This window comes from Gadus chalcogrammus, chromosome 23 (genome assembly GCF_026213295.1).
Source record: "Gadus chalcogrammus isolate NIFS_2021 chromosome 23, NIFS_Gcha_1.0, whole genome shotgun sequence".
Lineage (NCBI taxonomy): Eukaryota > Metazoa > Chordata > Actinopteri > Gadiformes > Gadidae > Gadus > Gadus chalcogrammus.
In genome coordinates, this window is record NC_079434.1 from 12,249,912 (window position 1) to 12,322,000 (window position 72,089).

The following is a 72,089-nucleotide window of genomic DNA, read 5'->3' on the forward strand; positions in this document are numbered from 1 at the left end:
GTGTGTGTGCGTGTATCTATGTGCTCATAAATACAAGACTATGTCAACGGCTGGGCCAGCTGATGCTCTACTCCATCCCTCGCCCCCTTACCGTCCCCTCCCCCTGTCTGCAGCCTCGGAGGGGCCCTGGGGGACAGACAGGCTGGTGGGTGGGGAGGGGCCCCTGACACACACAGATGTCCCACCAACGAGAGCGTCACATGTTGTGTGTGTCACTGTTTGTGTGTGTGTGTGTGTGTGTGTGTGTGTGTGTGTGTGTGTGTGTGTGTGTGTGTGTGTGTGTGTGTGTGTGTGGGGGTGTGTGTGCGTGTGTGTGTGTGAATGCATGTGTACAAGTACATGTGTGTGTGTGTGTGTGTGTGTGTGTGTGTGTGTGTGTGTGTGTGTGTGTGCGTGTGCGTCTATGCGTGTGCATGTATGTCTGCGTGTACGAATGTACTAATCCATGCGTTGTCCATCTGTGTGGATGCGTGTTGATGTGTGTCGTGGGATGGAAAGAGAGGCGGGGTGGAGGTGACAAACACACGGAGCCAGTCTGCTAGGCCAAGCGCCGGTGTACACAGACTCTGGCATCTGCCCTGTCATTATCATCTGTCTTCCCCCCCCCACCCCCCCCATCCCACCCAGCGCCCCACCCTGGGCACCCTGCTGCACGCAGAGTGCTCTTAATGCTCGCCTTAAACCCCGCTCTCTGCCTGTTGTTTACCTTGCTGTCGTAATGCTGTCCCACTGTGCTAACCACTGGTTCTGTCCACCTGCGCTCCTTGCATTTAAGCTCATCAGCTCCTGCCACCGTCGGGTCGGTTCATTGTTGGTCGTAGGTACGCTTCGGTCGGCGTGGTTTTTGTAGAGGGAAAGCGTCCGTTCTCAGTGAGTCCGAGACAGACCCAGTCCTATAATGACCACCACGCAGGCAGTAAGAGGACAGCAGCTCGTCTCCTGGTGCCAGGGTGACGGGGGCCCTCCGGGGGGGCCACCAGGGGCCACCAGCACAACCTGCCCCCGAGTGGGCTGGCCCGAAAAAAAAACACGACCGCGGCCACACCCAGTCTGCACCCTCTAACACCTACTTCGACCACTGTGGTTGGGTTTCACGCAGATATAATCCGTAACCCTTCCATAGCCGTGCACCTCGTCCACCGCTAACCAGATACACAGTCGGAACCCAATCACTGGCTTCCTCCGCCTGGGGACCCACACCGCCCGCTCATAAGGGGTCCTTCCTGGGGTAATGGAGGCGGCGGGGCGATGATGATGGGTGGGGTTGAGGGTGGTGTTGTCTCCGTCAGCAGCTTAGTTTCCTTGGCCAGTGTGTCCACTGGTTTGTGGAGGGAGTGTTGCGTGCATAAATGCGGGTGTGTGTGTGTGTGTGTGTGTGTGTGTGTGTGTGTGTGTGTGTGTGTGAGTGCGTGCGTGTGTACGTATGTGTGTATGTGTGTGAGAGTGTGTGTGTGTGTGTGCGCGCGTGCGTGCGTGCGTTCGTGCATGTGTGCATGCTAAATGTGTGTGCGTGCATACAGTGTGTGTGTTTGCAGCGGGCGTGTCCCTCATTCAAAGCCCCGCGTCCCGCCGGGCGCTGCACGTTAATGTCAGCGGGGTCACATGACGCGGCGTGCAATTAGCGAGCATGATGGGACACGGAGGAGGAGGAGGAGGAGAGGGGAACATCTGGCACTGTTGTTGGACGGGACGGGTGAGGCGTACCTCCTCCCCTCTCTGTCTCCCCCTCCCTCCCCTCTCTGTCTCCCCCCCCTTTGCTTTGAAGTGTTCCACTGGAGCTGTGTGCTGAGCCTCTACTCTCTGGTACGGCCCCACTCCGGCGTCCTGGCCTTCAGCACCGTATGGTGGCATGGCTCCCCCCATAACACACACACACACACACACACACACACACACACACACACACACACACACACACACACACACACACACACACACACACACACACACACACACACACACACACACACACACACACGCGCGCAAATGCATACTCACAACTCCCATCCTAAAAACACTTTATTGCACTTAAGCCCTTCAGGTCTTTCTGCTGAAAGGGTAGTGACAGCAGGTTGGTGGCTGGGCCCTTGACCCTGCACCCCCCCAGCCCTAACTGTACCCTTGTTCACACACAAACGCACGCATACACAAAGTGACACACCCAAACACACTTTTGGACCCAAAGACACATTTGGACTCACACACACACACACACACACATTTTCTCACACACATGCACGTGCACACACATTTTCTCACACACATGCACGTGCACACACATTTACCCCCCCACACACACACACACACACACACACACACACACACACACACACACACACACACACACACACACACACACACACACACACACACACACACACACACACACACACACACACACACACACAATTCTGCTCTGCATTCATGGGTGAATCCACTGCAGTGTAACCCTAGTAGCCCGCGATCAATCTCTTTGTACATTGTCTTTGTTTATTGATCGTCTGCCCTGCCCTGGGTGCCAGACAGACTGACAGACAGCCCAACGGGCAGACAGATAGACAGACGGACGGGCCGATAGACAGGCCGACTCCGAGGTTATTGTTTAACTGCCCGACTCCCAGTTGCCGTTGCTCTCATTCTATAATTAAAGCCAACCCGTCATTACAAAACAAAGGCAGATTCTAGTAAACAGGCTGTAGCTGGGATGAGTCCTGCATGGGGAGAGGGGCACGGCTCTGAGTCATGCGCTCGCCGCCGGAAGACATCGCAGCGCACACATTCTCACCGTCTGCTCGCAGCTCTCCAGCGTCTTTTAATGGGGAATTGTTGTGAAAAACCTTCTATTAAAGGACACAACAAACGAGAGAGAGAGAGAGAGAGAGAGAGAGAGAGAGAGAGAGAGAGGGAGGGAGAGAGAGAGAGAAGCCCAGACCTGTCCTGCTTAAACATGTGTTTGCCAGTAAAGAAAACCTTGTCGTGTGTAGTGCGTTGACGCCCCACGTGACATCATATTCCTGGCTGGCGGGCACACTGTCCTTTGTCCTATTAAGGATGTTGTGAAGCTAGGTAATGGCTAACGGATGCGACGTTTGGCTAGGACAAAATTAAAGAGCATAAGAAAGGGAGAAAAATACAAACAATGGGAAAATGCTGGGGACCTATTTGGGACGTCGAACAAAAACAGTTCAGTAAATCTCTGCGGTTGCCTTTGAAACGGGAAGTTCAGTCGAAAGGATCATAGAATGAGCGTTGAACGCCCCACACAAACGTGGGCCAAAAAAAAGGGTTCCGGGTGTGTTCGAGAGGGACACCATCATTCACAGGCACAAAAATGACCCTTCACGGAAATATAGATTATTCCAAAGAAAACTCCACATTTTCCTGCTCAAAAAAGGATTTAGGTTGGATTTCATAGTGTGCAAATGGGGAAGACTAATAAAAGGGCCTATCTTCTTTCCGTTCTCCGCTCCTGAGCTGCCATGTGTGTAGAGCGGGGCAGACATTGCTAACAGATGTGAGGATCCAGTTTGGAGTGCCCTTGTTCACATGGGGCATTCTGGTGAGGGAAAAATGAATTCAATTATATGATATTTCCTAATAGGTTTCGCTGAAAGGATATCAAAGCCCCCATGTCACCCAGAGAGTTCGTCATCGGAGGGAGGGAGACGATGGTCCTTTGAAATGACAACTGACTTTGAGTGGTTCGGATGGCAGGAAATCCGTCTGTCACAAACTCCCTTCAAATCAGACAACCAGGATGGTTTCTCCTTCTTTGTCTGTGTGGCCACAAAGGAACAACGTAATGAATGTTGATACCAACTACAAAGTATTTGCAATTTGAATGCCATATACTCGTCAACGTGACAGTGATCTGAAAAGTATGAAGTCTCCGTATAGCCGCAAGGCAAGTAGGTTTATTTTTTCTTCTTTAATATAATTTCTCATTACGAAAACAGGAGCCATCAAAGGTAGTTTTAACAATGTATCTTTTTGCCGCCATGGATTCCATCATGAAGATGGAAACCCTATTTTGTTCATTAGGTTGAATTAATAATTTTAATGAATTATCCTCCGTTCATTGTTTTTTTATCGATTATTGAATACATGATAGACAAAAAAGGAGATCCTTTCAAATGTATCTCTTAAATAAAACATTCGTTGTTGACGTGACCCTATGTGTGGAAATGCCTGTCCAAACAATAACCTTTAACACATATGTCAAAGGAAGGTTCAGTAAGGTAGAGATTCAGGAGTGGCCAGGACAGTTGCCAGAATAGCTAACTAATCAACACTTACAAACCAAAGATGCATCCCAGAAAATAGAAAATCCAACAGAATAACCTCAATAAACAGAAATAATTACCACAGCATTCATTTCACAAACTTTTTGCACAGAGAGAGAGAGCATTGTCCACAGTGGCCGTAGGGGGGCTGCTGAGGCGACACATGTAAATCATGTCATTACACAGTTTGAACAGGAGAGGTTAGGGCCTAATGACACACCTGCAGGCTGACTGGAGGTGAGGGTGCGCTGCTGTTTATGTAATGGAGGAGAATGCAAGGAATGACGACAGCCCTGCACTTACTACCTCTGTGGTGTTGCCGGGGCGACGTGGCTGAGCCTCGGTCGGAGCAGGTAAGGTATACTGGGCCGAAACCTCACAGCATTCCCAACATCCCACCCTAGGGGGGAAGGTGCGTCCGTCCATAGTAACAGATCATGTCATGCTTTGGTGTTCCTGGCACTGAAACAGCTGTGGAAAGTGCATTGATACTACAGAATGGCATTGACCTCATTTCAACCGTCTTGTTGATTTCCGTTCTGTCCTTCAGTTAAGGGGAACGCCTTGAGACTCTAACATTGACCTTTTGCTCTTTAAATCCAAAAGATGGACAGATTGTTTTTGGTAAAGATCAGATTGCATCGCAGGAGGAGTTACTTGACATGAAGGTTTCCATCTCCAGCCAGGGTAAACACAGTCCCCCCCCCATGCCTTGCATCACTTCAAACGGCTCGGTACAGTGGTCCGTCTTTGATCAGGAACCACCTCAGCATGATGTGTGTGTCAAATTATGAAACCGTCATCTCTACCGTGCGCCTTTCTCATTGGCCAGCGGCTTATCTTTGAAGGTCTCCCTCCCACTCCCTCTCTCTGTCTCTCCCCCCCCTCCCCCCCCCCCTCCCCCTTCCGCTATCTTGTTGCTGCCGTGGAAACAGGACAGATGGTGTCTTTTTCGGGGGGGCCCCCTCTGTCAGGGCCACTGAAACGCTTCCAGTCATATTGTCGAGTGGCAGCCGAGAGCAGGAGATAACTGTGACGCGCTCGGTCTGGAGGGCCGCCCACTGGTCCCAGGGCCGCCCGCTGGTCCCAGGGCCGCCCGCTGGTCTCGGGGCCGCCCGCTGGTCCCAGGGCCGCCCGCTGGTCCCGGGGCCGCCCGCTGGTCTCGGGGCCGCCCGCTGGTCCCAGGGCCGCCCACTGGTCCCAGGGCCCCTGGGTTGAAGGACTGAACGCCCAAAACAGATAGCACACAAAGGGCCCCTGGTCCGTCCACTGCAACGGCATCCGCCGCCACCGTTATCACCCACGCAGATACGGAGGAGGAGAACGTTTCGGTCCCGTGTTTCTTTTAATCTACAAGGGGGTCAGCCTCTGCAGAAGGGAACTTTCTCACACAGCAAATATGTAACTGAGATTATTTCTTTCCTGCAATATCGTCTGCATAGATATGGAAGGACAACAGAGGCCTCTTTATTATCGCCAAGAGGTTGAAGGAGGGAAAGAATTAAGAATAAAGTACCCTCAGAACGTTAAAAGAAAGTTAAAAAGTACATTAGCAGCGATGCAATTATATGACAGAATGTCTTGGTTTTGTCACTGTGACCGAATAAAAAAACATGCTCTGTTAAACAAAACAACCTCGACATGTCCATCATGTGTTCACTCCCCCTCGCTATGCAAAAAATCCCTGTCAGCATGTCTGTTTTTTTCGCAACCCTCCATATTTGTTTGCCTCAAAGTTTCAACAGAAAATCACGAAATCGTTTTTTATACAATATAATATCCAAACAGATGCCGCCAACCTCATGACCCTGAGCCATAGTGGCGTAGCATGCATTTTCTACAACAGATATCTCCCTTACATATTAAGGGCAGACTAGAGATCACTGTGGACCCCACACGGGCACCACCTCTGCCTTCCACGTCCGGAACCCAAAACCAGCAAGACTCCCGAAGGTTCCGGTTCGGGCCCGGCCCAGCCCAACACTGTCCCTCTGAACCCTGGAGGACCGGACCGGACGCCGGCGCGCACACAAACAAAGAATTCATTGAAAGGCCCAAAAAAAACGCAAGGGAAGACAGTTTCTCAGGACGAGGACAATGGGCATTCTCCTTCATTTGGCTCGCCCTTTCATCCTCTGACGTCCACAAGGGACGTAATTGTTTGGACACAATGCGATACGGGGCAAAGCTTGAGAAGACGCATCGCTTTTAATTAACTGCTGGTAATGATCTCATTATGGGGGCCGAGCGGGCACTGCGGGAGCAGCGCTGGGAGGCGAGGTGAGTCTCGGGTCACTGTTCTAAAGGTCCCACGCCGGCCCGCCGAATTGGGAGCACATTTTCCTCCTCTTTCTCCGTGCTGCCTGCTTCTACAGAGACCTGGTATAAACTCATGTCAGACCTCCCTCGCCGGGGCTGAGGAACTAGTTTGCTCATTTTCTTCCTTTTCTTTTAAAACCGTCAAAATAAACATTCCGGGGTTTGACGTCGTCAAGTTTGTTTTGTTGTTTGGGTTTGGGTCTGTTTTTATGCTCTGTGGCGTTTTTATAACAAAAGGATGACAGAGCTTGATGTGGCAGCTTACGCGGGTGAAAGAAAGACCGGGTGGCTTTAGAGCACAGCACTCTACCAACTCTTAATGAAGTACCATAGTGAAACAATCACGCAACTTCAATCATTGCCGGATCTGACACATGAGGTAGAAAGCAGGATGTGCCGAAAGAGAGAAACGACAGGGAGAGCGAACTGGGTAAAAGTGCTCTCTATGTCAACCTTACTCCTCTGATATGAAGTGGAGCCAGAGCCTCTGAGTAACAGGGATGGCCAGCAGCCACTCGCCCAGCTGCTGAGAGGAGGAGAGAGGAGGCATAAGTGTTCCCCGGTCTTATCTCCAGACGGAGCGAGGGAGCGGCTGACTCCCCTTTGGGACGGACCTCCCATCCGCCCCTCCTATCCGCATTCACAGACCCCTCGGCAGCCGTGATATGGCGCTGGCAGAGACACTCGCATACCCCTGGCACTTGTCACAGGTGCATTTGTGTGCGTCATGGGTTGTGTATTTATTGTGCCACACCGTCCAATTGTGCCAGTTGCCAGTGTGAGTTCTAAAATAAGTTCCTACTCAAGGGTTGTTTTTGTTTTCATTTTCGTCATCATCCTCGTCATCATCTTGAAGCCAATCTCCATTCCGTTCTGCTTATCTGACTTTACGACGCTGTGGCCTATTTTTAAGTGTCCTCCTCAGGGGAATATTCAGAGTGTGTCTCTCTGCAGACAGCCTTATCTGCCAATCGGCGAGGGCTATCCTGGAGGCGATGGTCAGCAGGTTATGATTTGAAGGCGTGGTGGTGGTGGCGTGCCATGAGCAAGCAAGGGGCACTGTTGTCATTCGGGTGTATACATGGGTAAACTCGGACAGACACGTGATAAATGGGATCGTTAGCCTTCCTAAGGTTAAAGCAGGAGTAGTCAGAAGGCCAAAGAGATCAGTTTTTAACTTATTTTAAGAAAAAAAAACCCGACTTGAATCGGTATGATACTCCTGGACATGCTACATGCCCGACAAATAATTTTTCTTATTTTTATGAGTTTGTCGTTTCTTTATTGTACCTCAAGAGATAATAAACTAAATGGATGTAGACTTTGAAAGAACAACGTCTGCAACAGTGACGGCATGCCTCTGTGAATAAACTGTAATCATATAAATAGACTGTCATAAAGATATAGTTTCAGGGCTGACACACCAGAAGTAATTCCCGGAAACTCCCATGGACTTATCTTGCTAATCACTGGTATGCATCTTATTACTAGGCTGTTTGCTAGCTAGAAAGAGCTAGGTAAGAGCCACCTAGCCAAACAGACGTCTACTTATTCTATACTCGCGTGGAAAGAGGTGGAGTGAGGCGGAGTATGTCCTCGTGGAGAGCGATCACAGCCTCTTTAAAGTTTGACGCTTCAACTTTCATAGCCATAACACAAGTTGTTCTACATCTTCAGCTCCACCGTTCCTAAATCAATATTATCTGTTATTTCTTTGACTTGCTCGGAGACATACGAAATGTGACTGAGACCTCTGGCGTGTTTATCTTCCTAAGACATTCAAAGAGTTCAGCACGGCTTCAAAGAGGACAAGCCAATCCTGACCTTTAATGAATGAGCTCTAGAAATCACCATAGAAAACAGTCTGGCTAAGTAAGAACATCTTTCTCAAGACTGAATGTCGCTTTCTGTGATGTTCCGTGTGGAGCCGTGTGAGAGAGCGAAAATCCAAGCAGGCTCAGCAATGTAAATCCTTTCGACAAGTCTTTAGTTTATTTATGATATACTGCCCCGGGCAATACACCGCTAACTGAATTGAAGACGCTGAATTATTCTATCATGCCTTGTTTATCACCATATGTCTCAATAGCACTATATCATACTATCCCGCGGCTTGCCTGTCACACTGGGGAATCCACACGTTGTATATTTTATAGGTTACTTGGAGATGTGCCAGGGAACCTATTATGGCTAATAGACTGTGCCATAGTGCATTATGATATAAACAGAAAGTTGTACATGACCGTAAATAAACTGAATTCAAACACTCACTTTGGTGAGTGTCTTTTAACTGGATCCACAAGGGACACAGCGGCACCCAGGGAAGAAGGGAGGAAGAGGGGAGGTGGACGCTGCGAGGCATGTCCCTGCTACACTTCAAAGGGGGGGGTATTTTTAAGGTTCTCTTAAGATCCTCAACACAGCATGCACACGCAACATGGTAAGTGTATGAGTCACAGCTGCAAAACTCATCGCGTTTTATCTGTTTGTTGTGTGCTGTGTGTGTGTGTGTGTGTGTGTGTGTGTGTGTGTGTGTGTGTGTGTGTGTGTGTGTGTGTGTGTGTGTGTGTGTGTGTGTGTGTGATGAACATTTTCTGTAGCGAGGGACGCAGGGATGAGAGAGAAAGAGAAAGAGAGAGAGAGAGAGAGAGAGAGAGAGAGAGAGAGAGAGAGAGAGAGAGAGAGAGAGAGAGAGAGAGACACACAGAGAGAGAGAGAGCGAGAGAGAGAGAGGTGGGGGGGAAAGAAGGGGAGAGATAGAGATAGACAAATAGTGAGTCACACGAGTGGTCAGGGTGCCCAAGGGATTCTGATGCATCATCAAAGCCTTTAACTGGCCTTTAATCGGCCAGTTAAAATGTAAATGTCCAGCCACACGCAAATTCAAGGCCCCATCTTTCTTGTGGGCACGCACAAGCACAATGCCTCTTTTTGTTCTATTTGTTCTATTTGGGTATCCCATAGACATAGACATACAAGCGTCAGGAAGACCTCCATTGTCTCCTTTCTAGTTGTCCTTGTTGTGGCGACAGTGACGACGGACAGCATAGTGTGTAAACCTGCTTGTTTAAATCCAAGCCAAAAGGTCCTCGGTGTGATCCCCAATGTCGACACAGTCTACCTGAAGTCGCCCTTGAGCAAGTCAGGCCTAGCCCTCACCTGCTACCTGCATGCGTATTCAATCTAGGTTGGATAAATGGACTAAAGCGCCAAAGAACAGAATTACAACGTGGGGATGTCCTATGATCATGCTATATTCCTGTCGCGGTTATTATTTACTTTCCAATGGATTATCGGCGCCTGAATGTAAATACAATTTGTTACACAGCCACGGCTGAGATGCTAGCAGGCCAGTTGACACAACGAACGCACACACACACACACACACACACACACACACACACACACACACAAACACACTCACAGCACAGCACACAGTTGAGATGTTGCAGGTCAGTTGACACAACTCAAACACAACCATCACACGCACACCTGTGCAGTCCATTCCTGCAGCGCCGGCGGCGTCCTGTCGGTTGGATCCCCCCCACCCCCCCCCACCCCCCACCCAAGTTGCGGCTACTGTTTCGCATCTTCACGCCATGTGAGCTGACAAGTCGTCAACATGAACAGGGTAAACACATTACACGACTCCCAACGAAGAGAAGGAAACGTACACTAAAACACACACACACACACACACAACAGCGTTTCAGTTTTTTTCCAGTGCACCCTGGAGCAATTACGTGCCTCTTTCAATCTCTTTATTCAGAGTCTCTCCTCCGGCGCTGGCTCCGGCTTTCTCGTTTGCCGCCAGTTCCAATTATCCTTTCACACAGCCTCATCTGATCACATACACGGGGTCAGAGGTCGCTATGTGTGTGGTGTCTGTATATACAAAGGGTATGTGTGTATTTAGATGCCTGATTAAACTAAATTAATGAATGAAAGTTAAAAATGTCAGTTGGATGTGGTGTTTTTTTTCCTGGCCAACATGGAGCCCTCTGTGGGAAGTTTTAGTTTCTCTGAGCAGAGGAAACTTTTGGATTCCTGATAATGTAAAACCTTTAATTTTCTATTTGTACCCCAATCTCCATGATGTGTGTGTGTGCGTGTGCGTGTGCGTGTGTGCGTGCGTGCGTGCGCGTGTGTACGACTGGTGGGGGGGGTTTGTGTGTGTGTGTGTGTCTGTGTGTGTGGTGGTGTCTGTTTGTGTGTGGTCAAGCGCCCTGGGAATAAACAATGTCAGAGATAAGCTCCTTCCGTCCAGAATGACCACTGGAGCTGCTTCCTTTATCTGCCTCCTACACCCCCCCTACCAGCCCCCAGAACCTCCCTGCAGCCCCCTGCTCTCAGAACACGTCTGCACGCTGGGTTGGTGGGGGTGTGTGTGTCCGTGTGGTGAGTTTGAGTGCGAGTGCGTGGTCGCGTGTGTGTGTGTGTGTGTGTGTGTGTGTGTGTGTGTGTGTGTGTGTGTGTGTGTGTGTGTGTGTGTGTGTGTGTGTGTGTGTGTGTGTGTGTGTGTGTGTGTGTGTGTGTGTGTGCGTGCGTGTGTGCGTGCGTGCGTGCGTGCTCCTGTGATCGTTTTTGTGAGTGTGAATGTATGTTTGAGTGTGAGTGTCTGTGTGTGTGTTGCATGGTGAGTGTGTGTGTGTGTGTGTGTGTGTGTGTGTGTGTGTGTGTGTGTGTGTGTGTGTGTGTGTGAGTGGGAGTGGAGCGAATGCTGTGTAGTGTGTGCCTCCCACTAATGGCCTGAGCGTAAGCTGCTGAAGGCCTCTGTCTAAACATCCCTCGGGGGGTTCTCAGTGGCCAACGTAAACACTGTGTACCTAATGAAGAACTGGACCCTACTTATCACACACACACACACACACACACACACACACACACACACACTCGCCATCACACAAACACAAATGCGCACACAGACAAAATCCCTCAACCACAATTTAAACCCCGCCCTGGACACACAGATTAAAAAAAAAAAAAAAAGACTGGCAGAGACAGGGGGAGTGTGTGCATGTGTGACAGTGTTTGACACTTTAATTAATACTTACCCATGCGGTACCGCATGCATACACACACCATCGCTCGGGTAAACTGATTGCCCTTCCTCCCCTCAGCAGAGAGGAGTGTTTGTGCGGAGTGTGTGTGTGTGTGTGTGTGTGTGTGTGTGTGTGTGTGTCTGTGTGCGCGTGTGGGTGCGTGTGCGTGTGGAAACAGGTAATTGGGCGGCAGAGCAGCCCGCTTGTCTTTCATTAGCCCGGGGCCCTCCCATGGAGCCAAGTGGACAAGACAGTCAATATTTGCCTTCCATCCGTCTATCCTTCTGTTTCAAACTCTCCTCGCTTCCTCCGACGCTGTCTCACTCTGTCTCTCTCTCTTCCTCCTCTGTCTTTCTTTCTCTCTTCCTTTCTTTCCCTTGTTGGCCCGGTTCCTCTCTTTTATTTATTTTGTTTATTCTTGGAAAATCATGATGAAAGAGGGAGGGGGGGGGGGGTGGATGGCTAGGTGGGGGCAGGACAAGCAGAATGACGTGGGTGAATATCAAAAGAGCTTCTTTGTGAGGCTTAATCGTCGTTGAACTGCACAATCTCACACACGGACAAACTAACGGACACACACACACACACACACACACACACACACACACACACACACACACACACACACACACACACACACACACACACACACACACACACACACACACACACACACACACAGGCATTGTTAAAGAAGCAAGGATCGGTCTCTGACCCACGCAAACAGACATACATATACACACACACACTGCTCTACGTGCGTGTCTGTGTGTGTGAGTGTGAGTTAGTGTGTAAGTATGTGTGTGCGTGCGTACGTGTGTGCTTCCGTGTGTGTGTGTGTGTGTGCGTCTGTGTATGCGTGTGTTGTTCTTCTATCCTCTATCTGACTTTGAGTGGACATTTGTCATCAGTCCCGTACAGCTCTGTGCCCCCCCCCTCCCAGCCCCATCCACCCCACGGACGACCTTTGCTGTAATCAGGGGGAATGCCATACTGTCTGCCGATCACATGTCACATGACTGGGCCTTTTCTGTTTGACCTCTCACAAGCAGACCACAGCCTTTGTGTGCCTGTGTGTGCCTGTGTGTGTGTGTGTGTGTGTGTGTGTGTGTGTGTGTGTGTGTGTGTGTGTGTGTGTGTGTGTGTGTGTGTGTGTGTGTGTGTGTGCGCTTGTGTGTGTGCCTGTGTGTGTGCGTGTGAGTGTGTGTGTGTGTATCACATGCCGACCAGTTCCTTAAGTTCACCATCGGGACCTGCTCCTGCTATGCGCGTGATCGTTTCCTACCATGAGCTGTTACATGCGCTACATGGGTGCCAGAGCCTCGGCGTGGCGCGAGCACCTGCTTCGGGGCGCAGCAGCAGGCTAAAGGCTCTAAACCCCTGTAATGCCCTCTGGCTGCAGCGTCACCCAGTGCCTGGGCTGGTGACGCCATGCCGGACTGATACAATGGGGACGCTGAGCCCTATGCACGGGCCACGCCTCCCGTGGCCGTCGGTGTCGTTCCTTCAGGTGCAGCCGCCTGTGTGCCAAAAAGTGTGATCAAAACTGTGGCTCGTAGAGTGTCTTTCCTGCCGTCTTTATGAGGGTGAGGCCCTGGGGGGACTCTGGGAGCTGGAGACGCCAAGTACACCCCTGCATTAGGACATCAGAAGAACGGGCCTCTTTCATAGCCGGGGCTGAGATGTTACACCAAGCTGTGGAGCGCCGACAATGGGAGACCCAAATCCCATAATGAGTTCTAATGCGAAGTAATGACACATCTTTGACTCGCCAACGCAGCGTTTCAGGGGGCGAAATGGCCCTTCGGCCAATTTTACTTTTTCTTCATCAATTTTGGGGTAATTCCGCACTTAGATGGTTTGAAGGTTCAAACGTCGAGGCGGGCCGATGCGCCGTCACCCCAAAGCCCGGCCCCGCCCGCGCCCTGTGTCCCTCAGTGTCTCCCTCTTTGTGGACAGGGGATCTGCCTTTCTCGACGCGGAGCACAGACTTATAATACGTTGGCCAAGGATCAAAGGTATCAGGAATATGAAGGGCAACGTCGTCTGAGAGGAATTCATGAGGCGTATCAAAGGAGGATGATAATGCCTCATAGGAGGAGATTTGCAGATTTTATCTGTATAGATTATAGATTATGGCTATTGTACCCATCTGTTTGTTTATGGAGTTTACAACCGCGAAAAAATTATAACTGCCAAAATACCATCGATATATTAGCATTATTATCATATTATATAACATTACCGTTACTTGAAAATGGAACAACTCTCCTCACCTGTTCATTGTTTCAAGCTTGTTATGTCACAGTGGCCCCTGAGCCTGATGCATTGTGGGAAAGCACTGCAAAAATGAATTACGTCTCACTCTCGCTCTCCTCCTCTCTCCCTCTTCCTCTCTCTCTGAAAGTCTATCAGGTTGATCAGGTTGAAACCAGTTTGGGGAGGGGGAAGGTGTGTGTTGTTTGGGGGGTGGGGGTTTGGAGCAGTGGAAGTCAAAGGACAGGTGGGTTTGTGGAGTGGCTGCAATGACACATTCGTTCCAGAAAATCCTCCTTCCTCACACTGGGAGGAAAAGCAATGGCCCATGCCCCATGTGATGTGTCACCTGAGAAACAGCTCCAGGTTCTTAGAGGGGGGGTCAGGGGGAAGAGAGATGAGTTACCTGGCCGTTCACACCCAACTCTGGACCCGGCCTGGCACGCAACCGAGGCACTCCTCCACACTGACCCATGTCTCCTCCTTCACACCTCAGTTTGCAAAGACTGATGTGTGTTTGTTTATCCCAGAGGGGTAAAAATGACAAACTGATGAAACTTTGAACTGAGAAATGAAAAACATCTGTTTTTGCCTGACTCCCAGGTATGTGTGTTTGTTTATGAGTGTGTTAAAGGTGTGTGTCTGTGAGAGAGAGAGAGAGAGAGAGAGAGAGAGAGAGAGAGAGAGAGAGAGAGAGAGAGAGAGAGAGAGAGAGAGAGAGAGAGAGAGAGAGAGAGAGAGAGAGAGAGAGAGAGTGTGTGTGTGTGTGTGTGTGTGTGTGTGTCTGTGTGTGTGCAAGATAGTCATAGCTAGGTGCTTCTGCCTATTGCTTCAGTGTCTTTTACAAATGCTCATTACCATGCTTTAACTATTCACAGGCCCCTCCTCAGACACCAGCTGACGAGTACTGCACAGCAAACACACACCAGACCCAAAGCAGGGAGGAGAAGGAATCACAGCAGCGTCAGAAACAACCACGTATCCGTCTCCGATCAGGCCACTAACTAGCAAATAATCCAGATATAATTGCAGAAATCTTTGCACTGATGCCAAATAGCCAACAGCTACAGAGTGAAGAGAGGGATGTTGCCTAGACAATAGCGAAGAAATATTTTCTTCAGAGGCTGGGATCAAACCCATCTTCCTTTCACCCCTTGTATGTTTGCTCCCCAACACAAAATAGAGAAATATCAAAGACAAATTATTTCTATAAAATCCAGTCCTATGATGGCATGGAAACCTAATGCAAACCATGATCCGATTAGTCAAATCCCAAACTTTGCATCAGCTAAAGTAAGGTTTGATTGTTCAAATTAATTTTGTTTTCCTCTATTTCAATTTCCATTGGTACGGATTTCCCCACCATTCCATGTAGCAGTAAATGAGCCAAGGCAAGACGTAATCTATAACAGTGCCATAAGGTAACTCTGGATAACCTTCCAGTGTTAAAGAGCTGTGAATTACAGAGAATGAAAAGATGGTGTGTGTGTGTGTGTGTGTGTGTGTGTGTGTGTGTGTGTGTGTGTGTGTGTGTGTGTGTGTGTGTGTGTGTGTGTGTGTGTGTGTGTGTGTGTGTGTGTGTGTGTGTGTGTGTGTGTGTGTCCATACACAAGTTTGCAGTGTAAAAGTCCTGTGGAAAAGAGTCAAACAGTGTTTAAATACGTACACCCAGTCTGATGCAGCCAAATCACGACCACTTATGCTGAAATGGATCTCGTAAACTTTTGTCCAATTACATCTCAGTTTGGCGTCTGCGGTAGCAAATCAGGAGAGCAGGAATCTAAATTAAACAAATCAAAATGCATTCAATTTCGAAGAAAATCCTAGCGCCCCTGTTTCTACAGGCATCTCACTGTGTGGCACATCTCATAAATTGTGGCTTTGTCGAGAAACTTGTTAAATTGACATCCTTCTCAGTACCTACATTAATGGCCGATGTAAAATGGCAGCCATCTCTGGTGGCAAGAACCGCCCAATGAGCTAACCAGCATTTTCTTAGCATTAGAGAGTCGATTTCTCCTTGTTGTGTATTTAGTTCATTATTTTTTATCCAACTGATGAATAATCTTTTTTAATTTCCCCAAAGAATTGCTCCCATTATATGACTCAGTATTAATAGTAGACTTCTCCTGGTCCCCACTGGAAGGCTTCTGTTCCTTCTCAAGGCTTCTCTCCTTTTGGTTCAGGGGAGTTTTTCCATTCAGAGGCCTTAGGGTTCGGGGGTGTTGTATAATGTTGGCCTTCAAAGCCTGTTAAGACCATTACTGTGATTAAGGGTTTACATGCGAGTCAATTCGATTATACTAGACTGGCTGCAGCCTATGACATAAAAAAAGAGCACGTCAAGTTCAACCACTGATGAGTTAGAGTGACGAGATGCATCAAAAGAAAAGTTTGCTTATTAGCATCTTCACATTGGTATTATTGTGGGCCTCAACAACCTTGCTTTTCAGCATATGGAGAAAAACCTGAATTCCCTGCATCTGTTTTAAACTTGCAGTGATGTTGAAAAAACATTTCTCCAAGCTCATCCCACCCCTGGAGATAGACAAGCACATGCAAAGACCCACACACACGCACACACACAAAGACCCACACACACGCACACACACAAAGACCCACACACACGCACACACACAAAGACCCACACACACAAGGCACCAAAAATACAGGAAGTATGGGGAAAGACACACCCACATGCATGTGTATGCACATGCAGCCAGACACACACACACACACACACACACACACACACACACACACACACACACACACACACACACACACACACACACACACACACACACACACACACACACACACACACACACACACACACACACACACCGCCCACACACTGAGGAGTATAATTGAAAGTTGGGTGAATTAAAGGGTAGGGCCACTTTCATGATGCATAATCATTGTTACAAAAATATCTTGAAAAAACAAACAATGACTTCAAGCCTGTAAAGGGCGAAGATCAAAGTTGGAATAAATGGCTGGAGATTTAGAAAATACAAAAGGGGGTGTTTACGAGAGATATTCCATCTATAAGAACGTCTCGTATATGTCCCATCTCTCTTGCCCTCTTTCTCTTCCTCCCAATTTGCCTTCACCTCTCACCAATGTGTGGCCCTTGGACGCAGAGCATATGTGGAGAGAGAGAGAGAGAGAGCGAGAGAGAGAGAGAGAGAGAGAGAGAGAGAGAACGAGAGAGGCTGGAGCCAGGAGCGTCTGCTAAGCTGTGGTGGTGCTCCAGGCTGTAACAGGATCTCATAATGAGCAGGGCCCCCCGCCGGGCGTCTCTTCCTGTCTCCGCCGGGGACACAACACTACCTGAGGGTCTCTCTCTCTCTCTCTCTCTCTCTCTCTCTCTCTCTCTCTCTCTCTCTCTCTCTCTCCACCGTTTGTTGTTGTTGAATGGAAAATAAAACCAACAACAACCCACTTCAGAGGGCTGCTGTTGATGTGTGACATCCTCCATTGTCTCAGGCACCAGGCAGTAACCCCACCCGACCACCAACCGAGTGTCCCTTCACTGGAGGGCCCGGCACCAAGCCCGTCAACATTGACCACGCCCTTATTTTTAAACCGCCCCAACACACACACACACACACACACACACACACACACACACACACACACACACACACACACACACACACACACACACACACACACACACACACACACACACACACACACACACACACAGGCCATCCTCTTTGCTGGCAGAGAGCTGAGACACGGTGATGGGGAGATGCGGTGTGATGCAAGGCCACATGCACACTAATACGTTTACGATTTAAGACGCATGACTTTTGACACATTTACGCCTCGCATCCGCACTACCACCGGTGTTTTAGAACCCCTAAAACTGAGGCTTTTAAAAATGCTGCGGGGGTCCCGTGGGGGGGGGGGGGGGGGGGGTTTAGGAGAACGGTGAAGCAGACACGCGTTTGCTTCCTGATTGGGTCTTATCAGGCACAACGTGTCCTTCCCTGATTGTTCACACCCGTATCGGGTGACACTCGGGAAGAACACAAACATCAGCCTTGACTACCAGTGGTTCATTCAACAGGGATTCAGCCCCTTGTCTTCAGAACAAGCTTAAAGAAGGTTGTTCGTTTCAAGACCCTCACCTTTCAAACAAAACCTGTAGCCAAGGCAGGTAAGAGGCGGCCATGCCTACCGGGGAAGGTTTGGTAAGTGCTTTATGCAAATAAGTGAGTGCTACGTATTAGTGCCTTGAAGTCAGAAATGTTGGGCAGCACTGGAGATTAAGCGCAGGAAAACCCCTCTGGTGACCCGCTCGTGGCTACAATACCGCCTCTTCCTCCCCTCCTGGCAGACGACGGGATGGGGCCCACAACCCTACGAGGCAATCCCTGCTCCCTTCTCCTGAACCACCGCAACACCATCGACGTTGAACCCATATACTCGTATTCTGTAAAACATCCCATGATTTGATTAAAAACTGGGAGATTGTGTTGCGGCCGTGGTTTTCCTTTTCCCTTGCTTGGGTCGTGGGAAAACTTTCCGCGCAGCCTGCGCCATTGGCTGGCTTGTAAATCGAATTAATTAGAGATGAGTTGGGAGCTCTCATTACGATTGCAACCACTGCTACCATTGCACCAGAGTTCCGGAATAAGGGCCATGAAAGCCTGGCAGGTTTTAAAGGAGAGGGATTATTAGGGAAAAGGGGATTGGGAACGCGATCTTTGGACTCACATCGCTAAGTTATTGAATAAGTGACATATTGTGTGTTCAGCCTGTTTAATGAGTTTTATTGCCACGGGAAGGAAATCACTAATACTGTTTTGACATGGCATGGCATTAGTTTTGACCGTTGTTTGGGTTTAGTTTCTATCGTACGTATCTCTATACCTTACTAGACATGACTAAATACCCAAGGTTCCCCGTCGGTACAGTAAAGTGCAGGTCTGCACCGAAGACGGACACTTTACAGGAGAACCCTGTTTTACTATGGAGGGCCTCCACCAGAAGTAGCCCTGCCTGTCAACTTGTCAGCGATAATCACAGGTCTCCCGGTTCCATGTTTGCTGCTTTGTAGGGCCTCTGCCAAACCCCAATCAGCTCGCTCTCGCTCTCTCTCTCTCTCTCTCTCTCTCTCTCTCTCTCTCTCTCTCTCTCTCTCTCTCTCTCTCTCTCTCTCTCTCTCTCTCTCTCTCTCTCTCTCTCTCTCTCTCTCTCTCTGTGTCGGCTACTCGCTCGTCCCCTGTCCTGCTGAGCTGGAGTTGATTCATTATGCGCCTGACACATGGAAACACTGACATAACATTGAAGCAGCAGTCCAGACAGAAAATGAATAATAAACGCCACCCGTGCTACAAACACACACACACACACACACACACACACACACACACACACACACACACACACACACACACACACACACACACACACACACACACACACACACACACACACACAATGACAAGGAAAGGGAAATGCAATATCCACACACACATGCATAAACACAGACGACTGCACGCTCCATTTACATTACAGGTATTCTACCAGGGACTGGGATCAAGTGATAGTACGAATGCACACACATAAGAAACCAGGGAATTTAAGAGGGCTACATGGTGTTGGATCTCCACAGGAATGACATCACACGCATGGACTGCAAGAAAAACAGGGCAAGGGACGATGAAAAATTCCTGGACACTGCTGTGAGAACGGAAAGGCCCGGCCAATGATAGACTGCGTGTGTGGGTGTGTGCGGTTTTTGTGCGCGTGTGGGTGTGTGTGTATAGGCCTACTTGATTTCTTGTTTTCAACTTTTCACTAATGCTTGAAAACAAAAACTTTTCCTGTTGACGTCGGATTGGAAATTTCCAGCCCATGTGGAAGTATTGCCAAGCAAGGAAAGTCGCGAGCCTTAATATGACCTGGGAATGGGTTCTTCTTGCTAAAAAGTTGTTTTTTTTACGCACAGATAGGACTTGTGAGCGTGGGCATGCATCTGCGCATGAACACACTGACGTCGGGTGTATTGTTCTGCCTGTAGACCTGGCCTCCATGGTTTGGAGGGACACAAAAACCACACCAGAACAAGGCTGATATGAAACGATCCACACGGTTAACCACCACGGAAATCATCCACTTTAATAAGCATGAGACCACGTCAATGTTTGATAAAAGCTCATCTAAACCTGTGATCCAAACCAGAAAGGACGTGGCATCTCTGACCTTTTTTTGTAACGTGTTCCAAAATGTGAATATGGATCCCTTGGGTGCAACTGAACCCAAGCCTCTTTTTTATGCCGGCCAAATATCCATTAAGTACGAGTTAGTCCTCCCTGGTATAGTAACGTCGGACAGTTTTAATAAGCAGAGGCCTTAGAAGCTTGTGGGTGTGCGTTCCGCGTCCCTGGGCTGCGGTGCCAAACAGACAGTTTACGATGACGGCATGGCACCGGCCGGGACGATCCCACGTATGAGAGACGACCCTGGTGCCGCTTTATGGTGTGATTAATGACATCATCAAGCCGGCGACAACCGCTCAGCCCGTATCAATAGTCAACCCCCGGTAATTTGGGTTTTTACAAGTCTTTTTCTATTTGACGACGTGTGTGTGAAAAACTCACATGATGCTCTGTTAATCCTTTGAGGGGGAAAAAGCCATAAAGATGAACACATTAAACGACCATGGGTGTGGACGCCTCGGTGCGATGGTATCGTCGCTGTGGATCCACGATCCAACCCAAACTGACCAATGTTGATCCATGCCATGCCTCGCTGTGCCAAGCCATGGCGAGCCAGCGTGGGCCGTGCTGTGGCCCTCCTGTCAGGGCCAAAATGGAACAGGAGTTAAGCCAGCGCTTCCTGTCAGGCTCCAGGGCTCTCAGGTTCCACCTCTGGTCTGAATTATGTCTGTCTGACCCAGAGACTGCCACACTAACCCTCACTCTATACCCCCCCCCTGCCCCCCCATCTCTCTAACTCTACCACTCCCCCTCCCAATCTCTATATCTCCCCTCTCTTTCCGGGCGGTGGACTGCAGCGGTCTGCCCAGTGTTGAGGAGACAGGCTTAATGCTACCTCTCACGGCTAATGCGCCACAGATGAGGGGAGGGCGGCACCGCCGAAACCACACACACACACACGCACAAACACACACATGCCTACACATACGCCCACACAGACACACACTCACATTAACAGACACAGACACACACACACACACACACACACAAACACAAACATGCTCAGACAGACACATAATACCTAGAAGGTGTTAGCCATAGATGAGTAGAAGAAAGAAGGGGGTAGGAAAGGAGACGTGATAAGTGGAGAGGTTAGGAAACGAGGAGAAGTGGAAGGCTGGAGTGGGGTTGTGAAGGTGGAGTGGGTATAGAAACAGGGTTAGGGTTAGGGGACACAGCAGAAACAAGTGATTTCCTCTACATCCCACAGAGGATATCAAATACAAAGGAGGGAATTGTGACAAATATCATGGAAATGAAAAGCAGAGAGAGAAAGAACCTAAGAGAGGGAGTTGCGGTTAATGTGTAGGAGAGGTTAGTGCTGTCGCTCAACCTCCGACACACGGAAAAAGAAAAAAATCAAATGAAAAGCAGAGCTACTAAAAAGTAAATACAAATTAATATTTTTCTGCTTTCTCAGTGGTGGAATTTTCTAAAAGCGTGACCATGGGAACACAACGTTTTCCAGTTGGATTCACAGAGTCGCCGGCTCAACCAACTCAGCCTATTAAAGTGACATTCAAACGAAGAGAGAGAGAGAGAGAGAGAGAGAGAGAGAGAGAGAGAGAGAGAGAGAGAGAGAGAGAGAGAGAGAGAGAACGAGAACGAGAACGAGAGGGAAGGAGAAAGAAAGAGAGGGAGACAGAGACAGAGAGGCAGAGACAGAGAGAGAGAGAGAGAGAGAGAGAGAGAGAGAGAGAGAGAGAGAGAGAGAGAGAGCGAGCAAAAGTGGAGGGGGGGGGCGTCTAGGCTGTGGAGATGAAGTGATAGTGGTGGAAGGCGCATGGCTCATCCTCTTCAGCTAAAAAGAGAAAAAGCGCCCGAGACGTGGTTTCAATGTTCTTTTGTGCCGTAAAACTCTTTGAATGTTGGGTTAAAAAGGGCTAATGCGGAGCCCGAGGGCAGGGCGAGGGGGGCCCTGTAAGATATTATCTTCAGTATGGTCGGGGGGGTTTTCTGCATGCACGGGGTATGCTTTAACAACAATGGCTCTTCAGAGAGGGCCCCGTAAACATGCGCCTAGGACCTTGACCCCGGCAGTAAACAGTTTTCCCCTCCCCGATGATGAATAGCAGAGCATGGCCAGGGAGAGGGAGGAGAATTTCCCCACACACACACTCACACTCACACACACACACACTCACACAAACACAGACACACACACACTCCATCTCTATCTCTCTTTTTTATCTCAGACCGCTACCCTCCCTCTCATGGCCATTAGTTGTACTTTCTATCCCTCCCCTCGCTCTTGATATAGCTTTCTTTATCAGTTTCTCAGTCGTTACGTCGTCCCTTCTCTTTGCCCCCCCCCAACCCCCCTAACCCTGTAAGGGGGAGGGGGGGATAACTTTAGATTGCTTTATGCCCTGCCCTGCACTACATCTACACAGACACACTGATACAAATGCATAGGCCCATATGTGCACGCAAGCACGTAAACAAACACACTGCACATCGGAGGCTCCTCATTCTGAAGCACAGCAGCCAGAGCAATGTCTCAAGGAGGTTATGAAGTAAGATGAAGGTGCCTTTAATGACAGACAAATTGCCATCGAAAGTTCCCCGCTGGAAGCCAAACGTTCCCTATGTTCACCTTCCAACCCGCCACCACAGCAGCATAGCGGTGGATCAAAACACTGAAGAGTGTGTGTATGTGTGTATTTAGCCACTGGCTCTAAGGCGCTTTCGTCGGCAGAGCTTTGGTAACAAGCTCTGCCCAAGCTCTCGTCTACAGAGGAGAATGTGCCACCGCTTGGCTGCTTGGTTCTGGAGCTACCTTGTGTGGTGTTGGTGAGGAGCCCCTATGGAACAACCACTAGCCAAACTCTTGTAGATGTGAGGGGGAGATTGAGGGACAGGTGCTGGTAAGAAGCAGGCCGCCGCTACCCTCTGTGGAAGGCGCTAAACACGGCCTTCCTATTGCAGCTGCAGAGTGATAAAAAGGACAGAACAGCAGGCGCGCTTGTAGTGAACACCATGCTGCTTATCTGAGCTGTCTGGAGGATTCCTAATGGCTAACACCATAGTGCCTTACAGAGTGACTGTGAATCAACTTTAAAGGCAACTGTGGATGAGGCTGATGCAGCTGGTTCAAATTTTTTTTTTGCAAAGATGAACCAGATAGTGGGTCTGCCAGTGTGTGTGTTTGTGTGTCTGTATCCCTTGTTGAAAGGATGCGGTAGAATATGTAGTGTGTGTGTGTGTGTGTGTGTGTGTGTGTGTGTGTGTGTGTGTGTGTGTGTGTGTGTGTGTGTGTGTGTGTGTGTGTGTGTGTGTGTGTTGCGTGTGTTTGAGAATGAGGCAGGAGTTGTAGGGGATGATTAATATTGGATGGGGTCTGTCTCTTGGGTGTCACTTAACAAAGCATTGGGTGCCTAATGCTGACAACAGGGGGGAGAGCAAGAGGAGGGTACTAACAAACGGCAAAATCTCCCTTGTATCGTTGGTTGTCGGCCCCCCAGAAGTTATGAAGTTTGTACATTCTTAAATTTTGCCAAAAAGGAAAGAGGAAAAAAAGTATCCACATGCACATGTATGAGTTACTTTGTGTTTTGCATATTCAACAAGCCCCCACACACACACACACACACACACACACACACACACACACACACACACACACACACACACACACACACACACACACACACACACACACACACACACACACACACACACACACACACACACACACACACACACAGAGAGAGAGAGAGAGACACCTCCTCCTCATGTCTACTTTGTATTGTGTTGTGGTTTTTTTGTGTCCGGAGGCAACATTTACTGACAAATGCAACCCAAACCTTCTGTTAGCTTCTGGGGTTTTTCTTCAATCACAGACTGCATATTTCATCATCATGTAATGGAGGGCAGAATAAACAGAGAGTGATCACCACCGATGACAGAGAAAGAGAGAGCAAGAACGACAGAGATACTGGAAAAGAGAATAATAGCGCGAAAAAACGTATACGCAGTTAGATAGTGCTCCTCAACCTCAACTGGATGGAGCAAAAAAGCAGCCAGGCTAAGGGTCTATGCCATAGCCAAGCTCTACAGAAGCCGCCTTGAACTGGCTTCTGTAGAGCTCACACTATTTGAATGTGGTTTTTTTTGTGTGTGTGCGTCCATCGGTTGGGACAGGACCCCACACTTAGCTCCTGAACATGTGAATGTGTCTAATCCTCTGGCTGGTTTCAGGTTCGGACCACTGTTGTTCTGAAGCCAACACCTCACTCCCACCGGACCGAACTCTCCACCCCCCCCCCACCACCTCCAGGAGTTCTGGCTTAAAATCTCTCCAAAAGAAAAGCTAAATAAAATCCTTTGCTGAAGTGTAAATCACAACCATGAGAGTGAAATAAAATTGATGAAGTATTTTTAGGAATTTTCGTCTTGTCATAAATCTCAAAATTCAGGAATCCTGGGGATGTTTAGTGAGTTCTTGGTTTTATGCTTTTAACTGTTTGCGTGCCATTCCGGACACACATTACAAGGCAACATTTTATTCTGTTGTCAAACTGGAATTTGGTCTGACTGCACACGTACTCAAAAGGTTTCTGTTTTCACAATGCATACAGCTACAGAAAAGCTACCGGTAAAAGAAGGACAATTCTAAATACAGGAACACAACTTTGTGAATTCAGCCAAATAAACAAATCCCCCATTAGCCCCTGTGAGTTATATCAGTCGACTTCCTACGACCGGTGGTAGTGGTAGACGCTGGTGGTACTGGTTTCAGGATGGCTTAGATAGGGGACAATGTCAGGGAGACATGGGCTTCTCCCCTTACAGTTCTCTTAATCCCTGCCAGGCTACACACCTACAATGAATGGACAGTAAGGCCCAGCGAGCTCACACAGGGAGTCTCTGTACACTGCGCCCGTTTAAAGGTGTGCCGTGTGTTGGTGGTGGTGGTGGTAGACGGGTTGGCTGGCTGCCAGGCCGGGCCATCGGAGTACTGCTCCTGCAGAATGAATCCAGTGACCTTTAGGGATTTTACCCCCCTTCTCGGTGTTAGATTCGTACTTCCTGTAAGCGTTTGATGCTCGCAAAACCTCAGTTGTGGATGTGTGCAGCTGAGGTCGACTAGTGGGAAAACTGTCTGGGAATTCTTGTCTGGGGAGATGTGAGACTGATCTTCAACTTAATTTTGTATATATTACAAATGTAGAATATTTATTTCTTTATTATGAAGTATCATACATCTCCTGTAGATCTGTGTGTGGTTTCTCTAGACAATTTCAAACATGATGTGCACACACATGCACATCTGATGAGGTTGCACCGGGTTATGTTCTGTCTGTCTTCTGGGGGCCATTCATCTCCAGCTGTCAGAGAGAGGAGCCAGCAGCAGTGAGCGCTCTCCTCAACCACACTCCATAAAGATGACGTGTCACCACTTCATACCCGTCAGCGCGGCCTCCGAGAAGGGCCCGGCCAAACCAGGACTAGCTCATCCCTCTGGGAACCAGCGTGTCCGTGAGTCTGCTTGTTTGTGTGGGGGTTTGTTTGATTGTAAAATGATCGTCACTAGGGGAACTCTATGGAACGAACAGTAGGTACTAAATTCAGTCACTGTGACGTTCCTCTGAAGGTTACTCATGTGACTTCTCATCTCTCTGCTTTTCCCCACATTGACCCAGGCTGTTTGCAGTTGCACTGGCTGAAGTCCACTTCAGGGCGCTCTCTTTTTAAAGCATAACAAAACCTCTTGCCATTTGCAGACAGTGACGTTTAGTTAGAAGAGGCTTTGGTCCATCCTGTAAACTTTCCCAACGTTATTATTATACTTTTGGGGACAGATTTGTATCTCAATGTTAACAACATCACGGAAACATTTAGATTTGGAGGGGGGGAGGAGGGGGTGGCTGCGCTACATAGGGACAAGGACTGATGCATGTTTGTGTCCTCGAGAAGGAGATGAACTGGCTAAATATTTAGACCACGTCTTAATCCTGAGGATGTCGGCCACCAAAGAGAACAAGCCTTAGGAACGTGTAGATTTATCTCTGAGAACATCTTTTAAGATGCCTTTTTTTCTCTTTCTCCCCTTTTCTTCCTTTTATCGACCGAGTTGTGTTTGTTTTGCGGCCTGCTTCTATTTGTTTGCAGCCGAAGAAATGATAAACAATCTTGTAAGTACTGTTGATATTAGAATTTGACTGATTACGTCTTGACGTCTGGACGCCTTGGCAGAACAGGACACAACGTTGACTATATACATACTGTACATTAATGTTGGATCCAGGACAACATATGAATCCACGCTTGCCCTAATGCATCTCTACAAGAATATCAGATGCACATATTTAGCCTACGCTGATTACAAGCGGGCGTGACGCAAAACACAAAAGGGTGCACACAATATACACGGGATGTCGGAACCATTTTGACTTTGTCCACTTCTTCCAGAGGGGTAGCGGACTCTGCACAAGTGTTAGTCCTGCAGGGGAGACGAGGGATAAATAGAGACCCCCGCCACCAAACCCCCGCCAGTGGGGCACCCATGGCTGAGCATAGGCGTTTACAGGTCCTGAGTGTTTACACACCATATATTGTTATCGCACGGCGAAGCCAGCGGTTTATTGCTGCTAAGGGATGCATGTGTGTGTGTGTGTGTGTGTGTGTGTGTGTGTGTGTGTGTGTGTGTGTGTGTGTGTGTGCGCGCGCTTGTGTGTCTGTGTGTAGGTCTAGGTGTGTGTAGGTGTATTGCGTGTCTGTGTTGTGTGCCTGTGTGGCTGTGTGTGTGTGTGTGTGTGTATATGTGAAGGGCAGGTGTGGCTAGGCAGAACCTATTGGACTTTAACTGACCTCTTGTTAACCCTGATGACGTGACGCGGGGAACATGGTATAGAAAGTCGGGACAGGGGGCTGGAAGTCGAAGGGATAATAAGGAATAAAACATCTCTGTGGGCAAATTACGCAGGGCAGTTGGACGTCCCTGGGTGACAAATTAAACTGGGTTTCTTTTGAAGGAGCCCGGGCGGCCACCTCATTAAATTTGCATGTGAATGTGAACAGCTTGACCACCTAGTGCCGAACGAAATGCCTGCTCCCAGCAGCACACAGGCCCAGGGGTGAGCGGGAGGGCAGTGAACACACGCCGGAGAGATTCTCAGAGATATTCCTTTGTGTAACCTCCTAGGCCTGAATGGCCCTGTGTGTGCAAACTCACACTCAAACTAATAGATTCAGATTGGTAGGAGTGTGGCCCAGCCATGAGCACTTATGGGCAGTGTGAGGTCGAAACAATGCATGAATGCATGGGTGTACCCGAAAGGGTGTAGTCATCATATATGTGAACACACACACACACACACACACACACACAGCCATCTTGGATCTGGTTTCAGCAGGTGAGCGGGCCAGTGGCGTTATGGGCTTGACAAAACAGGAGGGAACATAAGGGCCGCAGTGGCAGAAAAAGGACACTGTTATTATAATGGTGGGTAATAGTCCGGGGGCAGGGTGGGGGGGTTATGCAAGCGGCTGTTAAGTGCTTGGCTGCTAATAGTGTTTTCCTGTGTCGGCTAATGGAAAAGAATGGAAGTGACCGGCAAGAGTGACACGCCGCCGCGACCCCTTCTCCAGCGTGACCCCTGCTCAGGAAGTGCCACGTGACATGAACGCAAGGACAGGGAAACAGCCGGGGATGGAGGGGGGGGGAAGTGGAGCTTTGTTCACGCTGTGGCGATTGGGACATGATTTTCACTTTACAGATTTATGCAAACAGAAAATTGACCGAAGGGAAAGGAATTCAATGTGAACTCTTAAACTATCCAGACCAGCTACTTATATCCGCTGTGTCTCTGAGGATGGGTCGGTCGCAGAAAACGCTGAACTTACTCACCCAGAGTATGTTGAATCCATCATAATGTTGCATGTTTTTAAATGACCCGTTTCATCTTGCATGAAGCAATGCTTGGAGCTTGAATGCTTGGGAGATTCAACAATTTTTCGGGGGGTTGGTGGGGAACATTTACAGTGTTTGGATTAGCCAAAGCATGTAATGTGCCTTGGCTTTGTTCTCAGTGCAGTAGAAAGAACACAGTGGAATTACGGCTTGCCTGGAGCCCGTCTTTACTGACACCCATGGGCGAGTGGGCGGCTCAAAAAGAATATTTTGGGGTAGGCTTACTGGCATAGCAGAGGCCATTATTTATTTTTTTATATATAAAATGGTGCCACTTCTTCCCAGCAAATCGGAAATTAAAAGAAATGCGGGAAAAATAAGAGTGGGAGCGTTTTGGAACTGAAAGAGTCACCTCTGAAGTGGGTTCAAGTATGACCGAGTAGGCTATCCAACATGACAGAAAAGCATGCCTTACTGTGCGTGTGACCCTTACTTGGTCACACAAAAATAAATGCTTGAGCGTGCACACAGAAACACACACACTTAGTCAAGCAAACATTCATACTCCTGAAGAAGTGATCGTGGAAGCTTCTGATGACAGCCCGTAAATGCCAAAAAGCCTAGGATTCGAGCAAAGCCTGTGAAAGCATGGATTCATATATTTATATCTCCAAGATTCGATGCAGCGAGCGAGGTACGGAGCATTCATTAGACTTTACCATTTTAAATAACACCAAGACACCACAGGATTCGCAAAAGGGCAGCAAAAAGAAGAGTGAATCGTCATATAAATAAAAAGTCACTTTTAATGGTTGTTTTTCGTTCTCATTCACACTCACAATCAAGCTTATAGTCTGACGACAAAGAGATGTTGGACATTCACCCAAAACGAGCCACACAGCATATATATATTTAAAATCTTTACAACGGGCTTGAATCGTTATGTGTGCACGTAGGAGTGCGCACAACTGGTCAAACACTGAATTCTGAACTTGTTTAGTTTTAATTCAATCCTCAAACAAGTCGTTTATTTGTACCCTGGCGTCAGTGTAAAAATTCTTCGTTTAGGCAAAGACCACTTTACAGTTTGTTTGATTTTATTCAAAAATGTGCAAAATAAGACAGATTTGGAATCCTTCAGCGTTCAGTGTAAAAAAGTCCAGGATTCTCAGGGGCGAATGACAAAGCTCTGTCTTCATCTCAGTCCCGCCCTCTCAAGTTCAAATACAGCTCCCTATTGGTTTTCGCCTTTCATCTTCAAGTAAAGTGCTCCTTTAGCAAAACAAACTTTTAAAAAAACAGCATGAGATCACTCTTTATATTTTTGTTATAACAGATGAAACAAAAACGTGGGCAGGTCTTTGAAAATTCTGTTTTGTTTTGTTTGGGGTATGGGGTCGGGGAATGAAAAAGAACCAAAGGGGCGAGGGAGGTGCCATCTTGGCGCCACGTTTACGCCTGCGGCACAGTCAGTCCGTCTGTGTCTGTCCTCCAGCCAGCCAGCCAAACGCGCGGCTGAATAATCCCTCCAGAGTCATACAAACTCCAGCTTCCCGTGCCCGCTGTACATCCCCCAGTGCACCAGCGACAGGATCTTGTCGTTGCCCGCGCCGTGGTCCGCCTGGCGCATCTTGTCGCAGGTGAGGCAGCAGTTCTCGTGGCCCGTGACGGGCACCATGCACTCCAGGTCCAGCTTGGCCACGTGGCCCTTCTTGGTGTGGTGGCCGTGGAAGCTGTAGTGGAGCCGCGACAGCATCTGCTGCCGCTGGTCGCGCAGCCGCTTGTTCTCGCTGCGCAGCATGCGCAGGGCCAGCATGATGAGCAGCACCAGGATGAGGCCGCCGGCGATGGGCACGGCGATCACCGCCGCGCGGAACCACACCTCCTTGGCCGAGGCCAGCTCCTGCACCCGCGTCACCAGGTTCCGGTTGCCGCTCTCCGGAGGGTAGCGCCCATGGTCTACGAAAAAACACACGCACAAGGGCAAGCGTTAAAAAAATGAGTCACTTTATCCATACTGGGCGCCAGACCGTAATTTGGGGGTAATAAAAAATAAGAACTGTGGGCGCGCTCTGGACAGGGGGGGACCCCCTCCCTGCATCCCTCCACTGGACACTTCCCCATCCACTATGCCCTTTCCTCATTTCACTAAAAAGTGGGGATTTACAGTACGCCTTTTCATGCAGTTAAAGCATATTCACTCCACAAGGCACATTCCAGCTCAGCGTGAAAATTACATGGTGCACATGTAATAAAAAAAAAAACTTAACAAAAAACAAGCCCTGAAAAACATCTGATCTGGATCCAAGAGCATAAGGTAAAATGGCTGCTCTCTCCTTTCCTGTTTATTTGGAGCCTATTAAAACTGAAAATAACATGCATAGCAAAATGTCTATGTACAAGCTTTAAACATAATAAAATGCGAAGTAGTGTCTTCTGAGGTACCCTACTTATCCACTGTACTGCACTCTGAATATGATAACAGTTTGTGTTTAAGAGCCCTATATTTATCTTAAAATAAAAACATCAACCCCTAGAGTCACGTTTCTAACCATTAGCGGACATGCCAGTGACATGTCCGTATTGAGTAGGAAGTGGGGGTGCAGCCGAGGTGCGAGGCATCCTACCTGGAGACTCTCTTGTGTGTGCCACATCGTGCAGGCCTCTGTAGTTGCACATGTCATCGTGGCAGCACTCCAGTGTGGCCGAGAGGGGAGCAAAAATGTCTGAGCTCTTGGAGGGACCACTGCACACGTCGGCCGCGTTTGCGACCGGGTCCAGACAGCCGTGCGTGAGCGGCGAGTTGGTGTTGAACGGGTCCAGCACCTTGGTGAAACAGGCGTTGAGCTCCGACTTGCACATGTAGCCAGTGGCTACGCAGTGCGGCGCATCACAGTAACACCTTATTTCCCCTGAAATGGAAGAACGGGAAAGACACTCGATTAGCTTTGGTTTATGTTAAGAGTTAGTCCATGCAGGACAAGAGGCCATTGTTTTAGGCTGTCAATAAGGAGATTTGAAAATGCAGTTCTACTTGACTTGCAGCTTCATTGCACTAGGCATCATATGCTTATCATTTTTTTTAATGTACCATTGGCTATGTAAATAAAACAAGACCAGATGAACTCGTGGAGACCCAACATGAACGCACAATGATTCCTCCATAGCTCTAAATAATCATTGTTGGTCCGCATTGCAGAATGGCAACAGTATAACTTATAATTTGCTACTTGTCAGCCAACCTCAATTTATTTCAAAGCAAATGGAAACTCGTAAAGGGGAGTGAGCGCCGCTCTGGATGCAAGGTGGGTCGATGAGGGAGTTATACTCTGAGCTCTTCAGAGAAAACTTCCAGCAAGCGTATAATTAGGCATGTTTTGTATACGTGTGTTCAAAACAAAACTGAGATGGACGTGGTATGCCACTAGCAGATGAATTGCGTTTCGTAGCTCCATCTGATTAGATTGAATGGTTGTTCAGGGATTCAAGACTTTAACACGAAAATGCACACGAGATTTCCCCTTTAATGCGCAATAAGTGTGCCATACAATGTGTGTTTGTAGGCACTGTGTGTACCCTATGGAGTGGGTTGGAGTAACATTGTGGGTCCTTTTCGAGGCTGTGTGTGCCGATGTGTTTTTTGCGAGCACGTTAATCAGATCAGTGTTTTCCCTGTGAATGATTAGAGCAGGAGAGACCGGCCAGGTCATTTGGAGAATATTTCATTAGAAAGGAGAGGCCCTTCGTGGGCTGAGAGGGGGGGCTCCTGAGCCATGCGTTACGGTTCCTTTTGGGTTATGGAAGCAGGCCGGGGACTTACTAATTATTGTTACATGCTGGTGCACGAACAATAATTATGCTACCGATGGCTTCGATGGAAAAATACAAAAACCAAAGAAGACCTAACTTTATAGGCTCATAGCAATTCGTTGTGTAGACAAGACATGTTAGATAATTGTTTTATGCGTTATTGCTGCTGATAAGGAAAGACAGTTCTGAAATACTAGGCTTCACTGATTGGGTAAAGGACTAGTTTACGGTCTGACAAGTAAGAGACATGTCATAGCCTTCGGCTTTTTGCATGCATTTTGAAATAAGTTTTAAAATAATGTAAGGGGAGTAGGGAGTTCATATAGCTTACCTTTAGTGAGAAGAACCGCCATGGCACATAGTTCCAATTGTAGCCAAATAGAAATGAAACTGGAATGGCGATCCATTTACAACGAATTACGCTCGCCTCCTCGTAGGCTATCCAGTAGCTGGTTGGCTCGAAAACTAAGTTACATGGAGCTACAACACGAACGGACGCATTCCGGACCCAATGTGTCAATCCTCCGCTGGACCGAAACAAACCCGAATAATCATTCCACAGTAAGCTCTTTGGGGCGAAATGTAGTCAAAAGTCCGGCATTATCTGAAAGGCAGAGCAAAGCAGGATGCCTGTTCACGCAAAAAGGACAAATGTACTCCCGACGAAGGGAAAAAATAAAAAGTATAAAATATGTCAGCTTTTCTGTGTCCGTAAGTGATCCCCTCAGTCTGCTTGCGCTGATGTCCAGCCACGAAGTCACTATTGCACCCACAGAACAGATATCTAGTCGAAATTGGGAAATCTCGCAACAGACTTGAGTCAGACTTCTGATAGAGGATCTTTAGTTGAAGAAATAGCCTCCTCTCCCTTGGACTACGTCGTGGAGCTCCTCCCCCTCGTTCCCGATTGGCCAGGACAGCCCCGATTCATTGTCCTTATTTCCATAATGCCATATACCATTTCCGTACTATTCATTCCCATTGGTTTAGACAGCAATCACTCGGCCAGGTTTACCAAATTGTACCAAAAGACCTACCACACATAATTATTTACATGGGCAATGAAAACAGGTCTCGATTCTCTTCTTTATTCTGGAGATGTGGGTATTAACACTTTCAACATGTTGTACACCGAGCATGAACAAAACACAACTAAAGTAAGACCTTTAATTCCGTTTGTAATTTCTAGCCAAATCGGCGCCACACTAAGCAAATTTCCCCAGGCCACAAGTCGGCAGAGGTGGAAGCTGCTTGACTACTGGGAGGGTAGTCGTCCTGGGCGGAGCGGCAGGCGGTTAAAGAAATTAGCAATCCAAAAAGGCACATGGCGCCACTGAGACGACGCAGACAGACACCGACACTCAATTGCCCTCTAAACAATCCCCATGCAAAACTCACAGTAGCGCGATCGATATCTGCACCAGCAACTCCTTCTGGCGGTTCCAGTCAATAGCTGGTACTTTTATAGCATGGGTTTTAAATCGTTTTCAAATATCAGTACAATTTTCAAATCAACATATTTATAAATATTTCGGCCTACCAACACCACCTCAAGCACAAAGTATGAAACTAAATAGGAACAATTAAAATGTTTTATTTGTATTAATATATTTGGGCCTAGGATTAAACAAAATAAATAGTTTTATTAATGTAGTTATCAACTGCAGAGGTGTTATGCAGCCTGCCATTTTAACATTAGTCACATTGTCCCGCTGGCCAGAAGTAGACTAGCCTATTGACTCTCCTTCAGGCGACAGAGAAACGAGGCAACACACAATTATAGCAATTATCAGTGGCCCAACTCGACCGAGGCGCCAGACCAAAACTGGTATTGCTTCAACTGATGTTTAACTACCAACAACTCCCCATTGTGTCCAAAAACTTATCTGGGAGATATTGACACGGTTTACAACAGAAATAAACATTCACCAGCAGATAATGCGATTTATCTGCAGCCACATTGTAGCCCATAACCCTCAATAAAGTAAATCATACGATGACGATAAAGTTGTTTCAAATGTTTTAGGCTTTCGTAATGCAAACAAAAACAATTGCATTTATAAAAAGACTGAGCGTGACCTTTAGCTGGTAGGCCGACTCGTTTTATTTATCCGGTATGTGATTGAAGGTGTCCATCTAGGGGTAAATAATGGTAACGGCAGGTTTGAGAATCTGGAAATAACTTTCAGGCGTCTACATTATTGTAATGTAAGCACTATGTCGACTACACATTATTTAAATTATTATTAATTATAGAAAAATAAGACATAGCCCTTAAACAAGTAGAAATTACACTTATGCAGATGGACAGACGTGGATCAATGACAGAATAAGCAACAAGTACCAATAGTCTTGTTGCTTATAGCAATCATTTGTTTATAATTACAAACATTAATAATAACATAATTAATGCATGCAATAACCCAACATGATTAATAGCTGTTATCCTTCCCCATTCTTGCTCCATGTCGACTTGACATGGGTCACCCAAAGCATGGGTATTTTCATTGTCATTATGCTCAGCGGTGACCTCAAAGACAACATAAATGTGTGTCTTTTCATGCTGAGTGGAAGAAGTACCAGTGAGTGCTTTTCTGGGAGTGGAGGGGGATTACACCCCACTGCTCGTGGCTCACCTCGCACATTAGAGAGACCGACAACACCTATAGGTGTGACCAGGGGATAAAGAACGGAGCAGGAGAGACTCGAAGTGTGGGTGTGGCAGACGAACGACTAGGGCCTTTCGTCCTTCTTCGCAAGCTTCCTTTCCCTAACAAAGGACCCCCCCCCCTGTGGTATGATAGCAGTTCATATGGAAATGAGGATTCACCAGGGCCTGCTAGAAAAGGCTAAAGATTAAGTTTGAATAGGTAACAAGGTCTAGGTGTGTGTGGCTGAAGGGGTTGTGGGGGTAATGAGCAATGAAAGGTACAAACCTGGGAATTGAGGACCTACAACGTCCTGCAAGTTAGTTAATTATTGATGATTGATGATGCAAGAAATCGCCTGATTAATTGGATTTTGCAACACCAATTTGAAATTAATTCCAGCGCCTCTGATCCCAACAAGGCTGCGTAGAGGTGGCTGTGCGACAAATTCGTCAAAGCAACGAAGAGGATGCAAAATGTTGGTGGCAAATTAGAAATAAAATGCAACCTTTTTAAATAGGACACCCTTCCAACAGCAGGGAATCAGGAGAGTATTGGCACTCGGATGTGTTGATAGGTGTATAGTTTTGTTGGTTTTATGTGCATTGTTTTCGTTTGTTAAACCTGAATGGAATTTGTATAAAATATAAATGCTATAACTCACAATTTAACCAGCTTCATTTTCATCATGCTTTGTGGACCTCTAGTTCAAACAAACCCATTACAAATTCAAACCGGTATTCTGGTAAGCCCCCCTAGAGTTGCAGTGTTCAGACGGGTTGGGGGGGGGGGGGGGGGGGGGGGGGGGGGGTCGCAGACAAACTAGGGTTGTGGGTTTCGACAGACTTCCTCTGACACCTTCCTTCTTCCCACAGTCACTTTGATGAGGGCTGTATCAAGATGTAGACCCACTCAAATGTCAGCTTTGATGTTTCTGGATCATGTCATAGGTGTAGTGTGCAGTGAATTAGAAAAGAAACGATAATAAGACAAGCTACATGCATTCCATACCTCATAATAAAGTTCAGCCGATATTTTGAGAAATTACAGACTTGAGGATATTGACCAAATCATTGTGTTCTTGTGCATTTCATAGTAGCCTATCGTTCCACCCAGTGGTAAGATTCCCCCCAACCCAACCCAACCACCGATGAACAGTCGATATTAAGGATCTGGCGCCCCCTAGCGATAGGCATTAGCTACAGCAAAACATTTCCAGGAGCCCCTAAACTAAACAGTCATTTTCAAACGCAGACAAATGACTACTTGAATTTATTTCGGCCCCAGCTAGAGGCCACAGGAATACCCCAAGAGTCTAAACAGACCAGGGAAATGAGTCTACATCCTATAATCATGCTAGGGACTCCAACCCATTCATTAACACATTTCAAAATGCAATTGCGTTGGAAGAAGCAATTTCGCAACAGACTAGCCACAACGGTACGAGACAGTGTTGGGCCACAAGAGTATCAAGGTACTTCACAGTGTTGTATTGGAACTGAAGGGTTTCAAGGTACTGCACACTTTTGAAACTGAGTCTATCATAGTACTGGACTGGGTTGGAAGAGAAGAGCGTCATGTATTAGGCCTATATGAGTTGGAACAGAAGGGGCAGCGTTCGCTAGAGGGACGTCAGATGATACAAAAACAACAACGTAGAACCCGAAACACAAGTCAACATTAAGTCAGAAAAGCTTGGTTGACCTTACAGCTGTTAAAAAGCACTTAAAAAGATTAAGTGTTAAGAACAGGGATAGGAGGAGGCATTCTTAAAAGAGATGACTATTATGCTACATTGTGTGCGATTCACAAATCCACAACACGGTTTACCTGCAGAACAGAGCAGTCCAAGCAAATTGAGCAACTCCAGGGATGGTGCATGAAAGAAGACAGTGGGTGACTCACCCGAGCTATCCTCGTTGAAGCTCTCCCGTGGATGGCCACGTTGGTCCAGGTCATTTTCATGTCAAGAGCAGATAATTCCACAAATAATCGACGGCGGGTCCATTTGGAATCGGGTTTTTGGAGCGACAGTAATCGAAACCGCGTATTTATAGATCGCAAATATTCAAAACAACGCTAAACGCAACTTCGATTTAGCACTCGACGCCCCTGTCTAAAAAAAATAAAAACGGGCGCAATAGAACAGCTGAGTGACCTTAATTAAGAACTAACGAGAACGACAGCACTGCGATTGGCTAGCGAGAAGCTCGAGATGAGGATGGAGTCAATTAACCACCACCTGATAATGGAAACGGGCAAGCGACTTAAATCCGTTTTCAAGGATACAATTTCATGTCATGACCTCAATTAGTATCTAATACGATGCATAGCCTCACTAATCCATTTGATGAACCGGCAATTATCATTGGATACAATTACGGCATAAGCTACTATAAAGTTAGTTCAATCCAATGACTGTTCCAGTGTAAAACTTAGTTGGCTTATGGAATTATTCAAAGCATCTTTAGTTCATGTTTGCAAAATCCGTCTGTTCATTTTCCTTTTCACTTAGTTTGCTGCTGCGAGTAGGCCACACGTCCTATTCACTGCGTGTGTGCGTATCATTGTACGCATGATTTACGCAGTTCAATTAATATGTTTGTTTTCAATTCCAGTATTGTCCCCTCCCTAGACACTTAAGTTAATGTTCCCATGGAAAACGCAACGCACGGCCAAGAGTCATATTTTATTTATTTGGACAATATACTTGAGGAAATATACATTGCAACGGTGAGGGGACCTTTACCAAATGTGTGGTGCAGTTGATTACTCAGTAGATGCCATGTAATACGATGGAGGGAAACAAAGGTCCATTGCAGCATAGGACCCGGCTAGGAAAGCAACCAAAACACAAATTACGTGAGACGTACCAGAAAAATTAAAATACAACCCATAGCTGATCATAACATGCTTGAAGGTATTTTTCTCGATAAAGAGCGTCAAATTACAACAAAAAGCTTTACCTCAGGAAAATTAAAGAGATGTGAAGATTTCCAACAAGGCACTAGGCGTATGACAACACGCAGACGGATAAATAATAACCAGGGCTCACTTTAGTTTAGCATGTTTATTACAATACATACATTTCACATTTGACCGTGTGATCTCGCGTTGCTGCCTGCGTCGACTCAGGATGTGCACATTTGGGTGGTGGTGGTGATCAGCATTGTCCCTCCGCATCAAGGCGGTGGCCCTCTCCCCAAAAAAGAACCAAATAAAATAAAATAAACAACCCGCAGCAGCTCACCCCCCTAGTAGCGCTTGCCCAATCTCAACAGTCCAAAAAGAAAACAAAAAGTACTAAGTGTTTAGGAGTACAGCATGTGTGATATACCAGTCATCACTGCATTAACCTGTAATAATAATAATGATGTTTTATTTCTTTGAGAACCACCATTTAAAAACGTCACTCACTATTAGTAACTGTACAAAAGGAATGGACAAGCAGTGTCACCCAGCCTTTTTTTTCTTTTTTATAAACAAGAGTTGTTCAGCAGAACTCCTTGTGCAAGGAGGAATAAAACAAAATAAAACCAACCAGAACATACTACTAGGAGGGTTTGAACTGCCGACAGTCCCTTAGAGCCTGGGCGGAGCATCGGAGAAGGGCTTCGCTGTGGGAATGGTTCTAAGCAGCACACAACTCGCGTCTTTCATTGTTCACCTTCCGCTAGTTCTTTTATTTTCTTCTTCCAAAAAAATAAAATAATAATCAACCAACCACACAAACACACGCAAGCGACTCCACACCATCAGGCACTGTTATTTTCAGGTTGGGTAATGCAGGGGCCAATGAAAGCTGCATGTAGACAGCTGAACCACAGTTACAATGGAGCTGCTTAGGGAGAGAGAGGTCTACACCGAGTCACCCAATACAACTCATCCCAGCGGAAAAATATGATATCTGAACACAATAATCCATTAAACCATTACTTTGAGAGGGGGGGGGGGGGGGGGGGAAGAAAGGAAAAATGGACACCAGTGTGTTAAGCTTTTTTTTGTATGTGTGTAAAATGTAATGGCTTAAAAACGTCCTCCCGTTTCCAAACAGGTCATACATGTGCAACCAAGGCAATGGTTCGACAATCTACCGCCCAGAGCAAATGTTGCGTTTAGGTCTGCGGACAGGTTAACATGAAGGAAAAGGCTAGCTAGACAACGTAGCCGCCTAGGCGTTGATTAGTTTTGGATGTCAAAAGCTTTTGATAGGCATGGCTTTCCATGGCTTCAATCTACAAAACATATGTACAACATAGATAACATCTACAAGAAATCTACATTTTTTTGCACCCCCCATTCCCCCCCCACACCAGGGTCATTTTTTTTTTTTACGTTTTATTTTTTTTGCTTTTTTCTTTTCTTTTGTACAAAACCAAAGTCTTGTAAACCCACCCTATCCTGCTTTCTTTCCCCCACACCAACGCTTCACCTTTTCTTCTTTCCTTCTCCAAGGCCTGCCGGGCCAAACGAAGATCCTGTGTGTCAAGACTGGGGAGGTGGGGATAGGGCTAGGGGGGACGGGGGAGTGTGTGTGTATGTGTGTGTGTGTGTGTGTCTGAGGGGGGGGGGGGGGGGGGGGGGTGTCAACAAGAACTCAGCAATTGTTCTCCGTTCTCTCCCTCTCTTTGTCTACCTCCCAACTATGTGCAACATGGGTCTCCCCACCCGCCCTATTCCTCTTCTTCCCCATCTCACGGCAACCAAAACGACCCACCGCCTCAAGAGTTCTCAGACCATGAAGGAATTCTGGTTCTTCAACTTTTCAAGTTCTTTGATTTGTTGTCTCAAAAACAGTATCCTGCAGAGAGACCGAGAGGAGAGATGAGTCACCACGTTCTACTTTATGCAAAGCACATCCCAACAGGCTCGCAGGTCTCAGGATGATTTCCCCCCCCCCCCCCCCCGTGTACGTACCTCTGTTCGCGCAGCGTGGCCTGTATCTCGCACACCCGGACCAGGGAGCGCAGGTTCTTGAGCTCCGTGCAGTTCTCCGACATGCAGATGCTGCCCATGGTGTGGGCCTCTTCCCGCAGCCGGGACGCCTTTCAAACGGGAAAAACAGGCGGTCACGGCCAGAACCAGGCAGCACGCGAGACCGAAAACCGATCTCAAATAAACCCAGAAAGACTGCCACATTTTCCAGCGCCGTTTTGTCCCAAAGTGTCAGCTTACCTGCTTCTCGGCGTGGTCGGCGGGCCAGCCCTGGACATGCTTGATCAGGTTCTCGTTGAAGTGGGCGGCGAGCGTGGGGGTGAAGGAGCTGGAGGGCCGTGATCCTGCCCCACTGTGGGGGGCCGAGGAGGAGTTGGATGAGTGGTTGCTGCTGCTATGGTGGTGGTGGTGGTGGTTGCTGCTGCTGCTGCTGCTGCTATGGTGATGGTTGTTGCTGCTGCTGCTGCTACTGCTGCTGTTGGTAGCGACGTGGTTAGGGCCCGGGGAGGGACTCCTCTGACTGCTGCAGGTCCAAGGAGCAGGTAGAAAGTGTTAGGGGGTTTTATTTTTCTGGCCAGCCCAGTTGTTTGAATTGAGCAGTTGTGTACAAACAATAATCCCGAGGATGAGAACACACTTCATCCAACAGGGCACTGGGAATCTTGTTAGTATAATCTGGCCCAACAATGGCTTTTGACTTCAGGGCAGGACAACTGGTTTGGTAGAGGTTGCAGCAGGTGAACCCAGGTGTCTGCTGGGGAGATCACATCCAAAGCGTGTAAGATGTCTACCAGTCCCATCACGGCACTAAAATAGTGCGTCTATATACGACCGTTGAAGCAGGGGAGCATTAGGTGGCAATTCATTGCTGCACACAAACTACTCATTAATCACAACAATACCTTTCAGTAACAAAAACACTTGCAAACCACCAGATTAATGGAACACTCTCATGTCCACTGATACTCGTTTGGTGCTATCGGGCTTCAGATTACAGTGCAGATTTCGTGCCTGAGCCATCCAACACTCATGCAGAGAAGACCATTTTATTCTCACAATATAGAGGTCAAAGATTCAAAGCAACTAAATCTGAGCCTAACCCTGTAAACTATTCATAGGTGTCTGGATAAAAAAAAAAAGAAGCAGGCATTAGAACAAGCTTCATCCAGGACATGAATACAATGGAGGTATATCATTTAGAGTGTCTGCATGTTTTGACAAGTTCAATTTGAGACTTCAAGACCTTTTTAATACCTTGCCAGGAGGGGAACCTGTCCCAGCCATCACAGCAGAATTAAATTCCATTGAAAAAAAGAAGATGGTATCGTATAAACAAAACATTTAAGTCTAAGTGCTTAGTCTCTGATGCACTGCACCAATGCCTCAGCTGTAAACGCTGCAACAACAGACAATTATGAATGTTCTCATTTTCCCCAGCAGATGGCACCACAACACTGCATTGTGGGCAATGTACAAGCCATCATATACTCTCATGGAGTACCTTTGCAGCAATTCCCTTTGAACGGCATTTACATCAAAAACCTAATCATGCACTTGTGTTGGAGAGCTCATGTAGTAGCCAAGACAGATTATGCAGTGTTCTCCGCCATGAATGAATGTACACTCTGAGCCTACGGTGGGTGTGACTTGAGAACAGGTAATAAGGTGGCATATTAGTCTGGCTATTGCCAGACCAAGCTCATTCGTAGAGCTGGTCGTAGGTTGGTCTGGGAAAGCTGCCGTCATTTTCTTCAACACAAGAGGCGTGATCAACGGGCCTATTTCAACTGACTCAGTACGCGATTGGCTGCTTGCCGTCGCTTCCCTGTGCGCCAAGGGCAAAAGTCAGCTTGGTGATTGGCTCCCGCAAAAACGCATCAGAAGCAGAAATAAATGTATTGCTCTTCTCCAGACCCTTGTGCAGGGCGAACTCAAATCGCCGGCAGAATGGGCGGGGCCACCCAGTCTAGCGGCAAGTGGGTCAGGCTCACCCTTGGCGTTGGAGGGAGCGCGGGGAGGCTGCGGTGGGGTCGTGCCCGTGCTGCTTGTCGCTGGGGAGGGGCTGCGAGGGCTGGGGAAGAGACGCCTGCTTCACAGAGGGCGTGCTCACCTGCAACACAGGTCAGCGGTCAGTGATCGCAACCCCTGGTGGAAATCGCATCTGACCCGTTCTTTGCATTTATCACAGTGGCAGACCACCACGACCAGGCGGACCATACGCTGATGATATTCCACGTCTAAATGACTAAACACAGCATAGCAGGTCAACTTGATGTCAAACAATGACGGGGTTTCAGGCTTTATAACACATAAAAAAAATGAGGTTCAAAATATAAGTGCCGTTACGTCAGCAGTGGTAGCGCATCTCATGGCATCCATCAACGTAACGAGACACAGACTGATGGACAGGCAGACAGACACAGACAGACAGGCAGGCCCTAATCAAGTTAGCGCCCTGGACGTTCTGGCTGTGAGGCAACGTAGCTCATCATCCACTGAGGCCAAAGCAGAAAGACGAGAACGGGTTTTCCCTACTTTTGGTTGCGAGATGGCGGGCGGCGTGCCGAGGATGGGCTTGTGGGTGCCAGCGTTGCTCTGTGGCGTGCTGATCCGGGGGGACACGTAGGACCTGGGCGAGGAGGCGTCCGAGGTCAGCGACATGGGCGAATGATTCGACTGCTGCGCTGCTGAGCGGCCGACCGCACGATGAAGGGAAGAAAAGACAAGGTGTAAGTGTTTCATTACAATCACCTGATGGCGTGACATTTTTAATTTTAGACTTCTTATGATGGGGGGATTTGAATGTTTTTATTTATTAATCAGATATCACTTGTTTTGTTTTAAAACATCATGGGTGCCTACTGCACCCCCCTCAAGGAGGTTAAATCGTCATTGGAGAAATACTGTGGGAAAACTAATGACAGCAAAATAGTGTTATGCTATAGGGGAATACAAAACTATAATGAGGTAGGTGGAATTAGCTCATGAATGGCTTTAGATTAAACTTCAATCATAAAAGAGAGAAGGTAAAACACATGATATAATGGAAAGCGTAGACCAGAAGCAACAGCATTATGAAACTCTGGATTTGTGTTAACATTACAAAGAAATGTGGAACATATAGTGTGCTTGCATGCCATTTCTTGTAATGAAATATTATGGTACCATTATATGAGAACATTTGTTGCCATGTACCAGAGCCCTACTTGAATCATTGATCACAAAAACAACAACCGTGCTCACGCACATCGGCGGTGACCACGCCAGCAACGAGCACATCAGCGTCGCACCGGTCAACATCAGCAAGGAGCATGTGTTGTGCACATCAACATAGTCAACCTCAACCACACACACAGCTCATCACTGATGCTAGAAACACTGGGCTTGTTAGTTTGCATCTAATGCAGTGCATCAAAGAGCATGGGTTTGGTTTGATGTTGGGTTTGAGGCCTCACCTTGGCTGGAGAGCTGAGCAGCTTGTGAGAGGAGAGTAGTGATGTTGAACGCAGAGGGGCCTGCGGTGAGGATCTTGTGGAGCATTGACTGTAAAGATGCTTGAGTGACCGCAGCGGTGAGAACTGCAGCGGAGGAGACAAGGAGATGAGGGAAAAAAATGAGTTTTTTGGTTACACCATCAAAGGGAAATGTTAACCTCTGTATGCACAACTGAAATAAATACTAATTCTTATGGTTGATCAGGGAGATAATTCACACTATGAGTTTTTTACAGCATAGAAGAATGACAAACATTTGGTGCAGAACATTAAAAAAAGTAATCAAATACACAAAACACGGACAAGCTTGTTAATTGTTAACCATGGGGAAAAATAAATTTAACGTCGCAAGAAAACTGTAGGCAGCCTTTAGCATACCCAACTGTTTTAAATAAAGCTGGGCCAAAGATTTTGAACAATGTCTTGCTACCTTGCTTCGTATGATATGAGCAACAGGAGGCATTTCCATTAATGTTTAGTATTAGACTTTCGACACGCCATAATCAATCCTTACAAACAGTGTCAGTCTATCCACCAGAGCCTCAAAATGATTAGGGAAACATTGGGAAGTTGATTCCATCAATTGCATATCAAGATCCCATACAATACTTTCATCAACCCTGTGTTCCAGGCAGACCATCAGCCTCACATTCTCTTTTACCTCCTCCTCCGATCCAGGTGGTAGGGAATACATCTAGGAGTACGTCGTCAACTGACCAATTCTCTAAAACGCGAACATGTTGGTGCAGTGGCATAAGTTCCTCTAAGCCCTGTAGTAGGTTAACTTAATACTACTTTGCTCTTTGGTTCTCCATTTGCTGAGTAAGGTAGAAGTCGAGGTAATGCCAGTTGCCCCGGGCTTTTGACCCAATTCATCAGAAAACTACAAGGCAGACCATGAACCTCACTGCATGGAGCATGAAACAGCAATGCAAAAAGATAAAAAGCTAATCTCTGACCAATTGTTAATACTACTAGAGAATCCATTTCAAATACTGCTGAGGAAGCAATTCCTCCTGAGCGTTTGGAATGTAATTTAAGGTCTCCTAACAAGTAGCAACGTGGCTAAGTTTCTACCAGACGACAAAACGGAATTGATAGGCAAATCCGAAGGAGAGGGATTGACATCCCTCCCTCTCCTCCCAAGAAACAACCCGTCTTCCGTGGATGGACCTTAAAGCGCGGTCTGACACTCAGGACCACTGCGCAATGTCTCCACCGTCCCCCTTTAAACCATGGTTTGGTCCACATCAAAGCAGAGCTCAGGGGTCCGTCGACACACACGCCCACAGACACCCATCGCTACCGGTGATCTGCAAGCACAGTCACATTTCCACTCTGTATATCTCATGCACCTTGACACAGCTGCTTCCAAGTCATGAGATTGGCATTAGTTAAGACACAAACAGAGCGACACAACAAACAGGAGTCAGGGTTTGGCAGGGAGGACGACGAGCAGGAGATAATAATGGTCAGGAGAAAGGGACACTGCAGCAGTGGGTCTGGGCCAGACTCACGTCCCATCCAGCCCTCTCATCTGCCAGACGACTGTAATGACAGCCCCATCTGTCAGTCTAGTCACTCGTCCTCGCCTGACTTTATTGTTGCGTGGAGGGAGGCGGATTTAAGTGCAACACACAACTTAGGCTCCCTGACGTCACGAAAGCCGAAACAGTTACCACTTTGCATTTTCGCCAGTGACAAGAGGAAAAATACAAATTGTAGTCACTGTCGCAGTGGCAGACGATCAACTAACTTGCAGACCAGCAGAACGACAGTTAAAAAAGGTGTCAGTGTGTGTATTTGTTCAATCTGTCTGAAGTCTTCTAGAATTACTCCAGACCCTCAAAAATATTTGGTTGCATTATGATACTCTTGTGTTGCCTTTGAGACTTATTAACAAATGCATCATGGTTATTAGACCATAGCTGCACAGGTTTTGCATCGACTGAAGTTACACAGGTCTAGCTGAAGTACCTTATACAAGTACTTTGATTGTCAGTGTGTTCAAGGGGCTCAGCCAAACGAGTTGAACTCGACCCACATGCCCCCCTCCCCCTGAATTGACTGCTGCCTGCAATTAGTCAACAATACCACGTGAATGACTGAGTCTCCCTTCAGCATGCTGTGAGTCAATAAACAAACTATCCACAAATCGTGGGACTGCATGTGCGGTGTGACTGCCAGCCGATGTTAAAATATTGGGGCCTTTGGCCTAGAGTGACCGAGGAACAATTGAAGGAATGAGCAAATGTGATCCAAGACATCTATGAGAAACAGAACTACATATCAAGTGCAGGGCTTCCAGTAGATTGAGAACAGCCATCAGTGGCTGAAGGAAAGACAACAGAAGACTGCGTCAGGTCATGGAGAACATCCTGACACCGGCCCACTATTTAAGTCCAGACACATCCTGGCTTCAGCAGCCTATGATTGTCTGTGGGAAAAGGCTGCCAAACTGCTCCTGTGAGCAATGTTGTGCTCGTGGGCAAAAGCAAACTCAACGTAAGAGGGGCTCAGGAGCAGGAAGACGAAGACCCAACACATACACAGCCAATTTCAACAATTAATTTGCAAGCTACCAACGAAACTCAGCTAATGGTATCGCACTAAAGCAATCCAGCAGCAGTCCTGAGCTGTGGTCAGGTGAACCGTTGAGAGTAAGCCTAGGTCATCCCATGCGTCCTTCCATCCATCGTCCATCAAACCGCAAGGCTGTGCCCCAACGCCCGCTCACCTTCGTTGATTTTGGCCATGTCCACGCTGGCGTTGTTGAGCTGCAGCGCCGTCTGAAGTGCGGGGAGGAGCTGGCGGAGCAGGCTGGGGTCCTGGAGCAGCGTGGTGGTGGGGGACTGGAGCACCGGGGACACGGGCACCGTGGTGGCCGCCGAGGAGCCAGGGGGCCCGGACGACGACGACGAAGAAGACGACGACGAGTTCAGGGCCCCGGACCCCGACGATGACTGGCCGGAGGGGGCCGTCGCGGGCTTCTCCGCATGGCTCGACTCTGCGAGAGGGGACACGACAGAGCAGGCTTGAGGACTGGGTCGCCGACAACCCGCTAGTAGGGATGGGGATCATTAATATTTATTGATACCATTTGAGATACTACTTAACGATCGGTCTTTATCAATACCACTATCGATACTTTTCTATTAATTGGTGGAAATACGAAGCTTTTTCAGTGATGAGGAAAATATTTAGGAAATGAATAATTGCATTTTAAATTAAATACGTAATTCTTAATAAATATTGACATCAGTAGTTTTAGTTATATAAACTAAAATGATTAGAGCACTATACAACTGTATTAGTAATACAGAAACATGAGTAATACAGTATTACTCATGTTTCTCACCAAAAATCTAAATTTACTGTTTGTTTATGTTACATTTGAACGCATCATGATAACCAAACAAGTCGTTTTATTGAGCCAACCTCAACACATAACGACGCAGCACATTTGAAACTTTATTTACTTTTTAAGATAACTTTCTTGTATGCTGCTTATTACAACACCGATTTCACAATTGGCTTACTATTTTTAACTGACGGGACTAGCGACAAGGTCTGTGTGTGCGATTACCGCTCATAGTTTGAGTGGATGATTAAGACGGGCCCGTCTGGTGCGACAGGAGAAGACAATCTTTTCAACTCGGAGACAGTCGAAGGTACTGCATTTGGTCTTTATTTGATGCACAATGCTAATGTGCTTGGCCATTGAGATTGTGTTCCCCCCTGTACAATAAATGATTTTCGCCCTTTTCGCCCGTTCAGCCATCCTCGCGAGCAAAGTTAACCAGTGCCAGTGAAGTGCCAGACTTCACTTGTTTTACTTGTAATACCCGTTTGCTTAAGATTCCATTCAAAAACATTGGTGGACACGCTGCAGTGATTGGATTGATTTGATTTAAATGCCGTGACGTGACTCAAGGGACACAACATTACAGGACAAAAATAATAATAAATGAACGACGGGACTCGATAGCGTTATCGATAAGCCCCAAACGTTAACATTTTCGGGTTTTGAAAAAACTGGAACCGGGTTTCGATCCCCATCCCTACCCGCTAGTCAACAGAATGTTTGCGAGTTAGTCTCTTTCCCCCTTCAAAATGTGCAAGGACCTGTTTGCCCAGGCAAATAGTGTTTCAACTCGCAGTCAAAACACTTCAGCTCTGACAGAATCAAATGTAAACGGCTGTCAAGCGCTCAATCACATATCAAGGAGCAGACATAGCATAGCACTAAGTACTGATGTACAAATGTCACAAAGTGATGGGAGCACTTTTAAAGCACACGCAATAGGGGTGGGCTTTCCAACAACGTTTCAGTGGTTAGGAAACCCTGCCTACTTCGACCTCCATGTCCCTTTTTCTCTTAAGCCATACCGCGTATTGTAAATCTGTGCACGCTTTATCTCTTCAGCTCAATTTGGAGGGAATAAAAACAGTGACCTGTGGATGGATAGATTTATTTGACTCTGTAAATTGTGATAATTGGAACTAAAGCAATGGCTTCAGTGTAAACCTCAGGCGGTTTAACGTGAGGATGATCAACAGTTGCACACTGCTTGTAGTCCACACGGACTGCCAACTAAGCAGTATTGAATAGACGACAAGAGAGGACGTAATTATGATACAAATCCAACTCCAAAGGCTGATATAACTCACACCAAAAAGCATCCTATTTCTAATAATGATATTGGTCACATATGCTATATCTCAACTATACTGGACAACAGAGACATTGAAAATCATGATAACAAAGTTCCACTGCCTCATCTGACGGCATTAAAAAAAACTCTTCATAAGTCAAAACAGCATGAAAAGGCATTGATTCAAACAATATCCCTGGTATATAAAGCAGGAATGCCCATAATGCAGAAATGCCCCACCAAAGACCATTCCAGGGCTCTAATTCCAGGGACCTTGAACCAAATGAATGCCCCCTATAAAATGAAATACTGCTACTGATGTGGTTTGACAGAATATGGCCCACAGGAACCGGGTTCAGTGAGTAAAGAGCAAGTCCTATTTTCTGTTTGAGAAAACATGCACATCCAAGTGTTATTATACCTATTCACAAAGCAAGCCTTTGCTTATAACACCGCATTCAGTGTGAGGCCAAGCCATATTTAGTCTCAGTCTTTTGGTAAGCAGTTTGTAAGCATGCATCAGCTACACATCAGCTTAACAACACTCATCACCGACCAACCAATGAGCCGATGGGATTGCTCCAGTTCAGCAAAACAAAGGAATGATAAAAACACAACAAAGAGGAACTTACTAGCACCAGTAAAACCAGTGGCCGCCGAGGCCTGCATGGCCTCCCGCCTGTAGTCCCTGTCTTTGGGGAAAGTATTGACAACCGTAGTCTTCGTGGGCTCTTTTTGCCTCTGCTCTCTGTGGGACAGAGCACAAAACACAGTCTCATCAAAACAAGGGGAATATGTCCATCAATCCGGATTTAGTTTATTCACGACCTGGTCGTTGACTTTGGCCATGATGAACCGAGTCCTGTAACAGAAACACAGTTACCTCTCCAGCCAGTCTTTGGGCTTCTCCCACTGGGACACCTCTGTCCTGCAGTTGTAGTAGTACTTCTTCCCAGAGGAGCTGATGTGTTCGGACCAGTCATCCCCGGGCTCATAAGGCTGTTGGAAAACAAACAAACGTTTAATCAAAGCGGGGCCTTTCAGTTCAAGCTGTGATCAACAAGCTGAAGCAGCGGAGAGGAGAGGAGCGTAGCGTATGAATGCAATGGTTGCCCGCGCACATGCAGACGAGTGCGTGTGTGTACACACGCGCGCTGGAGGAAAGGCTTCTGATGCAAGAGTTTGCAATTCGAGATGCGAGAGAGATATCCAATAGAAAGGCTACCATCCTATCGGATTCTAAAATTTCACTGTTACTAGGGAATGTTTTTTGACAGGCAAAGTCACCAAATGATTCAAAGGACATTTTCCCATGCAAGCTTCAAACCTAGTTTTAAACAAAGGTTTGAAATATTTCAATGTTAGAGTCACCAATGTCAAAGCTCGGACACCTTATTGGATGTTAAACATTTACAAGAATGAGGTTGATGCATAATGATCACTTTATCATCTTTTATCCATTGTTTCCCACAGCCGTCTAAAGGTGAGGTGGTGTCCCACTGCTAAATGACCGCCACATGAAAGAGTGGAAGAAACCTTTCACCATATTATGACAATATGTGCCACTGTTCATTCAAATTTTAAGAAACAGCCTACTGTTAGGCTTTTATACACTATAACATTTGCCAATAGAATGCACCGCAATTAATTAACACATGCAATCAAACAGAGCTCTGAACCGTCTGATTACTCACGGTAATCACATCCGATCATAACAAAAACCCCAGCGTTGGAGAATAGAAGCGGTTCACTTTCATCAAATTTAAAATACATGTGAATGATGCGTTTCATAGTATAGAACAAATATGGCAACGTTCAATTAAGAAGAACAACACAAATTCACAAAGGAAAGACACACGTCTTTAAAGCGCACAAGGTCTTCAATAAGCGCTCCATAATAAGCGTTCCAGCGCAGGGAGCAAAGAGACAGACTCAGTGGTCCAAGTCACCACGGGTCTAGCGCTGTTAACGGCTGGATCCTGAGCGCTAACGCCCCTCTTTCTGCCCCGCTTCGTTATTGGGCAATTCCTTTTCTAGTTGACTGCATGTGCTTGTAGGAGACAATAATAATAAGTAAAACAGAAATAATAATTTCTGACCAATCAGGACCTCTCTTCCCTGATTGTCTCATGTTATCCATCTTGCCTGTCAATCACATATAGCTAAGCTTCCCCCGAGGTATGTGAATGTAAAACCAATCAATGACAGCACTGGGGGAGGGGTTTTCGGAGATGGTCATTATCAAAACATTGGTCTCTTCTCTTTCGAACTCTTAAACCTTGCCTAAAGCAGCCTCTATAAGCTGTTGGATTTAAATTTAGTTTAGTTATCATAATGCATGCGGTATATATTTATTAAACCAACAATGGTTTGACTGAGAATTGACTGAAGTTGACTCTTTATACTTTTCCAGTTTTAGGGGCCTCTTTTTCTGGAACCCCCAACCACACTTTTGTCTGGGAAACCTCGTTATATCTAGGTGTGTATTGCAACTTCTAGGGGAGAGAGAAGCACACCTTCCCAACAAGCAAGTTACAGGGCTTAAACTAATCATTACGACGAACATGGACCGTCCAAAACATATGGATCTCATTGATTAGTGCGACAATCGTTTACAACTCTAGGTGAACTGTTCTGAAGCGTAGTTATTTTTTTAAGTGTAGAACATTGACCCACAATGAAGAAATGAAATGAATAATCTATAAAGAGAGTGAAGCTCTGAGGCTGGTACCTCGAAAGGCTAACACCTTTCAATTGGAAGACTAATCCAATTGCCAAAACGCTTACCCAACCCGCAATTGGTGCACATACAAGTCTTGTTGTTTGGTTGTTAAACAAATACAATTAGCAGCAGTTCACCGACAGCCGTTGTGTCTAATGAGGTTAAAATTTTCTCTTTTTTTTTTAAAGCGCTTTCTAAAACATTTGGAAAATGGTGCTTCAGTTTGGAATTAAATGTTAAGACACACAATTAGAACAAAGTAAGGAGCTAACAGAAACGATTGAGTGTTTTAGATGTTACTACCCTGATATACCGTTACACTCCAGTGCTTACAGAGGGCAGAAAAGACAGCCATAAATACTTTAACCCATCACTGCCTGAAATGATGTTGAGATATAAATCCTTGTCCAAAACTCACAGCTCAAAACTCCCAAAATTCACCCAAAGAAGAAGAGGATTAAAATCAAACAGTGATTTTGAAAACAAAAAGGAGATGGGCTATGAGCGATTTGACCCCATGCCGAGTACTGCCATAAAGAGACTTAAGATGAGCACTTACTGTGTCTGATGTCTTGCTGGGATTAGAATGGTTGGAGTTGTGCAGAGAGCTGTGGTTGTTTTCTTGTGGAGAAAAACTGGTCCCTGGTAGAAAGCACAAAGGAAACAATGTTAACACCAACCCGTCAAATAAAATAAAAGACGCACTAAAATAATTTATAATTGAACAGCAATTAAATGTTGTATAGATACAGGGAGGACAAGTGCTTAAACCTTTTTCGTGCCATGCGAATCAGAACGCATATTAATGATTCCATCAGCGCAGAAATAAGAGATGAGTCATAGCAGTAGCCAAGACATCGGAAGTACAATTACCATTTCACTCAGCATGGTACTATTCTTCATACCACATCTGCCTCTTAGCCTGGCATTGTGAGACGAATTGCAAAATGCGATTAGTCTGGACCCCCTCTGGACAATTGGATAGTCCTACAACCAATCATAGCAACCAAACAGGTGATGCAGCACTGAGCGATTAAAGAAACACATATTTCTTCTTCACAAAAGCTTTTAAGTGCAATCGCTTATTCTTCTTTTAGTGATAATATACCGTCCAGTTCGTTTAACAATGTCTCATTAGCGGAATCAGCAGACCACAGCCATCTGATGCGGGGCCCTCCTCTGCCCCGTCATCTTACTAAAGCTGCCTCGTATTAGATTAATGATGTGATTGGTTGGTCCATGTCCTACCTGGAAGAAATCTTTTTGAATGGGAGGGGAGTCAGACCTTATCTGCAGAGCAAATTAAACATGAGCTTGCGAGATTCGTCTAGTTACAAGGGTATCTGCCTCTTGGGTTCAGAAGTACCCACTCCAACCACACAGTAAAACGGTGCCAATGGTGCGTTATTGTAATACAAGCTTTGTTCTGGGAAATCTTGCAATATTCCCGTTAGTCTCGAATCAAAAAAATGGGCTAATCTGCATGAGGTTTAGGTTAGCGGACCAATCACAGCCCTTGCTGCCACCGCCTCAATGCAAGCAAAAAAATTTTGGGAGGCGCATGTCAGTCCCTTGCGTTGACTGCAAGGATGTAATTGGTGCGTAAACCCCCTTGCGTTGCGTCGACATACAACCATAACTAAGCCTCTAGGCCACACCAGCTCCCCTGTCCAAACGGAGAGAGAACTAAAATGCAAGTAGTAAATGTATGTCAGAAAACAATATCAACCAAATACAACTCAAAATAATGCCAGTGGACAGGCAGCGCTGCCCACATTTGCTGTTGTCCAATGCCGTTATGTACATTTGCACATTTTGTGCGTTGCAAAATGCCAGTCACCAAACGACCTGCAGGAAAGACCGTCGGACTGACTAGCCAGGTAGGTTCTGCTTTCATTCATCAACTTATCTTCTGGCGCTGTATTTATTTTTGACCCCCTCATAAATCGACATCACAGGCAAACATCTTAAATAAAAATAAAGTAGTACCGTTTTTGGGTTGTCCTTGGAAAGCATACTTTACACATTAAAATAATCCTTGGGCCGGAGTCTAGTGGTTAGAATGCTTCGAATCCCAAAGGTTCAATTTAATAACGGTTTAATAACTGAAGCTAGCAGTCAAGGTAGGCATCCTTAAGCAAGATGCCTAACATGCTCATTAAGCTTTGTAATCCCAAAAGGAAAATAAATTCACTGCATGTGGCTTTAAATAATAGTGTGCTAAATTACAACAACAAAAAAGAAAAACTGTTCTGGACCCCGACACATTTCCATGAATAAGGATTGTTTGGCTATATAGTATTAAAATCGATGTAACCAGAATCAAAGCAGCTCAGCCATGCAATAAATTGATGTTGGGGATTTGAGGAGACCGTACACAGTATTATGAGCTCAGCGGTCCGAGAGATGTAAACGCTGTAACGTTCAGCATCATAAATCTCCACTAATAACAGCCAGGTACAGAAGTGTATTCTCATTCATTGATTTCCTAATCCAGCAAACATACCAAGGCAACTAATAAAGTTTGAGTAAAATGATTAGTGGTACAAGTAGGAGGCTTTTGTGGGAGCACACTATTTACACATATTGCCATACCACTTCCAACAAAGTGGTTTAGAGCAATTGTTGATCAAAAGGGAAACATAGTGAAGCCCAGCCTAGTAGCAGAGTCAGCAGATACTGGCTTACTAAGGAACACACACACACACACACACACACACACACACACACACACACACACACACACACACACACACACACACACACACACACACACACACACACACACACACACACACACACACACACACACACACACACACACACACACACACACACACACACACACACACACGGTTCTGGACGCAAGTGATTTTTGAATTTTTTTAAATATTGACCATGCTTAAAGGAAGCAGGATTATTACCCAATTTTTCACTTTATTTTTACACAGTTGAAGATTTTATTTAAAGACACACATTTGTCTTGTTATCTTTATTGTTGATCCGAAAATGATCCGACCCGTGACTCAAAAACCGTGACCCGATCCGAACCGTGAGCTTTGTGATCACACACACACATTAACAATCTCTCTCTCTCACACACACACACACACACACACACACACACACACACACACACACACACACACACACACACACACACACACACACACACACACACACACACACACACACACACACACACACACACACACACACACACACACACACACACACACACACACACACACGTGGGATGAAAACAGTTTTCACATATTATAGATCTTACCAGTACTGTGTACCAATTTCAGTGAAGGCTTTTCATTATAAATGAGCATGAGAAGTATCCCATTACAATATCCTATCTTTGCATGAATATTCTACAGCAAAGACAGCAGGAACACAGCGAGTGAGATGAGGTCTCGGCCCTCAAGAAACAAACAGATGTAATCATGATTACAATGTTACTCTGAAGTATCTGAAGACTGATGACTTGGCATAGAGGCATGTTGTCATTGCTTGTAAAACGTGTTTCACCACAAGAACTTGTCTTAAGTCCTGTGCCAGAGTATTTGTGCGACGGATGCATAACGGACGTCATTAGTGCTGCGATACAGCTACAAAACACAAGAGAAGCAGCATTCCTCTGTTCAAAAGGGATTCCAAATATAAATTATATATGTGATCACATCATAGCTTAATTTACCAATTTCTTCATTAACCACGTCCCTTATACCCAGAGCTGGTCTAAATAGCTATTCAGGCTTTGGAATAGCCATTTCATTTTCCAAACCGATAACCTAATAACGCTTTGTCAAACACATGCTGAAACACTGGGGTCAGGCCAAACATACTGAGGTTGTATTTTGGTTAGATTATCAGAAAACTATGGATTTCCAATTTTATACAGGCCTCGAAAAACTATGTACACAGCATATTTCAAATTGATTAGATGCTTCCGCCATATGTATCCCAAAAGCACATGACTGCATTTGAATGTAGATTGATTTACAGATGGCAGATTGAAATCTCGGACGGAAACCATATGAATAATTAAAAAGTTTGACTATGTAACTAACTTATGAGCATTGACTGTGTTTAACAGGTTCAGATTACAGTTGGATCACAAAGAACAGTCTCATGGTGCGTTTTCACTGCAGGGTGCGGTACGGTTTGCAAAGGTGCGGTACGGATTGCGTTTCCACCGCCAAAAGTGGGCCTGACCCGGACTGAGCCGTACTCGTTTTACCCTCGTCTTCAGTACTCCTCCGTTGGGGTACTGAGACGCCTGATAGGGTGCCGGAAAATTCGAGCTACACACCCCCTCCGTTGATTGGTCAACAGAATCGTCACTTCCGGGCGACGTGGGGATAAAAACAAACGAACTCTAGCCTCCTTGATTATCTGCCATATGAAAAGTATAGAAGGCCAGGAACTGTTGCTGGACGACTTCCATGGTAGCTCTTGGTTTAATGTGTCGCGTTCAACTTTTCCATTGTTTTTATTGAGCAGGCTACACTGTCGCGCGGCTATGATGTTTACGTAGCTGCCGCGGCGATCGACATCCGACATATCTGAGCATCACATAATGTAGGCCCACAGTTATCATAGAGGCTGGCATACAACTGTCATCATCAGAGGCATTAATGGATGTGATGGGGGACGTCACAATTAGGCAACAAGCTATGCCAAGTGCTCTGCTTAGCTGAGACAATCAAGTGCGATGTGATTTTATCGTAAACCCTGTTATAGGAACTTGTCATTGCAAAGCGAAACAGCTCTACCTTGCCGTGTTGCTTCGATCACATGTTATGAAATGCAGACCAATAGAAGCTGATTCATGGCATCGTAGGAAAACTAACAATTTTATACAACAGTGATTTACTCAAAATGGGACCAGGATCAAATCAACTTGAACGACCAAATACAATTAAAAGCTATGCGTAGTCATATTATACAAATATAATGGAACTCAAATCATGAATGTTCATTACATCAAAATCCATTCAGGCACAAAGCTGTCATTGGATGTCACCAAGTATGAGCAGGAGGCTTAGTATTCCCACCAATCATAATGCCAGTAGGGCCTAAACTTATTTGATAGTAAGACTTAATTTGTTCTCCCACAATTGCCAAGCAAATCAGGAATCAATAAGTCCCACAGACCGTGGAAACACCAGTTTAATTGTAGTATTTGGTTGCTGCAATGCAAACTATGTGCATTATGGTCAATGTTAAATAATTAGGAGAGCACAATGCACATCTTAAATAATTAGGGCTCAGTGTAGTTTTTGAACATGAGGCCACTAGCCCAAGTTCGCTGAATTTTGACCTTTGCTTGTGAATCTGTCAAGCCAATCTGTCAAAAGGCATAAATTACCAGCTAAACGTGTCTGCTTTCTATGCTAAAACCTACAAATAGAGCTACAAATACACACGTCTCCTATGTGTCACTTTTAAATTTGACAGCTTCGAGCTAAGCTGTCAAACAAAAACCTTTAACTTTAAAAAGCCAGCAACAGTCACCATTAGCAAGAAAACTGGAGATTTATGATACAAAAGAGTTTCTTGGTGATGAAAGAAGATTGCAAGCATTCCTGGTCCAAGCCGAGGTAGTCAATGCACTGCTCATATACTGCTCTCATCGAAAGGACCGAATTGCTTCTTTCATGTTGTTTACATTTCACAACTGGCTGTCAAAAAGCATGCTTGGTACTGTTTAGGAAACCTTTGCTTGCCTAAACCAGCAAAAAGTAAAGACGTTGAATAATATATGCCAGGCAGGTTAAATGATTAAAGGAAAAACCCAGGAAAATACTATGTTTGTTATTGTCGTTTAGTGAATTTTTCCTTTTTTTTCTATGAAAATATTTTGGATGGATGATTAAAGCAGGTATAATGTACGAATCCAAGTATAGCACATCAACCGTTCTTCAGCATTATTACAAGTCAAATGTTTGATCAGTCTGATTTATTTTCCAAATGAAAGCTTTTCAAAACCATTACTCAAGCGCCGTGTCCAACCAAGATATTACAAACAAATATCAAACCAGAAAACACATGCACTACAAAGACCTCCAGCAACCCATAAGATATTTTATTTTCTTATAGATGTCATGTAATCAGGAAACACTAAAGGAAATCTTCTGAATGAAGAAATCAGCTAACATCATCTTACTGAAAATGTAATTTTAGTGATACTTTTAACGTATTCCTGCTTGCGATCACTAGCGGTTGTTATTGTCGTTCTGTGGCTGCATGAATAATCAGTGGCTCGTATTTTTCTCACCTCCATCCCGGTCTCTGCCGCGGTGCGTGTGGACTGCCTTCGCTCTGCTGTGGCCAGTGGTGTCGATGTGTTTGTTTTCAGGGCTGTCTGAGCGCCTGAGCATTTTGCAGGGGGGAGTGATGTCGGCGGTGTCTCGCATCTTCTCATGGCGGTGGTCCCCCCCTGGATGGCGCTTGGATGGGTATTTGAGAGTCTGCAAGCACAAATTGAATACCCCTCTAGAATCTTATGCGTCACTGACATGTCACCATATTATTGTAATCAGGAGCCACTGTGTGGAATTCTAAGCATCTGGCAAAAGTTTGTGCTGTGAGCTTAACAACACAATATCATAGGACACTGTTTTAATATGGTTCTATGTGTTGTCAGTGAACTAGGCACATATTAACGATGCTGCTTACGGCGAACTTTGAGGGTGGGCTAACTGGTACTTAGGTACATGATGGATAAGTGAAATACTGATATTCTTAGAGCCAATCAGTCCAGTTTAATTAGGTCAGACAGATGCATTATGATTGGCAATTCCGCCTTTACCAAAAAATATTTATTAAAATAATACTAAATAATTTCTTACTCAACAATATATTAGATGATTGTTGTTTGATATTCGCTCTGTTCTTACGATAGATTGCGTATAGGCCCAATCGGTCCGGCTAACAGGCAAGCTAATGTTAACAGGCTGACGTTAGCTTAAAGCTTCAATAATACTAGTCAATATCATTTTCAAAAGCTTTGGATTCGACGGATAGCGGCGTTTGCATTGTCTTATTCTGCTCATCATTATTGAAAAGCAGACATATCAGCACGAGAGAGGTTCACGTGAAGCCAAACGAGCTACTTTTCGGTGTATTTTCCGCACTGTCTGGGGCCTGTGGTGCTCTCTGGAAGCCTGAACTAGAGTGTCCATTTTAATCTTGTTTGTGCTAGCTGTTGAGCTAGGGAGCTAACAAGTACCTGATAGGGCTGGGAATCTCTTCGGTCGCACCTGCAAATACAAATAAAATGGTTATTGATACTGGCGAAAACATAATTTATGACACACTAGGTAAAAGTCAGGTAAACAGCCAAATGTTCAAGTTTCAAGACACTTATTTTGGTTTAAATAAAAATGGCGGATTGTCAAAGCGCATCTACGAGGAAAAGGAAAATCTGTAATAAGTCGTAATAAAAACATGTTTACCCATCGCCGAGTCTCGGTTGTTTCCCTGCATACATTACCATCAATGCCGTGTTAGTGTGTTTGGAGTGGGATGTGAAAGATTGGCAAAGGTACTATGTTTTCGTGTGGTTTCAGTCACCAGCAATCGCCAATGATTTCAGCCGAGCTGTGTGTATTTCAACGCACTCAGCTTCGCTAGTCGGAAGAGCGCCCTAACTCAGTCCATCTCCCACCCGCACCGACTACCCTTCTCTCGGTACCGAGCCGTGAAGCTGGAGCTGCATCTTGGGTTGCCAGGGAAGGAAACCAATAACAATATGCAATAACACTATTTATGCACTTTAGAGGGTTTATGTATTTACTTTGATTCGAATTGGATTTCAAATATATTTTCTTTAAAGATTAACCAGTACACTTCCACTCCTTATTAAATATATTAGAGACGTGAATCCATCTCCCAATGCAACACATATGCTATACATTTGTTTGAATTTTAAATGTAAATTATCAAAGCCATTAAAAATGTGATGCTTGGATAATTCTACTATTTACGTTTAAGTTACGGCGGGGTGGATTTTTGTATTATTTAATTTAGCAATCATACCAGACTATGATTTCTGAAATTACGTATTTTTCTTGTCCTGGCAACCTTTATCTGCAATTCTCCATTTACTTGTCCGACAGCAACAGTCGGAGCGTGATCAAATGTAATTGCAATCGACTATAAAAAAACACATGGTTACTTCGATCATATTTTATAATTGACTGCATCATATACTTCACAACAAAACGATACGATAAATTCAAGTTTATATCTGATCATCATAACAACAACAACATGCCCATGATACTTCATAACTTAATCTCTTGCGACACCTGGTGGTGATACTTTATTATCACCAATCTGAGATCTGATAATAAGCCCCCTGTCTATCAATGCATTATATTCTAATAGGTCCCCTTATAACCAAAGTTCATAGACGTACATACAATTCACTGTTGTGAACGCTAACAGACATGCGTTTAAGAATGATTAATAGGAGTAAAAATAAAATAGAAAGAAATGGCAAAGTAGCACGAAGAAAGGAGGTTAAGCAGGCAGCGAAAGAGCCAGTACAACCATCTCCACCGGTGACAACGTATATCATACAGTAACCAGATATTTCGTATTGTTCTATACATATTTGAATACACTAGATTGCAAAAATATCACGGCAACTTCAACACATATAATCAAAACAAAGTTTGTGTGTGTTGGTTTGAGTGTGTGCATTTTTGTTTAGATTTCCGAATGAATAGATTAGAAGGCCCATAGCCCAACCTTGAAGTGCATCGTTTTCGAATGCTGAATCGCAACCTCTTTTGTCCACAAATCAAGGCCAATCATCATGAAACAAAATAACCAAAACCCCTTTCCTGCCCTGTGACCTGTAGCTTGTTGAAGCCATACCTTATTATAAATTCATGTTCAAGAATATCAATGCTGGAACTGCAAGTCAAATATTTCTCCATTCAGAACGTTACATACAAAAATGTTTCGGGGCTACATTACATTTATTTAATATCTTAGGTGTTTTCTCAAGCCGCTAGTTTCAAGTAATATTATATTCCTAATTAATTTACAAATGGCAGATCATTTTCTTAAAAATGTCCTGCTGTAGGGTTTCTTATACCATTCAGATTGGTTGCATCAATTACGACACAATTTGCATCTTCCTCGTTATTTTGTTTATCCTCTTCCTAACCGGTAGGGGAAGGTATTGAACCATTTTGCTACAAACAACGTAACTGAACTCACCTGTTCAACGCAACTGAATGCACAAGCCGAAAGTAATTCGAGCTGTGTTCGTTTATTTACAGTCTACCATGTTTGATAACGTTTAGATTGTGGTTGTTCTGTCTTATATCAATTCACATTCATTTGTACTAATATGATAGCTTCCAAGATTTTGCATACATTGGTTATATTAATTTGTTTAAACTTTAAATGCACCACGATAATATTCGTCAAAATAAATTGCCGTGTGTGTTTTATAATCAACATTTAGGCACAAGTTTGGTCATGCAGAGAAAGACTTCCTTCTTGCAAACATAATATGATTGACTATTCAAAGAGCCAATAGAATTACTTAGTAACGCCTTCAAAAATAAATTGACCAATGACAGTAACGCCTGGAAGCTTACGTTGGGACGCCCCCCGGCACTGATCCCGGAGCCGCTTTCTACTTTCTTGTAACCAACCACTACCATTGTATTGTGGTGAAAACCTGATCTCCAAACAGCGTTTGTATGGATGACTATATCTCCCGTATTATGGTACGGACAGGCGTTTCGTTTTGAAAGGTACTGTTCACTAGATAGACAGAAAGCGTTGCTATTGACTGAGCAACAGTTAATAACAAATCACGGCCTCTAAGTAAAGTATTGACTTGATAAGGACGGGTTTCCCACAAAAAAGGAATCGTTTAAGTGAATTCCTGACCGACAAGAGGCTATTCCGCACCAACGCCCGAAGCGATAGTGAGTACCAACGCTGTCTTCACTAAAGTTACATCCAGTTCAATGTTCCGATGGAAAGGTGGCATTTAGCTACCTCCCATAGTATACCGTTTTTATGGATAACGGGAAAAATATACTAATAGTCATTTTAACGCCCTCGTTAAACTGAAAAAAGTGACCTCTGCTGACCGCACAGTCGAATAATCAAATAGACCAGAAAGTGCTGTAGCCTAATTCAAAGATAAGGGAACAACGCCAACGACGCTTAATACAAGTCCAATACTTCCCTATTAAACTTTAATATAGCATACACATAAATCCAGTCACACGCACATCATTGCAAACACGACTAGGCTACATCTTTCAAAGTTTAGACAAATGACGTATTTATTTAACTTCGAAAATATGACACTGTGTGTGTCTTTGTCTGTGTGTGTGTGTGTGTGTGTGTGTGCGTGTGCATGTGCGTGCATGAAATGTAATGTGCAATGTTTGCTGTCGCCAGTCACATGTTTAAGACCTGTTTGTTCTTTGTAAATCAGTTGTGTGCTCTACTATGGGGCACTGTACCAGGTTGTTTACCTGTGAATGCAATCCAATGGGTGCATTTGGACTGCATTCACCTTTTAGGGAGGCGGCCACTATGTATAAATATGATGTTTGGTACATAAAACAAGTTTTGTCTTTGACAAAATACTTTTTGACCTAACTTTTTGGATTTTCAGATTGTCTCACTGCAATCAATATCTGATTGATAATGCTGTCGCGGTGCTTTTATAAATGGCATGCAGCTCTTTGATATGATTGATATGTACAGTTTCAGTTTCATTTTGCCGAGTGTCTGTTGTGCTCTGGTTTTGTGAGATGGAGAGAGAGAGAGAGTGATGGGATGACCTCTTAAGCACCTTGTCTCTAGGCGGCGAGGAACATTGCTACAGGGTAACCTGGTGCCAGTGAAGTCTCAATACTGCTGCTCCTTTCTTTCTTTTTCTGCCATCTCCCCAGGGGTATCCTAGTTTGTCCTTACTACACGTACACTTGAGGAAAATGGCGGCCTATCTCTTGCGTTCAAAACAGACATTGAGTCTCTCTCCCTTTTGGGAATTGGTATTGTATGTGAAATGAGTGTTGCTCATTACTAGTGTGGCTTGGCTTGTACCAATGTTGGCTCTGACGGCGAAGACAGCTGCAAGCCAATAAGCCCAATAGCCGAAATAACAATGAGACCTGATCAAGCGAAAGGTAAAGAAAAAAAAGTTTTATTTCCGGCAGGGTCTCTTTCCCAAATGTTTTTTGACATTTTTAATAATGATCTGAGCAGTGGCAAAAAAAAGCACTTTCAGAGGAGGTACATTGGCAGGGCGCTAATATGGTCCTAATGGTTAAAATTCACATCTGCAATGGTTGAAGCATTTTTCGCTCAGTACTATTTTTTTTTGCTCTGCATGGGTCACTTTCACCCAAAATGATGTGATATAGGGTCCAGGTTGAAAAACCCTGAAGTTATCGTTTAATTTCAAACATAATTTGTCTTGCATTTTTGCAAGTAGGATTATCACCAGATCATTCACCGATCACCGTTCCTGGGGAGGGCCCTGAGGTGTGGAGGTGCTTACTATGGCCTGTGTAGTCGTCCCGACAGGTGTCGTGAAGCTGCAGCCCTGCATAGCAGACATTCCTGAAGCTTTGTTTCTCGAGCAGTGGGTCAGCGAGTGGGTGGGGGTGGGAAGGAGCGGGCGGCGCGGGGGGGGGGGGGGGGGGGGGGAGGGTGTCTGGGAACAGGGGAATGGTATGCCGCGGCTGAACTCCCAGAATTAATTTGAGCAACCTGCTGACGGAGACAAAGTTCTTCCTGTTGTGCGAGCAGCTTGACTCTTGTCTCGGGGAAGAAGGCTATTGGCAAACAAGACTGGTGTTGTGGCCCTCAGACAATGTATGACAGGCATTGGCACCCATTATGGGAGGTCATGATTAGTTTATTTAATATGTCGGTGCCAGGCTACACTGGGCATCTCCTGTTGCGACCCTTATCTTATCTTGAGCCTTTTATGATTGTGTATTTGTCCGTTGGTGCTCTTGCACTATTTACACACTGACGGACGACATGAGAACCAAGTTAAAGCCCAAGTTAATAGTTGGCATGTTACTGAAATCAAGGATTAGCTTGCATTAGTTGTGTGCTGTATCCTTTCTGTTTCTAATTGTTGATATTTTTGTAGATAACAATTATACATATGATACAAATGCAGGGTTTTGCAGGGGCCTTATATTGTAAGAGTTGACCAAAACACAACCAAAACCATTATGTACCAATTTACATGTTGCCCTTTTCAACGTGAAAATGATCACTCTAAACTGTGACCAAAGTAGTTCATCACAGGTCCTACTACCAGCAACCCAATGTCAATCATTGAAATCCTCTTCATTAATTAGGCTGCGGAACTAAATGATCACTGTGAGGTTGCATGCAGTGCCCCCTTCCATCCATCCGTCCAGCTTTTAGTTTTTCATTCCGTCTTATCTGTCTAGCCATCCTTACATCTGTCCATCCATCCAAATGTATCCATTCATCCAGACATCATTGCAATCATCTCTCAATCCATCCATCCATCCATCCATCCATCCCTGCCCTTGCAATCTATGCATCCATCCATCCAGCATTCTTCCAGTCGTCCATGCAATTGCCGTGTCACTCACGGCGTCACGGATGCATTCTCGCTGAGTGATGGACCTGTGTGTCGGCCAAAGTTATACAGATGACAGTGATTTCAAGGATGTGCCTGGCAAGAGCTTGCCTGGGAGCAGGGATGGGAGGCTGGGGGCGTGCTTTGGTTTGTGCGACGCTGCCCAATTTGTGCAGGCCTGCAGTGGTATCGCATGTCTCTACAGAGTTGCCCTGGCGCTCTGGGATGGAATGAGCCCACCCAGCAGATGCCAGCCATTAGACACCAGCGGTGGAAGGAGCATTAGATCATTTGGAATAGCACAGATAAAACCACACAACACTGCACCCTAGACCCTGTTTTGTTTTACAGATTTTCCACTAACCAGTCACTGGTGTGGGATGTGAAGTAGGCCAACTCAACCAAATGGAAGTAAGTTAAGAGTTGGACCTAATGTCAACCAGCATGGTACATGCATTGACCATTATACGTGTAGATATAGTTTAGGATAATATCATCATTTTAATATACAATTTAGGCACAGACACTCATAAGCAACTTGCAGTGAATGTAGGTTGGAATATAGGGCTGAGGTAGATTGCTCATTGAAGCCTTCAGATAGGCTGCAGAATAGAATCCAGAAACTATTAGCTCAGACTTAGACACTAAATCTCACTAAATAGGAAAGAACTGGTCTCCAGACTTTTGTACGTGTTGGTCTTTTAAATTTAAGAACTTAAGTTGGATACACTATGTTGTCTTTATCCACACGTACTAAATTGATGAATAGTCTATTGGATTGCTTTGCTGGGTTTGTATTTTTGAGGCATTGATCTGCTTTAAAAAAGACTGACGCTGATCTTTGGACACTTCAGTCTAGCTGAGCAAAAGGAAACCGCTTATTGTTGGCAGATCATGTGAACACAGCCTTCACATTGTGAGCTGTCAGGGGTGTGTATTAGTGGTCTTATTAATGGGCTACGCTCTTTGGCGTCTACATTTGGAAGTTGGAACGGTATATGCAGTAGGCCTCTGGAGTGCCTGGTTACCCAGCGTCATACGACTGTCCTGACTGTCCTTCTCCTCAAATGAGATACTGACGCAGTAATTAAAGTGTAACCAAACACGTTGGTCTTAGCTGTCTCCGCCCGGGAAACGGCTTTGAACGATGGGGCTGTCGGTTTAGTGAGGGGGCCGCGGAAGCCTGATGGAGTGGGTGTGTCGACCACAGAGGAACACCCAAGCTTCCACTTCCTTTCCTCGTAATAGAAAATGTGAGTGCATTTAAAGGCAGCTCCTTATCCCCGTTTGAAGTTTTGGCTTCTGCATGACATGTTGGTTTCATTAGTTAGGTAGTTGGTAGAAGTCCTCAGTTTGGGGGGGTCTAGCTAGTTAGAAGGTTGTTGGAGCAAACAGCTTTGACTTTTTGTTACAAAAGCATTAAATCCATCAGATGCTTCTTATGAATTCAACAGCAACATGTTCCATGGCAACAGCCTCTGTTTGACCTCAGAATTCACAATCAACAAGCCAAGTCACTGCTATTCTGAAAATAAATGCACCGCATTGCAATAACATGTTTGGACCAAAATCCTCAGATGGCCATATACACATGATGTTTATTTAAATCCATTTGGATTTACAGTTTGTTAAACACGTTGGAAGCAAGGGATGAGGAGTCGGTAGCTGTCATTTCATTTCTGTGTTGCCAAAGCTTTCCAGTTCCCCCGAGGCCCTATTTAAACACAAAAGAAAAGTGTTCACTCTCACAACATCTACATGCTTTGTTTAGGTGTCCCTCATTCAACTCATGGCTCAATGCTTTCATTGTAAAATATTCTGTGCCTGTGCCAAACATTCAATGATGATGAATAATGAGTGCAGTGCAATTAGTCTGGACAGTAAGACAGATACTTTATTTTTCCTGTTCCTGTGCTGGTCACTTTAACGTTTTAAAGCACTTCAAAAAACCCTTTTAATTTCATGCTTTCACTCATGATAAAGTCATCTAATCTGGTGTGTGTGTGTGTGTGTGTGTGTGTGTGTGTGTGTGTGTGTGTGTGTGTGTGTGTGTGTGTGTGTGTGTGTGTGTGTGTGTTGGAGAGTTTCTCTTAAGCTGTTTGACTTCTGCCAGAGGGTTAGGCAGGGTCCTGGCAACATGATCTCATTGTGTGTGAATCATGGCTCCATCCCTTCTGTGTGTAGGGCATCTCAGGTGGCCTCTGCCCTGTCTTCCTTCTTGTTAAAACACTCTCAAATCTGCCACCTCTCCCTGGCTCGAGGCCCCGAAGGCTGACCCTATGTAATTGCCTGCTTAGAGCCTTTTATTTAACCTCTTTCACTACTTCGGGATGTTGACTGTCTGTGAAGTGTGTGTGTGTGTGTGTGTGTGTGTGTGTGTGTGTGTGTGTGTGTGTGTGTGTGTGTGTGTGTGTGTGTGTGTGTGTGTGTGTGTGTGTGTGTGTGTGTGTGTGTGTGTGTGTGTGTGTGTGTGTGTGTGTGCGCGCGTTGTACGACTGCTTGCTCCCTGGCTTGTGTTTATGCTCGTGTCCGGCTATTTATGCATTCATCCATGTTTGGACCAATGGGCCTCGGCCCTCGATCTATTGAGGCTCTTTCTATTCCCTCTTCACTCATTGAGCGCAATTAGAAGGAGTTACCTTTTGAAAAGGCCTTAACAAAAGCCTATTAGAAGCCCTATACTATCTCCCCTCTCCGTCGAGAGGGGCCTATACGTGATTAACGCCATTCAATCTGGATGATGACAGCCAGGGGAGCACTCTTCTCCAGCCGTCCAACCCCCAGTGAGGCTGCTGTGTTGTTTAGCTTGCTCCGCCTCACATCACATAGATCCGCTTTTCTTCCTCGTCCCTCCCTTGTCCTCCCACATTCAGGCCCAGTGTTGGGGTTAATTTGTTGGTAATCCTAAGCCTTTTGTCCCAAGCAGTGCACACAGTAGCCCGAGCAGTAGAGCCGGCGTATCTGCTGGAAGAGAACCAGGATCTTTGGAACGTGGAGCGTTCCTGTATGTTCTCCTTGAAGAGCAGAGGGTTTTAATGCAACCCGAAGAAAGTCAGAGCTGAGGTCCACCGCCTTAAGGCCAGATGGCATACTTAGGACCACTTCGCTCGTTCGATATTGCGCTAAGCCACCAGAGCCTCAGCCTACCAACAAAAATGCATTTCTTTAAACCCCACAGAAAGGCGACGATAGCAGCTCCCTCAGATATTTTAACAATTTGCCCTGGGTTCCTCTGAGCTCCACTGTCCCGAAATAGAGTGGTATTTGAGTTTTTTCCTAAATTGTAGTTTCTAGAACTACGCCCCTCAACACTGGACATATGGACGAGGGCACTCTCTCCAATAACATCCACTTGTAACCCCTGGTGAGAGCGCTTAACTCTAAACTAGGGATGCAAACAATTAATCGATTATCGATTAATTGTCGATAAGAGATTACTCGATTAAAATAAATTACTTGCAATTAATCGCATTTTAACCCGTAATTCCCCAACCGTCCACGTGAGGGCGCACTTGACGCCAGACGTACTTGACGCACACGCGGGAACACAAGCGGGAACACAAGCAAAGCAGGGCCGTGTTCCAATACCCGTACTTCCATGAGTATACTTAAAGGAAGTATACTATCCGCACTGGCTACTACGTACATTTTTCAGATGCGAGTGCTGTTCCAAATCGAGTACTCCGTGGTGCACTAACCGGAAATTACGATCACGACTGCCGCCGTGGCTCCTCCCCCGCAATAAACATCCCGCTTTGAACGGTGAACTCTTTACGCCTAGCAGCTATAAAAAGCTATAAAAACTATAAAAACTACAAAATGACTATATTAATGCAGGCTATGTGGAAAATGCGCCGACTTTGGCTCAGCCTGGCTCCGCCTCTTCTGCTACGTAGCTATTGGTGCGTTTTAATATCCATCCGTCTCGGAGCTCCGAGGACGTTGCCTAGCGACACGCACAAACACGCCCCTTTTCCTCGGAAGTCGATCTCGCCATCTCGTTTGAACTCAGCGGTGACCGAGCGAGGCTTCCGAGATAGAATTGAAAATGGATGCGCCCAGTGTGACATTCAGTGAACTGTTTTCATTGTGTTTGGACCGCTTTGGTGGTTTAAATCGCAATTTCAATCACTCGTATTGCTGTAATAACTTACATATGCAGAAGATACATTGAAACATGAAATGAAGTGAAAATTGTAGAAGTTGAAATGGCTGCGTTTTCGTATGGTGAAAACGCACCGTTTCATTTATATTATTTCGTAGTCCTGAAATAATATAAATGAAAATAGTAGTAGTAGTCGGCCAATGCTACCGCAACAATAGCTTTCCGGGTGGCGTCCATGTTTTTCTCCGACGACCTACGCTCAAAACATAATAAAACGATTTTAGTGTGGGCGTGGCGTCCGATCCGAGATCCGAGTCGGCTCGCAGAGAATACTCGAACGCACCATTATGGCTGCCGTTGAGTACGGGGAGTGTCCTTCGATCCACACTTCACGATTAGCCCGTTTTGAGTACGGCATCCGGGTCCTTGAAGTATACTTCTTTTCGCCGGATCTGAATTGGAGTACTTCGTACTCAAATTTTGGCTAGTAAGTACGGACAGTACGGGTATTGGAACACGGCAGGACGGAGTGCAGTATGGAGCCACTTTAAGTTGGTTAATGACGACAAAGACGCCAAATGCACAATATGTGGAAGTATTCTAAAGTACAACAACTAAACGACTTTGTTGAATTACCACCTAAATGTGTCACATTCAGAAGGAAATTCAGCTTCTCAGAAGAATTGCCGCTTATCAATTAATCGATCATCGATCGATAAGATGAAACAACTATCGATTAATGAATTACTCGATAATTTGCATCCCTACTCTAAACCCATGTTGAGGTCTGCTGTTCAAATCATGGTGAAACACTTGCTAATGTAATGACGTTCTTTAAGCTCTTAAGATGCGCATAGGTTGTGATAAAGCGGATGTCATTGGGAATTAAAGTAGGGCTTGGGCAACTTACTCAAGGGTACAGGTAGCTTGAGTAGATTGAGGATTACATTACATTTTGGCTGAGAGTCACACAGGCTCAACACAGCCCCATCCTGTCCTCCTTAACCATGCAAAGCGAAGATGGATGTTGTACACCACTTCTACCATCATTTTAGTGCAGTTACCCTACATGGTATTTAGTATGTTCCCCCTTCACGTACTAAGCACCCTTAAAATTCAAAGGTTGTGCTTTGCTGTCAAACATGTGTCGCACACACATCAAAGAACGGTCTTGAACGCTATGTTAGCTTTTAGCTCACCACTAATTACTGGCTGCTCTTGTGGAAAAACCTTCTTTAGAAACACTGCTTTGGCTCTGGTGCAATTAAAGTGTGGTATTTATAGTCTACCAGATTACTTAGCCTTGATATCAAAGGTTTCTAGTATTCGTGTGTGTGTGTGGGTGTGGGTGGGTGTTGGGTGTGTGTGGGTAATGATAATGGCTTACTCATCACCACACAGACAGAGGATTTGAATACACCTTGAATAGAATTCATTGTCCAGTGTGTCTCAGTTTCTAAGGTCTGTGCAATTGTTTTTGTAGCTTGAAAACGAAAAACTTGTGACTATAGCTTGAATGTACATTTGCATCGACTTGCTAGGTGTAACTTGTCTTCGACTATAACTTTATATAATAAGGTTTTTGTCTGCAATCAGCCAAAGCAAATCCCCAACACACAATATGAATCTAATGTGGATCGGTTGTTTGCTGAGATATGTTTTCTCTATGTTTGCAAGATAGGCATTTTAATAAGCAAGCACACAAGCATCACCGGATGCAACTGTCAAAGGCCAATAATCTTCTCTACATCCTCTGAAATTACATTTTCATTTCAAACTGACATTTGGTTTTCCATCTGCTACATTGAAGAACTGAACATCAATCACATTCAAACGGCTTTGGCAACATTTTGGTCCTTTTTTTAAAAAAATATAATTCTTTCCGGAATATATTTATTTGTAGCCAACAACAAATTGAGTATGTTGACAAAAATACCAAAGCCATGATTCATTCAATTGCAGTATATGATGAAAGGCAAATAACACATCAGAGCCTTGTTTGATTTATGAAAATGGCCGCTTACTTAATATAAACAACTAACTATACTCTCATGCCCTCATTTTCGGCATATGCAACAAAGCTCCTATTTCACATTCCTCTCTCAAACCCAGCTCAGACAATGGCCCAGTCTAATGGCTCTCTTTTTTCACTTCTGTCCCCCCGTCTTCCTCTTTGTGTCCCGGATCGTCGCTGGACTGGGGAAAACAAAGCATCTCTTTTTCGTTGGTGTTCTGAAGCTGGACTGGTTCAGCCATTGCCCACTAATCTAGGTATCACATCAGTGACCTCCAGGCTTCACTAATGGGATGTCCACAGTCTGGGGAAAAATGGAAGCTGAGAGGGATGGCTGGAAAGCCAGATACAGTGGGAAGGAATGGAGAGAAGCGGCTTGGTGTGCGTGCGTGCGTGACCAAACTTGTGGTCCATTGGATAGAGGGGAATACTGGGGTATATTATTGAAGTACAGTGCTGCTTTTATAGGCAAGAAGGGTCTCTCATGTAGGAACAATAGAAATAGAGCCGTTATTGGTTTCTGGTTTCCAGTGATCAGTCCTTTTCAAGAGGAATGCTGAAGCACAACATAGCCTAGAGGTTCTCGAAAACGAACATCATGGAACGATGGGAATCCTTGTTTTTCCCTCTGCGTTTAGCTGTAAGAGGAGTGGTATCTAAGTGCAATTTGTAGGAGGCGTCGGAGGGAATTTGTAATTGCATTTGATGTTGTGTGAATTAAGATGTGGCCAGTTCTTGACTTCTGAAATATGAAATATTTGATCCTCAAATATAGAAACATGGATGGATCCATGTGACGAAACATTTTCCCACATAATGTCAGTGTGACTTTGGGGGACAATGTTCCGTCACATGGATCCACTGAGCCAGAGTAAATATCACCTCTGAATCAGCATGCTCGGAAGACACTGAAGCAGCAGCTTCATCAAATATTCAGGTGGCCTTCCCTGCCCCCCCCCCCCCCCGACAGCCGTTCTTTATTCTCTCAGCTCGAATATTCCCTCAATGTTTTTTCAATGTTTCTTCGATGTTGCAATAGCTGTGAGCAGACACACACCAGCCAGTGCTATGTTTTTTGCTAAGCCAGTGACCTTATTGTAGGTTTTACAAGGTTTTACAAAAAATGCTATGCTAATGCTCCTCAAAAAAGCTATTCACTGTGGTAGCTGCTGGCCCTTGCTGTACAATGTGTTGGGCTGCTGTTCTACAGAGTGTGGGCTGGCCAGGGATTCCCTGGTCGATGACAGAGCCTAGAGATCCTTTAGTCCACTCGATTAATCCAATCAACGCAACCAGCAGCCAGACGCTCAGAGGGGAAATCCTCTGCCATGGAGTGTGGCCAGCATCGTAAGGCTGATCAGGGCTGAAAACCGCCAGAGTGTGAGCCAATATCTAAGTAACTATCCATTACATATGTTAAAGTTTACCTAATTACACTGCACGGAGAGCATTACTTTGTGTTCTGTAGCTGCGCGATAAGAGACTGACGCTCTTCATCATTGCTCATCTTTGTTTTTAATATCCCTTCAAACACCACTTCGAAAATAATATATAGAGGCGGTGGCTCGTCATTATTTACTCATCTTAATTCTTTAAATCCTTTTAACCACTACTGGGAGAGGAGCCGATTCAGCCGATAGGAATGCTTGTACTTTGCGGCCACTTCCATGACAGTGCTAAACTATATGTAAAACTGAATCCCTACTTCTTGGTCTGAGTCTGACATGTTTTGTGTCTTCTTCTGGCAAACATGAAGCTCTAGGGGCCATATCCCTGTATTCAGTATTTACCTCTCTCCTTGTTTATATCCCAAGCGTGGGGCTTTTACTGTGAGGGTGACCCCTGAAAGGCACTCAGAAGTAAAGTGTTTGTGTGCACGCATGTGTCTCCTAAGTTACCAAGCTTCTTGCGGGCGTGCATGTGCAGGACCTACCATGACGGGTGCGTAGGTCTCTGATGGCCATGCTGCACTTTGTCCACTGGCTCCATTTAGCCCTCTTGCTGCAGAGCCACGGCGAGTGATGCTTTCTGTGAGCTGTGATAATGGATCGTGTGGATATCATCTGGGGGCGAATCTCCAATGGCGAGAGATGCCGTGAAGGATGACACTACTTCAGATCGGCTGACCCAACTTTGCAGAGAGAACCCGCCCACCCCCCTTTCCTCAGCCTGGCTGACCTGTCGTCACAAATCTGTGAATAAGGACGGGACGTTGTTGTTTTGAGATTTAAGTTGAAGTTTTGTTTGCTCGTCTCAAAAAGTTGCCATCTATCATAATGTGTGGATGAGGCAGAGCTAGGCATCGTGTAAGTTCAGATCTAGTTAGAAATGTATAAACAGAGGAATTGCAGCATTAACCAAGCAAAGAAATGTCATGCTCTTCCGGCTTTTTTGTACTAGGTTAAAACGGATATCTTGCATGCTAACTTCATGAAGGGCAAATGAGGCAAACAATTGTATACTTATATTTAATAAAGAATATTTGTTTGTGGAAGTAGTGTGCCGCTTGTTCTTAGTAAAAGCAATGTGCCAGCCTGAACCCCTCGTTGCGGACGGGGAACTAAGTGATGCTTTTGCGAAAACAAGTTTGCAAGTGTAGTGTACAGACTTAAACACAAAAGCGAGGATATGCCATTTCTGTGGTTGGGCGCCATCTCCTTGTATCAAACAAAGGCGTGAGTGAATGGGTGTGCTAGGCGGTGATGGGGAGGTCAATGAAGTTGGTGAGAGAGGAGACAGAGAGAGAGAGGGAGCGAGAGACAGGGAGAGGGAGAGACAGAAAGACGTATGGCTCTGCGGCCACGAGCGTCCCTCTGGATGGGGGCGGGGCCGTGAAGGATGGTGATGGGAAGTCCTTAGTCATGAATCACGTCCCTCTCATTTCCCACCCGTAGCATTGACATTCCGCTCCCCCCCTCCTATATCATGTAGCCTTACATCATGCTTGTATAATTTTTTTATGGACAGATTATTAAAAAAATTAGTGGTCTGTGTTATTGACGTGATGCTTATTTCCTACTGTTATCGGTAGCTTGTGTCCCGAACTCTTGTTCAGATTAACAAGGTAAAGACAAGCCTGCA

At 45.7% G+C, this 72,089-nt stretch overlaps 3 protein-coding genes across 5 annotated transcripts in view; 1 reads left to right on the forward strand and 2 right to left on the reverse strand.

The window, feature by feature from the left end:
* Positions 1-28,607: 28,607 nt before the first annotated feature.
* Positions 28,608-32,709, reverse strand: bambia (BMP and activin membrane-bound inhibitor (Xenopus laevis) homolog a). Its single transcript, XM_056583802.1, has 3 exons — positions 32,136-32,709; positions 30,622-30,906; positions 28,608-29,953 (listed from the first exon to the last, which is right to left on the reverse strand). Exons 1-3 carry the CDS (start codon positions 32,209-32,211, stop codon positions 29,529-29,531), a joined length of 786 nt encoding a protein of 261 aa, XP_056439777.1. The 5' UTR covers positions 32,212-32,709; the 3' UTR covers positions 28,608-29,528.
* Positions 32,318-58,112, reverse strand: waca (WW domain containing adaptor with coiled-coil a). Of its 2 annotated transcripts, none has more exons than XM_056583801.1 (14): positions 57,728-58,112; positions 57,502-57,532; positions 56,548-56,740; positions 50,818-50,900; positions 48,420-48,535; positions 48,169-48,284; positions 45,619-45,888; positions 42,843-42,965; positions 41,923-42,071; positions 41,379-41,497; positions 39,628-39,910; positions 39,370-39,497; positions 36,358-39,253; positions 32,318-32,408 (listed from the first exon to the last, which is right to left on the reverse strand). In XM_056583801.1, exons 1-13 carry the CDS (start codon positions 57,766-57,768, stop codon positions 39,184-39,186), a joined length of 1,722 nt encoding a protein of 573 aa, XP_056439776.1. In that variant the 5' UTR covers positions 57,769-58,112; the 3' UTR covers positions 32,318-32,408; positions 36,358-39,183. The 2 variants fall into 2 exon arrangements, with proteins under 2 accessions (XP_056439776.1, XP_056439775.1); XM_056583800.1 differs by having other exon boundaries at positions 41,923-42,074; positions 57,728-58,111.
* A 1,841-nt stretch (positions 58,113-59,953) lies between these two features.
* Positions 59,954-72,089, forward strand: part of mpp7a (MAGUK p55 scaffold protein 7a) — a 122,330-nt gene continuing 110,194 nt past the window's right edge. For both annotated transcript variants that reach the window (XM_056584862.1, XM_056584863.1), the window contains exon 1: positions 59,954-60,226. The gene's annotated coding sequence lies outside the window, so the exon portion shown is untranslated. The remainder of the gene's footprint in view (positions 60,227-72,089) is intronic.

What these genes read in the sequence shown, in the direction of transcription:
- waca (XM_056583800.1), bottom strand. Translation starts at nt 57,768, where the DNA reads ATGGTAATGTATGCAGGGAAACAACCGAGACTCGGCGATGG. An exon ending in GAGATTCCCAGCCCTATCAG is followed by an intron (nt 56,741 to 57,501) that starts GTACTTGTTAGC and finishes TTGTGCTTGCAG; the next exon opens with ACTCTCAAATACCCATCCAA. An exon ending in CCCAAAGACTGGCTGGAGAG is followed by an intron (nt 48,285 to 48,419) that starts GTAACTGTGTTT and finishes TCTGTCCCACAG; the next exon opens with AGAGCAGAGGCAAAAAGAGC.
- bambia (XM_056583802.1), bottom strand. Translation starts at nt 32,211, where the DNA reads ATGGATCGCCATTCCAGTTTCATTTCTATTTGGCTACAATTGGAACTA. An exon ending in GGCGGTTCTTCTCACTAAAG is followed by an intron (nt 30,907 to 32,135) that starts GTAAGCTATATG and finishes CTTCCATTTCAG; the next exon opens with GGGAAATAAGGTGTTACTGT. An exon ending in ACACACAAGAGAGTCTCCAG is followed by an intron (nt 29,954 to 30,621) that starts GTAGGATGCCTC and finishes GTTTTTTCGTAG; the next exon opens with ACCATGGGCGCTACCCTCCG.